This window comes from Lissotriton helveticus, chromosome 3_1 (genome assembly GCF_964261635.1).
Source record: "Lissotriton helveticus chromosome 3_1, aLisHel1.1, whole genome shotgun sequence".
Classification (NCBI taxonomy): domain Eukaryota; kingdom Metazoa; phylum Chordata; class Amphibia; order Caudata; family Salamandridae; genus Lissotriton; species Lissotriton helveticus.
Genome location: NC_136061.1, coordinates 1146935687 through 1147007775, shown reverse-complemented (window position 1 = coordinate 1147007775; position 72089 = coordinate 1146935687).

Below are 72089 nucleotides of genomic sequence, written 5' to 3'. Positions count from 1 at the left end.
CGCCCGCGAATACGTAATCGCGGCTTACCACCTTGCACAGCACACCTCGCAAGAGTTCGCAATTGCGAACACGTAGTTGCGGCGGAAAGGAACAATCTCGCACTCGCGAAATAGAGATTTTGCAATTCTGCACAAGAAATCCACCAGCAAACAGGATAAACCTTCAGAAAATGATGATTTTGATCAGAATCACTCCTCAGGTTGACATTTGCATGGCCTTTTTTTTTGCAAGGAGTCCATTTTTGGGGGGGGGGGAGGGAAGGAAGTGCCCCACAGTCTCCAACTTCCTGTTCCTGTCCAGCAGGCTCCTCCCAGTGCTTTGTCCATCTCCTGGTCACTTTCATTTGGATCTGAAGCTGGAAGGATTACTTTTTGTGGGTGCTGCTGGATATTTGGATTTGAGGCCTTTTTGACTTTCTTTGGATCACTTTTGGATTAGAAATCAACTTTCACAAATACGTTTGTTTGGGGCATTACAGTTGCTGCAACTACAATTTTGGAACTTTTTCAGAACATTAAATAAATTATATTGTGGGTAGCCACAGTATCCATTAGGACTAGGGTTGGTTATGGGTGCATGATACAACTGTTTTGTTGAATTTAAACACCATTGAGGCCATGGATGGGCTGGGATTGTGCTGATTTTTGTTGTTTTTGTCCTTTTTTTGGGGCTGCTGGTGGGGCCCTTTGCCCAGGGGTGGTGAGTGTTGCATGGGCCTAGTCTCTCTGTGGGGTGTCTTCTTGAATTTAAACATCATTGAGGCCATGGATGGGCTGGGATTGTGCTTATTTTATTGTTTTCTGTCGTTTTTTTGGGTCTGCTGGTGTGGCCTTTTGCCCAGGGGTGGTGGTGCATGGACTGAGTGTGCCTGTGGTGTGGTCTCACTCTCTTTAATGTAAACATCATGGATGGCATTGGATTGTGGTGATTTTTGGCTGTTTTTCTGTTTTTTGGGGGTGTACTGTTGATGTGGACTGGCCATGTGGGTGGTGGTGGTGGCCATCTTGAGTGCTGGCTGGTACAGGCAACATGTGCTTGGGGTGCAAGGGGCCATTTTGAAGAGAGGCAGTGTCTGAGGCCTGCACTTATTTTGCCTACTTTTCATCCATTATGCCCAGGGGTAGTGAGTGTTGCATGGGCCTAGTCTTTCTGAGGGGTGTCTTCTTGAATTTAAACACCATTGAGGCCATGGATGGGCTGTGATTGTGCTGATTTTATTGTTTTTTGTCGTTTTTGGGGCTGATGGTGGGGCCCTTTGCCCAGGGGTGGTGAGTGTTGCATGGGCCTAGTCTTTCTGTGGGGTGTCCTCTTGAATTTAAACACCATTGAGGCCATGGATGGGCTGGGATTGTGCTGTTTTTTGTGGTTTTTGTCGGTTTTTTGGGGCTGCTGGTGTGGCCTTTTGCCCAGGGGTAGTGGTGCATGGACTGAGTGTGCCTGTAGTGTGGTCTCACTCTCTTTAATGTAAACATCCTGGATGGCATTGGATTGTGGTGATTTGTGGGTGTTTTTCTGTTTTTTTGGGGTGTACTGTTGATGTGGACTGGCTTGGGGCGTAAGGGGCCATTTTGAAGAGAGGCAGTGTCTGAGGCCTGCACTTATTTTGCCTACTTTTCATCCATTATGCCCAGGGGTAGTGAGTGTTGGATGGGCCTAGTCTTTCTGTGGGGTGTCTTCTTGAATTTAAACACCATTGAGGCCATGGATGGTCTGGGATTGTGCTGATTTTAATGTTTTTTGTCGTTTTTTGGGGCTGCTGGTGGGGCCCTTTGCCCAGGGGTGGTGAGTGTTGCATGGGCCTAGTCTTTCTGTGGGGTGTCCTCTTGAATTTAAACACCATTGAGGCCATGGATGGGCTGGGATTGCGCTGTTTTTTGTGGTTTTTGTCGTTTTTTTGGGGCTGCTGGTGTGGCCTTTTGCCCAGGGGTAGTGGTGCATGGACTGAGTGTGCCTGTAGTGTGGTCTCACTCTCTTTAATGTAAACATCCTGGATGGCATTGGATTGTGGTGATTTGTGGGTGTTTTTCTGTTTTTTTGGGGTGTACTGTTGATGTGGACTGGCTTGGGGTGTAAGGGGCCATTTTGAAGAGAGGCAGTGTCTGAGGCCTGCACTTATTTTGCCTACTTTTCATCCATTATGCCCAGGGGTAGTGAGTGTTGCATGGGCCTAGTCTTCCTGAGGGGTGTCTTCTTGAATTTAAACACCATTGAGGCCATGGATGGGCTGGGATTGTGCTGATTTTATTGTTTTTTGTCGTTTTTTTGGGGCTGCTGGTGGGGCCCAGGGGTGGTGAGTGTTGCATGGGCCTAGTCTTTCTGTTGGGTGTCCTCTTGAATTTAAACACCATTGAGGCCATGGATGGGCTGGGATTGTGCTGTTTTTTGTGTTTTTTGTCTTTTTTTTGGGGCTGCTGGTGTGGCCTTTTGCCCAGGGGTAGTGGTGCATGGACTGAGTGTGCCTGTGGGGTCTCACTCTCTTTAATGTAAACATCCTGGATGGCATTGGATTGTGGTGATTTTTGGGTGTTTTTCTGTTTTTTTGGGGTGTACTGTTGATGTGGACTGGCCATGTGGGTGGTGGTGGTGGCCATCTTGAGTGCTGGCTGGTACAGGCAACATGTGCTTGGGGTGCAAGGGGCCATTTTGAAGAGAGGCAGTGTCTGAGGCCTGCACTTATTTAGCCTACTTTTCATCCATTATCCCCAGGGGTAGTGACTCAGTGTTGCATGGGCCTAGTCTTTCTGTGTGGTGTCTTGAATGTAAACATCATGGATGGCATGGGATTGTGCTTATTTTTCTGTGTTTTTCCATTTTTTGGGGTGTATAACTGAACTGATGTTCCTCTGTCTTCCATTGCTTTTAGGTGCACAAGACTCTAGAGAACCACCAGTGCCAGGAAGAAGTCCTGCAGCGGTGTGTGTGTGCAGCATAACGTCACGCGACGTCACGTCTGGACACAGACAACTCTGCAACTGCTGCCTGCTGTTCTGAAGAAGATGGCCCTAAAAAAAGTTACCCGTAGCTCCTCTAGCAAGAAAGTTGCCAATAAGGAGCAGAAGAAGCAAGTTACCAAGGAGACTGGTGTGCCGGCTGCCCCTTTTTTTGGGAGTAAAAAAAAAAGTATGCCTGCAGCAGCAGCTGGATCTGCTGGGGACCAAGCTGGGAGCAGCACCCCCGCACCATTGGGCTCAGTGCCACCACCACCACCACGCCAACTTAAGTCCAAGCCCTTCAGTGCTGCAGAGTCACTTAGTCTAGTTGTTCAATCACCATCGACCAGTGATGTTGGCTCATCGCAAGAAAGTAGCAGCAATGTCCCTCAATCAACACAGGTTGTTGTAACTCATCTGACGAGTGTTGAACAACCACAGCCGCAACAAAAACCACATGCGCAAGTACAAGCCCAAGTACATGTGGAAGGAGAGGCAGCACAAGGAGATGCGCAAGCAGAGGTGCATGGAGGGTCACAAGTGCCCACAATAGTTGTTCCTCCCGAAGTAGGGGCACATCAGGAAATCGACAATCAAGGCGAGGTATCATTTGAGGAAGACACTCCTCCTGATGATCATTCATTGTCTTCCACACCCTTAGCAAGGAAGAGATCAAGGGTGGTGTCTACATCTTCTTCAAGCACACCTCCTTCTGATGATACGGATCAAAATTGGGAACCAGCACCACTGCCGTCTGAGAGTGAGGCACATGATCTGACAAAGGTAGTTAAGCGTAAAAGGAAGTTCGTCCAAAGTCTCAGAGTTATGGAGTGTGATGATGAGGCTCAACAAGAAGTGGCGGATACTGCTGCTGATGAAGACTCTGACAACGACGACCCAGTCATCATAAAGGTCACTGCAGCCCCAGCGGGCATGCAGCAAACAGACATTTTGACCCTAGCCCGAAAAGCTGCTGAGCGTGATGATGATGATGTTGTCGACGAGGAGGCAGTGGAAACACCACAATCATTGGAGTTAAGTACACCAACTCGTACCGCTTCCATATTTCTTTCTCACAAGAAGGGACCTCCATCCACCTCGACCTTAATTAGTGGCGGTGAAAGTGCACAACGTACAAAAGTTGGGCAATCCAGATCCTCCACTTCATCTGGCATTAGCAGCATGACCACCACCACCAGTATCGCCGCCTCCTCCAGGCCCCACAGACACTTCAAGTCCCCAGTTTGGGACTTCTTTACTGTTTGCCCAAAAAGGGAAAAGTTCGCCATTTGTACCCTTTGTAAGCTTGCAGTTAGTCGTGGTAAGTCAGGTACCAACTATGGTACCGGAGGCCAGAGAGGTCATCTTGAGAGACAGCACACTGTCCAATGGTTTGCGCACCTAGATGCGATCAAGGAAGCCCGAATTGGAAGGCAAGAAAACGTTGATGTTGCATCTGATGATGACGAGGAGGAAGAAGACGTGTCAAACACTTCACTTACACCCAGTACCCCTGTCAGCAGCACACCCCGTGTGAGGCACACTAAGAGTGTTGGAGCGAGTGAGACACCAACGCGCAAAAGTTCACCAGCGAGCATAATTGGGTCAACGAAGTCATTATCATCCCGTAAATGCTTGGTCCAGGGCAACATTAGAACCATGTTTTCTTCATACGCGCCATATGAACGCAACCACCCACTGACGCGTCTGTATAACACTAAGCTGGCTAAAATGCTAGCTGTGGACCTTCTCCCTTTTTCTTTTGTAGAAGCGGTAGGTTTTCTAGAATTAGTGGCAACGCTCTGCCCTAAATGGAAGGTTCCTAGCCGGTTCTATTTTGCCAGAGTTGCGGTTCCAGCACTACATGAAGATGTGCTGGAGGCGATTGGGGCAGCTTTGCAGAAGAGTGCTGTTCACACAATACATCTGACAACAGACATGTGGACCAGTGGCGCAGGCGCTGATTACATGTGCATCACTGCACACTGGGTCTCTTTTTCAGGTGTTAAAGCAAAGCTAAACGCAGGTGTTGACCCGGACCAAGTTTTTAAAGCTGCTCGGAAACATGCAACACTAGCCATGTTTGGCTTGGAGAAAAGTCACACAGCACAAAACATTTTGGATGAGTTTAACAAAATGGTCTTTCACTGGCTGTCCCCAAAAAAGCAAAAAAAACGCCAGATTGGTTATGTTTCCACGGATAATGGCGCCAATGTAGTTAAGGCCATGGCGCTGGGTGGCTATTTAAGAGTGCCATGTTTGGCGCACTGTATCAACCTGGTAGTTCAAAAATTCTTGAGTGATAAAGACAGTCCAGCGTTCGAGGTAATGGCCACCTGCCGCAAAATGTGCAACCATTTCAGCCATTCTTTTAAGGCCCGGAAGCATCTGAGGAGCCTGCTACTTGAACGTCGAATGCCAGTGAAAGCACTCATCCAGGAGGTGGCAACACGTTGGAACTCAACCTTCTACATGCTTGAGCGTCTGTATGAGCAGTATACGGTACTCGATCACTATTTCTTAAAAGAGGGTACAGCTCAGAAGGACCTGCGGATGGGTGCGGCGCAATGGGACATAGTTAAAAGCCTGACAGACATGCTTCGTCCTTTTGAGTTCTTCACGCGTGCAGTCAGCCAGGAGGACTGTAATTTGGGAAAAGCTATCCCATTGTTGCGCATGCTGGAGCACCAACTGAAGGCGGTGTCTTCTGAGTTAGAAAAAGATGAAAAAAAAAGACCCTTTTCTTTTGTCGGAGAAATTATTAGAGCGCCTACGTGGTGATGAACGTCTTAAAAAGATGAACTCAGAACAGCATTACATTTGTGCTACTATTCTGGATCCACGCTACAAAAAGGCGCTGGCAGGCCAAGCATTCTTTCCTTTTGCTGATGAAGATGTTAAAAAGTACAAACGTTGGCTAGCCTGGTCAGCCAGGAGGTTTGAAAAAGAACGGCAGGATATTGAAGAAGAAGGCAGTACATCAGCATCAGCATCAGCAGGCCATTCCCAGTCAAAACAATCCACTTCTGCACCTGTGGCTGTGGCACAAGTGACCTCTCAGCCGTTAAAGACACCGGCAACCGGATCATCTGCACCACACACAAGAGTAACAGTGGCTGCTGAAGAGGATTGGCTAAGTTTGCTTGGGTATTGTTCTCGAAAAAAGGTCACAGGCACAGCAAAAAGTAAGCAAAGTGGAGGAACCGTTGAGGACCTTGAGTCGATGGTGCAGGACTATCTGAATGACTCAACAGAGGTCTTTCTTAATGATGAGCCATTGCAGTATTGGCATGGGAAAAAACAATTGTGGCCACAGCTCTCCAACCTGGCTATAAACTATTTGTCTTGCCCACTCGCAAGTGTGTCTTCTGAACATGTTTTCAGTGCTGCTGGTGGCATTGTAACTCCCAAACGGAGCCGCCTCTCGCCCAAAAATGTGCTGCGGCTAACAATGATCAAGATGAATCAGCACCTCATACCACCAGATTACAAAGTACGAGAAAGCACGCCGCATGAAGACGAGGAGGACGGCAACGCAGATGAGGGGATTTGTTCTCTGTTCGGTGACGCTGACCTCATCCTGCCTGAATTCGCCGAGTATGATGACGAAATCTTCTTCTTATTCCCTGACACCGAGCCCTGAAAATGAGACAATGAATCAATAACTTTTTTTTCGTCCTTATTCACTTTTATTCCTGTGTGTCTGTCTTTCTTTATTTTGCACAGTTAATTTAATTCAAACTTTAATCACCTAATCCCAAAAACAAGCCTATCAGCAGAACTGTCTTCACTTGTTTGCTTATTGATTTGAAGGTGCCGCCGTCTACATTCCTCAGGTTCACAAGTTCAGAAGAACATGCTCCTCTATCCTCCTCCTCCTATTTCCCTCAAAGCAGAGGGCTGGATTACGCCCAATGAAGAAAGACTCAGCACTTGTGGGGGTGTTCTACTTCTTTGCGGGTGAGTTGACGGCTCTGGGCCCATTGCTGTGAAGCTCTAATAACGGATAAAAGTGTTTTGGACCAAATATGAGGCGGAAATTTCTTGCCGTTTTTGCTGACTTGCTTGCCTTTGAGGTGCTCTTTGGCGGGGTTCCGGGTGTTTGTGGGTGAGTTTTGGGGTCTGGGAGCACTGCTGCGACAGTCTAATGTTGATTTCATTTGCTTTTCAGGAAATCCATGGTGGAAAACAGGAGTTATGATGATGACCTAGCTGCACAGCGCGTTTGGACCGAAGGCCGAGAGATATTGTAAGTATGAGATTTTGCTTTTTGGCTGTTTGGGGGTGTTGTCGCGTGCTTTTTTGCGGGTGGGTTGGCGGGTCTCTTGGGGCATTCCTGTGAAGGTCTAATACAGGATAGAAGTGTTTAGGACAAAATCCATAAGGAAAAGCCTTTTTTTTGCTATTTCTTCTGACATCTTGCTCAATGTAGCATTTTGGGAGGCTTCCTGGTGTTTGTGGGTGGGTTGCGGGGTCTCTGTTGAAGCACTGCTGCGACAGTCTAATCTTGATTGCATTTGCTTTTCAGGAAACCCGTGGTGGAAAACAGGAGTTATGATGATGACCTAGCTGCACAGCGCGTTTGGACCGAAGGTCGAGAGATATTGTAAGTATGAGATTTTGCTTTTTGGCTGTTTGGGGGTGTTGTCGCGTGCTTTTTTGCGGGTGGGTTGGCGGGTCTCTTGGGGCATTCCTGTGAAGGTCTAATACCGGATAGAAGTGTTTAGGACAAAATCCATAAGGAAAAGCCTTTTTTTTGCTATTTCTTCTGACATCTTGCTCAATGTAGCGTTTTGGGGGGTTTCCTGGTGTTTGTGGGTGGGTTGCGGGGTCTCTGTCGAAGCACTGCTGCGACAGTCTAATCTTGATTGCATTTGCTTTTCAGGAAACCCGTGGTGGAAAACAGGAGTTATGATGATGACCTAGCTGCACAGCGCGTTTGGACCGAAGGTCGAGAGATATTGTAAGTATGAGATTTTGCTTTTTGGCTGTTTGGGGGTGTTGTCGCGTGCTTTTTTGCGGGTGGGTTGGCGGGTCTCTTGGGGCATTCCTGTGAAGGTCTAATACCGGATAGAAGTGTTTAGGACAAAATCCATAAGGAAAAACCTTTTGGCACTTTTTGTAAGTTAGGGTTCGTTAGGGTTAGCCCTAGCAGCAGGATTGCATGTGTTTCGGGGTGTTCTATTGCAACTCAGTTCTGGGGTGTTAGAGCACTCTTGGAGCGATGCTGGCTATGGATACTTTTGCTTGCTTGCAAGTGGTTTGAATACAATCCACGGTGGGTAAGGGTGTATTTGGGCCTAATTTTACTTTCAAAGTACGTTTTGTCACCATTTTTCTGCTAGGCCTCGTTTTTTGAGATCTGATTGGGGGTCTTCTACATTTTTGCGACTGGCTTTAGTAAGGGTCTTGGTGGGAGCATTGCTGGGAAGGTCAAATTTTGTTCTAAAACACAGTTTACAGTACACCTAGCTTGAGGGGAAAGATCCGCTAAATTATTTTGGCCATACTTATTTATCCTTACAAAGGTGACTCAGACAGAGTACGCAATTTCAAAAATATTGTACTGTCTATTAGGGAAATCAAAGTGTGACTTTTTGCACCACACAGCGTACATACCTTATATTTATTTACCAGTGGTATTGTAATAGCACTTCCTGTTTTCCGTTCAATAATTACAGGCCGGGTTTCAGTCAACATCCGCCAGGCAGGCAGTGGACAGGGTGTCTTCTGTCAGTGGTCACCAACATTGATGGACGAAGCGTCAGCTGGAATGGAGGAGTGCCGCTAATAAGAGGAATTGTTTGCTGCATGCAACTTACTTACCAAATTCAACAGGACAACTCCAACAACATACAGAATACAGATACAGTATCCATTGTTTTCTTCTATGAGTGTGACTGCATGTGGTTAGCTTTAGTTTGTACCCAAAGATTTCTTTATCTTCAATTATTGTTTGTCCATGCTGTGCTTTTTTTTTCTTCTCTCAACAAAACCTACCCAAAAAGAAACCCCTATTCCCATCCATTTTCCAAACCCTAACCCTCTTCCCCCGGGCTGTGTGGTTTTGCTTGATGTCTGACTAAATGACATCAATAATTCCACACACTTGCTGGGGAGGATAAGGTCATAGCAAAAGGCTGGTGAAGGAATACGAGGATGTATTCTAGACTTACTCAGCTTCAGTACTATTTCTTGTAGTAGTAGGAGCCAATGTCAAATAAATTCAACGCAAGTACTAGTTATACTTGCAATACTTTACCATTTGTTAGGCTACATTGTGGCACTGTTCTAGTGTACTGTCACCTGCTATATTCTCGATCGTACCGTAACCGTTGTAATGCTACAGTAAGGACAAACCAGGTTTCGTTTTCTTTTTTTCCATAGGCATGCAACTGCCATTGTGTCACACCACTAGTACCACCGCAATGAGGAAATTTCATCCGCCCAGGATTGCCAACCTTAATCCCCATTTCATGTGGAGCCAGCCCTGGGCCTAGCCCTAATTTCTAACACAAATTACAGGTAAGATAAGCGTTTGGTGGGAGGTAGTATAATGGAGTATTAGGACTAGACGAGAGATTGACGGTAGTACTACTAAAGTCCTAGGACTCTTCAGGAAAACAAACTTACTGTTACACCCCCACCCACCAGACTGAAAAGCAGTAAAAAACAGGTATGGTCAGATAAAGTTTAAAAAAGTATATTTATGTAGCCCTAACAAAATAATCTCCCTCAAGACCCTCCCTAACCCCAACGATTGTCTTTGAAAAGTCCCAAAAAGAACCCAACTCCCAAATCCCACCCCCCAAAAGTCTCTAAAAAAAGGGCAAGGGACACTCCACTACTGGAGGGTGCTGGTGAATTTTGCGGCCAGGGCATCATACTCCTTGCGGAGGGTGGCAAGGTCGAAGCGGAGGCCCTCCACCAAGTTCTTGTACCTAAGGACCTCCTGCTCCAGGTAGGACATTCTGACTCCTAGGCGGCCATGGCGTGCTTTGCAGCTCCTGTGGGGGGCAGCTGGTCTTTTTGCTGCTTGGCGGTGGCGGTTGGCTTTGTTAGCCCGGCTCCGTACCGCTGGAGCACTGCGCTGGCTGGCAGCCCGTGGGGTCACGGAGGAGGATGCAGCTGTCCCAGTCGAGGATGTTGTGGTTGCACCGGTCGACTGCGTGTCCTCCTCCTCCTCCAGGGCCACCAGCCGCCGATATTCGGCTACAGTGGCATCCAGCCTCCGTTGCCGGGCCATTCGAGCCTGCTCCCTCCGTGATGTCGATTTGGAAGGAGCAACTATATGAAGAAAGAAAGACATAGTCTGTAACCAATGCTCCTTAACATTAATAACACAAAGTGATTGAGCCGAAAGATGTGTCACAGAACAAGTAGCAAATTGAAAGCACAGTACATAACTATTGAGGACAGTATCTATCTAACCTCCCACTTCTGCATCCTTGCTCTAACATTAGTGGTAGTTTAATGAACAAATTCTACGACCACTATGGACTTCCATTACAGTCGACTATGACAGTACACCAGTCTTATTCTTATTCTTCTCTCTTGTTTAGGAAAATTGGTACGTTATCTTATGCAAGCCGGCAGAATGCCAGCGCAGTGAACTTGCACCCGAGAAAAACAGACGCACACCATGATGAGTGAGACAGACTTGCGTTACTGTACCGGTCCAGTACATGCAGGTGGTGAAGCTATTACTTTTCTATTACGGGTGGCACTGAGAATACTCTGTTACAAGGGCTACTGCTTAATTAATTTACCTTTCACCCTACAGTGCAAATGAGTACTAGAAAAGGAAAATGAAGAAGCTAAATAATTAGATTATCTATCACTTCACATGGGATGTATTTGATGACATATGGGATGACTTTAGGTGCTTTGCTTATTATTGAGTGAACAGAGATACACCCACACATGAATGACGTACTACTACTAAACTAAAGTTATTAAGAGAGGTACGGAGTGTCCACCGTAATAACCGTATATATGCTGTGCTTGCAGTTGCAATACAAACTACTGCTACTATTCATGGTAGTATTGGACAAATTTACAATTTCTTTTCCTTGCCTTCCCTACACTGGAACGGACGTGCGGGTGCGGTGTTACATGCTCTTCAAGGTAACACTTAGTTAATCCAGCGACCATCTACTCTCTCTAGATACACATGTGCTATCTAAGAGTCAGATAATACCATGCTCCAGGCATCCATCCATTCAAAGTATATGCACACATACAGTTTCTGTTTCACCCACCCAGGCTGTTGTCCTTCCACCCATCCTTGCTTCATCATTGACCCAGCCATCCACCATATCATATTCTTTCCTTCCCAGCCACCTCGGGGGCCAAGCAAACACATATCATTCTCCTTTGCCAGCCATCATAAAATTTCTCGTCCTTCCACACTTACTTACACCCTTCTTTCGCTTTTCCTTCATCCCATCCATCAAGTTCATCTAAGATCTTATTGGGATTCTTCTCAGCTAAATCGAAGTACATTTCGAGGAGGCTACTACCTGGTTGATTTGTAATACACCCGTGCAGAAAGCACACTATGCAGTCTTCAATCTCAATAAGTAAGGAATATATAGCTTACCTCTTCCCGCCACCACCGTGCGAACCCTCACAGGAACGTCCGCCGGCACTTCCACCGCATCCTCCCCAGAGTCCTCGCCCAACACCACCACCTCCGCGCTGGCCCCGCCACCAGATGTTACACCTACAAAGTACATTTAAGAATGTTAGAAATACACCACTCACTACTATATATAATTTGGTCTAGGAGGAATAAAGAAATTTTAAAAAAAAACGACATACAATGTAATAATTTGTAACTGTATACTCTACAGTAAAAATGTCCCTTTTTCCAGGGAAGGCTGTTGTCTTGCTGCACTTTTTGGCACAACTGATGAATGCTTGCTTCTTATTTTTAACACACAACACTTTTTCTCCTAACAGAAGCTTGACTTCTAAGAACACGATCAGGGTCAAGCTCAAGTTCAAACCAGGTGAGAGCTCAGCTGGACCACAAGAAATGTGTCCAATTAATCGTTAGCACTAAGCACTTTTCCATTTGCAGTTAAACGTTTACTTTTATGACAAAGTTGATTTTAATAAATGTGTTTAGTTTTAATAAAGCTTTTAAACTTAAATAGACTCTGTGGTTTTTGGTCCTCCAGACTACAGTGGATGAGCTAAAGGTTTTGGAATTTTTGCAAGCATGAGTGCCTCTGACACTTCTTGACTGTGACTCCGTACTCTTGTCCTGCGTAGGATAATCTAATGATCATTGTGGATCAATCATCGGTGACTTATGGAGCTAAATGACTCTGCCACACTATCTAGTCAGTAAGGAGATTGGGGGTTCTTCAAAGCCTGATATCACTGAGGTATGTGGAAAGAAAGTCTACCTGCGCCTATTATAATTGATAAACAATGCACTATTTAGTGTTCATAGTTCGGTTTGTGCAGATTTGTCCCTGCAACAGTAGTAGAATGGATTGTTCTCCTATCCAAACCAAAAGTAAAGTAGTATCTTATTCTTTCTTGGTGGTCATTCACCTTTTTATTGTTGGCAATTGTCAAAGCATAAACATTTAGAAGACTTGAAAAGACATTATGGACAATCCCAGAGGACTGCACTCAGTGCATAGAGCTATTGCTGACTAGAATGGGAGTCCAATGGAATTGCCAAATGTGCAATCTTAGTTAGCTACACACACAGACTAATAAGAATAATCTAGTAATACCACAGGGAGTCATAGTCGAGGCAGGATAAGAATTTAGATCCAGTCTACAAGAAGATCAAAGACGATTTTGAAAAAATCGAATGAGGAATGCTAGGAAAAAATAGGTACTCTTTATTAAAATTAAAACTTACTGGGGCCAGCAAAGGAGCCTGCATCCTCCTGAACAGCACCCTCCTCCTCCTCCTTCTGTGTCCTCTTGCCCTTGGGGGGAGCTGATGTACAACATGAAAGAAAGAAAGACCAGAAAACATGGATGAGATTTGTCAACCAAATCAAACATTTCAAAAGAACAATAACAAAATATTTTGGAGAAATAGCAAATAGATAGACAACTATTCCACGGGATATATTGACCTATCTCATGTGCTATACTACGTTATTCGTATTGCCTGATTTGCGGACCGTGGACTTTCAAAGTTCCTATGTAACTCAATAAACAGACTACTAAAAAGGTTTGCCTAGGCCTGGCAGGCAGCAGTCCGCAGCACGCGAAGTGACAGACAAAGTCCATCCTGCTTGCAGATCAGTGAATACTCAAACTATCAATCCACCGACCACCACCACTATTTCTTCTTATAGCCATGTGTCTAAAGGAAGGACTGGACTTCAGTCTGTTGGGGCTGATTTAGAAGTCCCTTGCGGCTCATTTTCCTCCATTGTTGCGTGACTTTTGTGACGCAGCGGCAGAACAAAAGAGTCGCCATGGTGCGGCGTATATATTAAAAAAAAAACGCATATGGGAGATGCATCACGTTGTAAAGCCCTGCGCCATCAGGGGGCGTTCCGGCGCAAGGGAGGGCGTTCCTGCGCAGGAACGAATCCTAAAAGTGGCTGAGGGAAATCTACAAGATGTCAATCAGTCACTTTTAGGACAATGATGCGTGACTCAAACCCTGCGCCTGCTTGAAGCCGACGTACGGCTTAATGCAGCATTGGGGAGATAGGGCACCCCAGAGCATTGCTGGAGCTGCGCCAACGTTGGCACGCAACTCCAGCAATGCGCCGCCTTTACAGCACAGATGCGTAAGGCTTCTGTGACATTTTGGGCCAATGGGTGGTGGTGGCATGGCGCACAATTACTGCCGCATCCCTGCTACTTTGCAGGGATGCGCCGGTAATTGAAAATATGACCCTTAGTGTCTAGCATTACGCAGTTCTTTACACTACACTCATACATAAGTTCTCAGGCCAATGAAATGAACACAAAATACAAAACAAATAAGCATAGTAGCAAGCAAGGCTAATGAGAAGGAGAGCAGTGCACCTGAAATGCATAGAAGATTTTGAAATATAATTTACCTACAATGTAATCGGCAGCATTATTGCTCTTGGTAAAGAACAAAGATCCGCAAATAACAGAGCCGGATAAAACAGATTAGTGATGAAATAGCTAGAAATAGCTACTACTACTCACCAAGCCCGGGGACCTCTACGCCGAGCGCGTCCAGCAAGTCCCGTTCCCGGTCCATGACATCCGTCCAGCGGTGGGTGGCCTGGCTATAGGTGCGCCGGACCCCAGAGAGCTTAAACATGGCCCGGCACACCTTCTCCCACCGCTTCCGGCGCTCCCGGATGCCAAAGCCGGTTGCGATCTTGCCGCCTCCCAGGATCGTCTTGGGGAGGCGGCGCTGGACGTGGAAGATGAGTGCGGCCACCTCCTCCGCGCTAAAGATCTCCCGTGGCATCACTTGCTCCCCCCTTAAACACCCGCACGGGACCCTTCCCCTTCTCAGGGTGCTTCCCGGCTCCCTATACCTTGGTCTGGGCAGAAATGAGTTAAATAATAAAGAAGAAATAGAATAGGGAAAAAGTAGTTTAAAATTAACAAAAAGTAGCAGAAAACACAAAAATATAGAGCTAGAAAAATAGAGGGATAGATAATAAGTAAAATAGATCAAATAAACTTCAAACAAGCAAAGGATGGCAGAGATTCAGAGAGGATACAGAAAGCATGCCCAGAACCATAGCAATGAATGAGAAACAAGATGGACGCCCCCATTCACGACCGCGTGGGTAAGTTCGCGCAAGATTTTCCTCGCGATCACGCGCGAAATTGTACTAGCGAGCAGCACACTTTGCGAGATTACACATAGCGGCCGGAAATGGAATTACTTCACGCAAACAAGATGGCCGCGCCCGTGTACGACCGCTAGGGTAACTTCGCAAACGTATAGCTACAAGCGCCTTGCGAACACGCAAAAAATCACGCGAACATACACGCTGCAAAAAAAAAAAGTGTATTCGCACGCATTCGCGGCTTCCGAAATCGATCTCGCACGGATTCGCGCCCCGCAAATCGCGCGAAATTGCAGAAAAACGATTTTTGCTAAACTGAAAGCAATCAGCAGGTGCAAAAGTTCAAACTTAACATTAGTAACCATTCACTCTAGTGCTTCCTGAGGGGCCCCTCCAGAGTTCAGTTGCCTATTTGCAACTATTCCATGACCCTGCTATGACCCAAACAGCAGGCTCATAGAATAGCTACAAGTAGACCATAAAGGTCCTGTGAAAAAAAATTGCACTGGAACAGAAAGCAAATTACAGATAAGGAAGGAAGCAGGTGCCAGCCAGACTGGAAGTTTCAAAATTACTGACACATTAATCACCCCCAAATTAATTCATGGCAGTTGAAGAAGGGCAGGTGTGCTTGCTTTCACTGCAACAGAAAGCAAATTACAGATAAGGAAGGAAGCAGGTGCCAGCCAGACTGGAAGTTTCAAAATCACTGACACATTAATCAACCCCAAATTAATTCATGGCAGTTGAAGCAGGGCAGGTGTGCTTGCTTTTTTTCACCCCCATAATCTACAGTGATAAACAAACCTAATGGGTGGCATTGAGGATGTACTAGTGGGTGGCATGGGTGTACCAGAGGGTGGCAGTGGTGAAACAGAGGGTGCTGTGAACCTGTGATGATAAACCAGACGTAGAAACAACATAGTCGCGGCCGTTGCGAGCCGAAAAGTAAGTTTGCAATTGCGAAATGGTCTACAAATCCTCGCGAACGCTCGCCAACACAAAAAACGTAAAAATCCGCAAATCCGCGAGAGTTCGCGGATTTTGCGTATTGCGAATCCGTAAATTCGCAAATTCGCGTACGCGAGATCCGCTAGATCCGCCCATGCTTAAAAACAGCGATAACCTTGCTGATACGATCCTTTGGTCGTATCAGCAGAATCCATCCCCTATGTTAGGGGTGGCTTAGTCAAGAATTTAGCAGACGTTTTCTCCAAAAACTAACGTCTGCTAAAATGCTAGGGCATCCTTGCTGATAGCGCAAAGCCACGCTATTGATGTCCTGACATGTAGTGTATGTCAGGAACGCCCACTTTGCATCTCATTAGAGATGCAAAGGTAGGCGTAGTGCAAAAGGGTGCTAACATGCGAATATGCATGTTAGCACCCTCTTGCTGATAGGGTGATGGTTTTATCTCTGCTTTTCTGGCTTTAAAAGCCAAAAAACGGAGATAAAGCCCTTGCTGATAGGCCCCTGTGTTTACACCAGTAAAAAATAAAATTGGTAGATGAACACCAACTACATAAGAGGCTTTAAAACTGACTTCAGACCTGTCATAGTAAACCTTAAGTGCCATAAGCAAAGCTGTTGCAAGCACGTGATTGAGACAACAATTTACAACTTGTTTAAAGGCCTACTTTAGATATCAGCTAATTCACAAACAAGTAGTGCCTAAAATCCACATTACATTGTTATGTACCTACAGTGACAGGATACAAAAACTCACTTTTACTGCATAACCTGCTGTAAGCCATTTTCCTGTGGGAATAACTATGGTGCAAATTTTAATTGTTTCACATTATACAGCACAGCAACCAACTGCTGCACTTTATTATGTGAAAGGGAGAGAGCAGGATAGTACTATGTCATGGAAGCTATGATTCTGCTCTTCTCTTTCCAAGTGCTGGCACAATTTCTCGTTGCCTAGTACCACACACACACACACACACAGAGTCTAACATAGGTTTTGTACAGAAGATATATTTGTGAGTCAGTGATGAAGTCAGAATCCTAGTGGCTGGTTCCAAGTTTGGGGATATTCACAGATTCAGTTGCTTGAACCATGGTAATGATTTAACCCCTTCGCTGCGGGGTGTTTTCCCCCCTGTGCGGGGGGGTAGGGGGGCTGCGCGCTGCGCCGCTGTGCTTATGACAAGCTCAGCTCGTCATGAGGCACAGTGGAGCTGCACTCGTGACGAGCTCCACACTTTTTTTGGAATGTTCAGCACAGCCGGGAAATTATCCCCGCGTGCGAACGTTCCAACGGCTGTGCCGAGCTCAGCTCGTCATGAGTGCAGCTCAATCGTGCCTGATGACGAGCTGAGCTCGTCATAAGCACACAACGGGTTAAGACGGTAGGTTTACAGAAAAGTCACAAGAAACTCTGATTTGCTTGGGCCAAATTTCAGTGAAAGAAGGTCATCCACGATTCCTGTTTAGATATTTGATTTCAGATTACTTAAACTCTCAACGGAGGATATTTTCAATTAAGGCTCACTGTTCTGATCCCACTGGTGGATGGTTCAAACAATTTTTCCTATGAGTGATTCCAACAGATCGATGATTACAATGAGAATGGTACAGTACAACACACATGCAAAGTTAGAATAGTTTGCATCTACCTCAAGGTGGAGCACATTTTGTATGTAATACCTGTCTACAAATATTGGTAGATAGGACTTTGGAAAGTGCAACCTTGTATCATGTTGGGCAACTTGTCACTGAAGAAAAATGTTTTGCACTCAAAAACAATTCACACATCAAATCTTTGCATCAGTTTGCATCGCTTATGTTGACTTTATACCAGCGCAACGTATTGGAAAATGTGGACCAACTTGTGAATAAATGTTAAAATTTCCGTAATTTGGGTTAGGAAATAGCTACAAAGAACACCATTGTAAAATTAATAAGAACCCTAATTCAGTTATCCATATTAGTTTTTGTTGTAATTGCTGGGAAGGTGATTTTGTTAACACTTGATATTCTACTCTCCACATGGAAACCTTTTTTTCAGCACTGAAAAGGCTCTTCCATCCCCTGTGATAGTAATTAACACTTTGAAAAGGTGTTAAATAACAGTTGAATATCTCAACTCAATTAGAGTGCACTGACTAAATGACTCATATATCGTTTTGGTCTCTATCATGAATGATGACTATCTCCTTATATTAAGAAAATGTATATTTATTAAAATTGTTCACATAAATAATGTCCATGGGGGTGCTAGAGGGTGCCAGGCAAGATGGCCGCACCTTAGTGCAGCTCCGCTGGCTGATAGCCCATCCATCAACTATTCGCATTCAATAGCGGCATCAACTTGGTGAAACTGGTTGCCCTGGATGGCGTACCACCACCGCAGTTGGTGGGCGCTCAAGGACTGCCAGAATTAGTGACAACGGGCAGAAAACTACCCTGTACTGCCCGTCCAGCACGGCTTGAAAATGTTGGCTGTAACTGCAAGGCGCTGACTTGCGCCCACCGCAAATTGATGGGGAGCCTGTGGACGACATTAGCTGTGCAGAGTATCATGCCTAGACTGTGAGCAGGGGCCAAACATCTCATGCCCCACGTCACCAATGAGTCCCTGGTGCCTGGAAGAGTCGTGCAAGCCTGCCCCCGCAGCCCAGTCGGGTTACCTCTGGGCATGACGTAGATAGCCAGGCCTCATAGGGAGCAGCGAACAACTGAAGGCACACTGCAGATTCATACATGACTGCAGCAGCACCGGAGACTTCCTGGATAATTGGCGGCACCTGGACCAGATCGATCCAACTGCGGCCGTGACTCCTCGCCTCTACTGCTGAGATTTGTAGGTGTTGGGGCCTGGCCGGCGGCCTCCAGAGAATGACATGGGCCTGAGGAGAGGAGGACCTCGAGCGCCCAGGATTGCTACCGGAGACTGCGAGCACCTGTTGCAGGTTGCGGTGAGTGGGACGCGTCCTGGCCTGGGCCTGCAACTGCGGAGGCGAGTGCGGGCCTGGGCAGGGGGCCGCAGCCTGCGAGCTGCAGCCTGGGGGCACGGCTCGTGGTGGGCTGGGGGCTGGCTCACGTCTCTGGGCCATTGCTGGCTGTTGATTCAGTGCTGGGAGCCTGGAGGTTGCACACCACGCCCCTCATCTATGGATAGTTGACCTGGGCATGACCAAATCCCTCCTCTGGGCTTCACTATCATTGCAGGCAGTGCTGGCTTCTGACGAGGTGCCCGGGTATTTCAGTCATCCCTCCCCTCTACACTCCTGCAATATACAGCTTTCTGCCCTACATTGTTCCTTTGCAGCCTGTTGGGAGAGATGACTCTGCTATAACACTGCGCTATTTGTTCTGTACGGATGCCTCTCCCATGCCTCTCAATACTAGGTCACCCTGCTTGCTGGGGTACGTGGGATACCTGGAACTCACGCGCAGCAGGTAGTGACTTCCGGCTTCTGGATTGCTGTCATGCCAGACTTCCACCCCTCAGCGCTTGGGGCCCAGTGGGCACGCTTCAAGACAAGGCACCTTCAGCTTGTTGGGCCGAACTAGTCGATTCCCTCTCATCTGTGCTTGGGTGGGTGCCCCTGTCTGCTGGGTGCTGGTGGTTGTGTGCCTGTGGCAACTTCACACTTGCGTCTGGCCTAGCCACGTTGCATCTGCCCGACCTGATTGCTTTGCATTGGTGCATTTGGGGCCCACGTGGGTGGCGAGTTCCCCTGTCCTGTGTCTGATGGTCTTAATCACCTGTGCACCACGTGCTGGAGATGGGCTCAGGTTGGCCCTGGCGACACAGTTATCTGCTCTAGGCCAAAGTTGGATTCTCCTTTCTCTGATGCGGGAGTGGCACTGGTACGCTGCCTGCTAGCTTGATTGAATCTACTGTGTTGTAGCCACACTGTGTGTTTATTCAGAGTCTATTGGATCGCCGTTGTCTGCCTGACAGCTGTGGGGTAGCTGTGGTGGCATAGGTGTCGCTGCCCTGTACTGGCCCATTGTACACTCTATTTTCCTGCCTGGCCGGTCTCTTGCACATTATGGGAAGGGCGGACACAACACAGCCTTGCCTCACTTTTGAGGCACGCAAGCCCAGCATGAGGCAACTAAAAGCAACCTCTGATTCTGAGGTGGATGCCCAAGAGGGGCCTATCCACATTGGTGGTAACCCTCTTAGCGATGCAGAAAAGCCTTCAGTACATGGAAGGCACTATCAATCAATCGATCAGGAAATTTGTATAGCGCGCTACTCACCCGGAGGGTCTCAAGGCGCTTGGGGGGGGTCCGCTACTGCTCGAATAGCCAGGTCTTGAGTTGCTTCCTGAAGGAGAGGTGGTCTTGGGTAAGACGGAGGTGGATGGGGAGGGAGTTCCAGGTCTTGGCTGCCAGGTAGGAGAAGGATCTTCCTCCCATGGTGGCTCTTCGGATGCGTGGAACGACGGCGAGAGCGTGGCTAGTCGATCGTAGTTGGCGGGTGGGAGTGTGGAAGGTCAGGCGGTTGTTGAGGTACTTTGTGTGCGTGGATGAGGAGGCGGAAAGTGATTCTTTTGCTGATGGGGAGCCAGTGCAGGTCTTTCAGGTGTCCGGAGATGTGGCTGTGGCGGGGGATGTCCAGGATGAGTCGTGCGGAGGCGTTCTGGATGCGTTGGAGTCTTTTCTGCAGTCTTGCTGTGGTTCCGGTGTAGAGGGTGTTTCCGTAGTCCAGTCGGCTGGTGACAAGTGCCTGGGTGACCGTCTTCCTGGTTTTGGTGGGGATCCATCAGAAGATCTTTCGGAGCATGCGTAGGATGTTGAAACATGAAGACGAGACGGCGTTGACTTGTCTGGTCATTGACAGGGAGGCGTCCAGGATGAAGCCCAGGTTGCGTGCGTGGTCCGTTGGTTTGGGTGCGCTGCCTAGGGCCGGGGGCCACTAGGAGTCGTCCCAGGCAGATGGTGATGATCCAAGGATGAGGACTTCGTCTTGTCTGAGTTCAGTTTTAGGCAGCTGTTCTTCATCCACTCGGCTACTTCTTTCATCCCTTCGTGCAGGTTGGTTCTAGCGATGGCGGGGTCGTTGGTGAGGGAGAGGATCAGCTGGGTGTCGTCGGAGATGATGTTGAGGCTGTGTTGGCGTGCGATGGCTGCGAGGGGGCTCATGTACACGTTGAAGAGGGTGGGGCTGAGTGATGATCCTTGTGGTACGCCGCAGATGACTTTGGTGGCCTCAGATCTGAACGGGGGGAAGCGGACTCTCTGGGTTCGTCCGGCGAGGTACGAGATGATCCACTCCAGTGCCTTCTCTTGGATTCCGACATTGCTGAGGTGTTGTACTAGGGTGCGGTGGCAGACAGTATCGAATGCTGTGGAGAGGTCCAGGAGGATGAGGGCCGCTGTTTCCCCGTTGTCGAGCAGGGTTCGGATGTCGTCGGTGGCTGCGATGAGGGCGGTCTCGGTGCTGTGATTGGCTCGGAAGCCGGACTGTGAGTGGTCGAGGGATCCGTTCGTCTCGAGGAAGGCGGCCAGCTGTCTGTTGACGGTCTTCTCGATGACTTTGGCAGGAAACGGGAGAATAGAGATGGGGCGGTAGTTCTTGAGGTTGGTGGGGTCTGCTGATGGTTTCTTCAGGAGGGCGCTGAGTTCGGCATCTTTCCAGCTCTCCGGGAAGGTGGCGGTGTAGAAGGAGCAGTTGATGATGTCCCGGTGTTGGGGTGCGATGATGGAGTAGGCCTTGTTGAAGACGTGGTCAGGACATGGGTCGGTTGGTGATCCGGAGTGGATGGTGTTCATCGTGTGGATGGTGTCTTCGGTGTTGGCTGGGGTCCAGTCGCGGAGGGTGGTGGTGGGAGGCGTCGGTTCTGTGGTGGGGTGCGTGGTCTGTTCGTCGAAGCTGTTGTGTATGTCTGCGATCTTGCTGTGGAAGAACGTGGCGAGTGAGTCGCAGAGGTCTTGAGAGGGGGTGACGTCGTTGTTTCCGGCGCTGGGGTTTGAGAGCTCTTTGACGATGCTGAAGAGCCCCTTGCTGTTGTGTGCATTGTTGTCTAGTCGTTCCTTGAATGCTGTCTTCTTGGTGGTGTGGATCAGCTGGTGGTGTTTGCGGGTGGCGTACTTGAGGGCGGTCATGTTGTCTGTGGACGGGTTCTTTCGCCAGGCTTTCTCGAGGGTGCAGCAGTTCTTCATGGAGTTCTTTAGGTTGTCATTGAACCATGGGGCTTTCTTGCTTCCGGGCCTGTTGGGATGGGTTTTCAGTGGTGCGAGGTCGTTGGCGCAGTTGGTGATCCACTGTGCGAGGTTGAGGGCTGCTTGGTTGGGGTCCGTTGATCTGGCGGGAGGGTTCTGGTTCAGTGATGTGGTGAGCTGGTCGGTGGTGATCTTGTTCCAGCTCCTACGGGGAACCTGTTGCGGGTGGAGGTGAGTCGTGGTCTTTCTGAAGCTGAAGTGGACGCAGCTGTGGTCTGTCCAGTGGAGTCCGGTGGAGTGGCTGAAGGAGATGTGCTTGCTCGAGGAGAAGATTGGGTCAAGCGTGTGTCCGGCGTAGTGGGTGGGGGTGTTCACCAGTTGCTTGAGTCCGCGGTTGGCGAGGTTGTCCAGTAGTGTGGTGGTGTTGTTGTCGTTGCTGTTCTCCAGGTGGAAGTTGAGGTCCCCTAGGAGGATGTAGTCAGCGGAGGGGAGGGCGTGTGGGCTGATGAAGTCTGCGATGTCTTCGCTGAATTGTGTGCGGGGTCCTGGGGGTCTGTAGATGAGACTGCCTCTGAGTGTGGTCTTGGGGTCGGTGTGTATCTGGAAGTGGAGATGTTCGGCGGCTGTGAGGGTGTCTTCGGAGTTGGTCGAGATGCGGATGGTGTTCTTGTGGATGATGGCGATGCCTCCTCCAGTCTGGTTGACGCGGTCCCTCTGGGTGATCTTGTATCCGTCCGGGATGGCTATGGCGATGTCGGGTGCTGAGGAGGCGTTCATCCAGGTCTCCGTGAGGAAGGCGACGTCCGGGGATGTGGTGTCGAGCAGGTTCCAAAGTTCCACGGCGTGTCTGTGGACGGAGCGGGTGTTGAGCAGGATGCACTTCAGGTGGTTGCGGTTGGCGCTTGGCTTGGCAGGTGCGGGTGGGTTGCAGGTCCGGATGCAGGCGAACTTGCAGGATTGGCAGGTGAAGGGTCGGTGGGTGCGTCCTGGGGTGGCTTGGTGGCAGCCGGGGAGGCGTCCGGTGTTGAGTCCTCTCAGGGTGGCGGCGTCGTACGTCCGACGGGTGGGATGGCATCTGCGGGGACCAGGGGGTCTGGCGCTGGGCGCGGTCCAGGCGCGGACGGGCGCAGACGGGCTTGCTCACAATCGGCGCGCCCGCTGCGCGTGACCGCTGCACGTACGCGTGGACTCTGCCATAAATGGAGAGTGGAGGGAGCGGAGCGAGGGAGGAGCAGCTGGGAGGCGGGAGCAGGGTGGCGAGTGGGGAAGGGAGCGATGCGAGGTGAGGCTGAAGGAACGGGGGTGGGGCCGCGGGGGAGCAGCGGCAGGGAGCGGGGAGCGGGGTGGATCAGCGGGAGGACGGAGAGAACAGAACAGAACTATGGCTTCAGTGAACCATAAACTGGACCACCTGTCCTCTCAGCTTGAGAAGCAGAACACCAGAATGGGGAGATTGAGCAGCGGGTCTCCTCAATGAAGATGGTCTGAGCGAGGTGACAGGCAAGGCCCTTAATATGGATTAAGTTTTGGCACTTATTAAGGCAAAGATCGAGGACTTAGTAATCCGGTCTCGCCAAAATAACCTGTGAATTGCAGGCCTGCTGGAATCGATGAACACTGGGAAGATGGAAAACTACATTGAGAACATGATTAAAGATGTCTTTGGGCCTGAGAACGTATCCACCATGTTTATAGTAGAACAAGCACATCGCTCCCCAGCGGTGAGACTGGTGCCAGGCGCCCCGCCTCGCCCCATAATTGCTCACTTACTGAATACCAGAGACCGTGATGTTATCTTGAGAATGGCCAGATGTCGTGTTTTGGCAGCTCCTGAGTTAGCGTTTAGCACAGCTACACGGTCTTTTTCTGTTAACTTGACCAAAACGAACGGGGGCCATTTTAAATCCCTCTGACTTCCGTTTCCTATGAACGCTGCCTCGTGGTCAGTGTGCCCTTTCGTCCTTTCTCGATACCCATGGTCACTAGTCTGCTCGGCAACAGGCTATTTTTAGTACTGGTCAAGCGCACATGCGCACTACGCACCAATTGGTCACTCTTTAGGAATGTTCACACTAACTGACCAGTGCTGTTGAAACTCCTCCCACATGTTGGCTGTGTTCCAAAAATGACCTTATATGTACCTAAAATGTGTAACTTGTACCCGCCTATCTTTTTATTGCTATTAAACTGTATAAAAGAGGTCGCACATCGATGTTCGGTGTGCTACTTCTTACATTGCCGAAGGGTGCTGTAGGAATGTATCACCACCCCATGGGGTCTTAATAAACTTGTCTTTTACCTTTTCCAGTGTCCGTGCCAACTTCTATACTAAGGTGTTCGAGAGTTTAGCAGAGTATGTAGGCCTGATTTGAACCCTGTACCACAATTGGCGACCACGAAGGGACTCATCGGCGACTCGGATGCCCGAAGGAGAGGTCGTGACGAAGGTCAGGAAACTCGCCATGGACGCGTACGCTGCCACTGAGTGACCCGAGTCTCGGCACCCACGGTGTGTTTTCCCGTCCTTCCGATCTGACCTTCCAGGTGGCGCCGGTCTTCGACTGAGATTCTGATCTTGGATTGTCGTGATGTGCCGTTTTGGCTGATTTGACCACAGAACTTGGCAGTTGGACTTTGGACGTTTGAAAAGAAAATTGGTAAGCTTTTGATTGGTGAGGTAGTCTACTGACACTTACTGTGGCTTTTTGAAACTTTGAATTTGAATTTGAATTTGTTAGCTAACGTTTTGAATCTTTGAATTTGAATTTGAATATGTGAAGTGCACCTCACATAGGCAGGCATGTAGGGATATTTCTCTGATTTATTTGATTTGAATAGTGCACCGTGTTAGGTGGCATTTTTGTAGTATCGCGTTTTCGTGGTACTTTTTGAAACATGCCTGTTTTTAGCACACTCCGTAGGATGTGCTGTTCTGAAAATGGTACCAATTATCGATTAAGTGCAAAACAGCCGGCTCCCCCAGAGGGGACTCCAAATCGTGAAATGTATGTCAAATTCGGTATTCCACCAATAATGTATAGTACATTATGGCATAAGTATACTAAAACTGATCGTGAATTACAGTGGCCACTATATGGGTCGTTTGACCTTCGAAAGGTACAGTATGTAGAACAGTGTTTGTTTCAGCGAAGGTCTAGGCAAGATATGTTTGATTGTGTGCGTATGTGGGAGAAAGAGGTGCGTGAACGAGCGAAGCGTGAGGTAGCCTTGGCGGAGAAAGTGCAGCAGAAGGCTGCACATGACAAAGCTTTACAGCTGCAGGAGAAGGAATTACAGGAAAAGAAAGAGAGGGAGAGACGAGAACGAAATTTACAGGTTAATGGTCAATTCCCTATCAGGCGTCCTTTTTATCCGGTCCTTACTAATGAAATAGATGATTTTTCCTTACTAGATCGTTGTCCGCCTCCGTACGTCGTACCTACGGCTCCGAACGAGGACTCGGACGAGGATAGTGATCGAACACAGCGTACCAGGTTACATGCGGAACGAGCTGCGGAATTACGCTCATTTGCACGAAAGCTAAATATTAATACTGTTACTGTTTCTGATGTTACTAAACAAATGGAACAGTGGCCTGATAAGGAACGACTGTATTTTTTAGATCATTTTGGAGATGAAGTTGTTGAGCGGTATAGAAAATATTCTCTCGAGTTAGAACCAAAGGAGATATCCAAGAGTCGTGAGAATTTTCGTAAAGGTCTTTTTGTTCTTTCAGATGCGGACGACTTCTTCAAGCGTTTGATTGAACTACGTAATGAAGCGACACGACTACGGGAGGTGGCAAAGTCGAAGAATTCGTCTGCGTCCGGAGCGACGGGGATATCCAAAGAATGCCCTATCTTTGAAACAGATAAGATCGCTGAGATTAATGTTAGACCTATGCGAGAAGCTGCGCCTTTATATGTCCCTCATAAAGGGGATGGCACAGATGATGATAAAAGATCCAAAGACGCGAAAGGGTATTTTGTATATAATTGGGTTTATACGCCTTGGAATAGAGCAGATGTCATGGCGCTTAAGAATGCTTTACCTGATCCCCGTAAAAACCCTGCGGCTTTTTATGAAAATGTTGAAAGTGCAATTTCTTCGTGTATCATGACGTTAGTTGATATTGATCTATTTTTCGGGTTGATATTGCCCCCTGATATGTGGAGAGCGATTCGTAGGTTTGATGACCTCACGACTCTCGGGGCCACTTGGAAAGATCTTGTTCAGGCTGATTTAGATAGAGAACCAGCATGTAAGCCGTGTCAATTAATATTAGACCTTCCAGGGGCCATACTGACAAAACTAAAAACTCTTGCCCCCGCTAAAAAGATTGATTGGACTATATTAGCCTCTTGTAAGCAGAAAGCGGATGAATCAGTTTCCGATTTTTTCTCTCGCTTCGAGGAAGCGTTCCATGATTACAGTGGTCAATTATTGACAGAAGATACTGGCAGGCATCTATTCGTTGATAAGTATGTAGCTAATCTCCTACCGGAGATTGCGAAACGATTAAAAGCGAGTGAAAGTTCATGGACCACAGCAACCCCTGCTTCTTTATTGACTATGGCTCAATATTATGAAAGACAGGAATTGGAGGCGAAAGAAAGTAGTGAAAAGAAGGCGAAGGAATTGAAAACGAAGGTAATGTTAGCTCAGGTTCAGGCTACGAGAGGGAACAATAGAGGGGGGCGAGGATCGTACAGTAATGCTCCTCCCCCTCGTTCTGACATTTCTGTGAATCAATGTGCATACTGCAAACAGTTTGGGCATTGGATTGCAGACTGTCCGGTGTTTCGAGAGCAGCGTAATTTGAGGGGACGAGGAAGTGGAAGGTCTAGAAGTTATTATGGAGGGTCAAGAGGAGGTTATGGCACGAATGATCGTGGGGGATATGGAGCAAGGGGTCGTGGTCAGTCAGATTATAATACGTTTGATAATCGCAATCAATATCAGATAAATGAGGGTGGTCCTGCTGAACTACGGGATGAGCATTACGCATAGGATTGCGTAGGATGGGGTGTGGAATCGGTTGAGGTACCAGTTGATCAAAGGGGTCCATACATAGAAGCACATGTTCTGGGTTCCACTGATCAATTTCTGGTCGATACAGGAGCTACTCGTAGCGCTTTGTCCAAATACTTGGTTCCAAGGGCTCCCCTGTCTGGCGAGGTAATTACAGCAATAGGGTTCGATGGAACACCTACTTCTAGCCCACTGTCTCAACCAGTTACATTTCATGTTGATAAATTTGCTGCCCCTTGTCCCTTTTTGTTTTCTCCAAATACACCAGATAATATTATTGGACTCGATATGTTAAAACACTTTCGAGCTACTATTCGCTGTGCCCCAGAAGGAGTGCGAGTTGTGTTGAATGAGAATTACCCGGAATTAGAGCGAGTGTGTTTTCTCCATGAATCTGAAGTTCTGGCCTCCTTACCGAAAACGTTGTGGGCCACTTCCGATACGGATGTAGGGCAGATGATAATTCCTCCAGTGCGTATTACTGTAAAGGAGGGAGTATCTCTGCCACGTGTCCCACAATATAAGATTTCTAGAGAAGGTGAACTTGCTTTGATACACATTGTAGATGATTTAATTTCGGCAGGAGTAGTTGAGGAAGTCCCCTACAATGTTTGTAATAGCCCGATTTTACCAATCCTTAAAAGAGATACAGATGCTAAGGTTTACCGTTTCATTATTGATTTGAGGGAAATAAACAAGATAGTAGTGCCTCAGTATCCGGTGGTGTCTGACATCACCACATTGCTTACGTTGGTTCCACCGACGGCAACTACTTTTACAGTCATCGATTTGAAGAATGCCTTCTTTTCGATCCCTGTACATCCTGACAGTCGATATCTATTCGGCTTTACATTAAATAATAAATCGTACAGATTCTGTCGAGTTCCTCAAGGCTATACTGAAAGTCCTAGCATTTATAGTCAGGCATTAAAAAGACAGCTTGATTCCTTTGACTTACAGGAGGGAGTGGTTCTCATTCAATATGTAGATGATATCTTACTTGCTGCAGACACGCCAGAACAATGTGAGAAGAGTACCTTTTCCTTGCTTTCCTTCCTGGCCAAACATAATCATAAAGTTTCGAAGAAAAAGCTGCAATATTGTAGACCAAAGGTGACCTACCTCGGTCATCTTTTGTCTAAGGAGGGCCGTGCATTGACACCAGATCGAATTCAAGCAATTCTAGATACTCCAGTCCCTCGCACTCAGAAGGATGTTCGCGCCTTTATAGGTTTGACGTCTTTTTGTAGGCAATGGATATTGGGTTTTTCACATATTGTTAAACCATTGTTAGCATTGTTGTCTAAAGATACACCGATTCCCATTGAATGGACGGATGAATGTCAGAATGCTTTTGAACAATTGAGACAAGCTCTTTGTTCTGCACCAGTGTTAGGTACACCTGATTACACAAAGGTTTTCACATTATATGTACACGAGAAGGATGGGTGCGCATTGTCAGTCTTAGTGCAGACACACGGAGACAAACAGAGGCCTTGTGCATACTTCTCGGCGGTACTCGACCCTGTGGCTCGAGGATTGCCTGGATGTTTTCGAGCAGTTGCAGCAACAGCAGTTGCGATACGACAAAGTGAGGGAATAGTTTTGTCGCACAAATTGTTGGTGCTAGTTCCCCATGCGGTAGATGCGTTACTGAATCAAACGAAAACGCAGCATCTAACCAGTGCCCGTCTGACAGGATATGAGCTAACGTTGTTGGCGCCTCACATCACACTAAAACGATGTGCAACACTAAATCCTGCTACTTTATTGCCGGACCCTGTTGCTGAGACCCAGAAGGAAGAACAACATGATTGTGTTTTTCTGACTGAGGAACAGACAAAGGGTCGTATCGACTTACAGGATACGCCATTTCCAGATGTAGATGGGGAACTGTGGGTTGATGGATCGTGCGTGAGGTTACCAGATGGTACGACTGTGGAAAAGTAAATTTTGCCATGTTCTGTGTCCCTACGCCTCATACATCATATGTTATGTGTGCATGACCAATATGCATATGTTGTTCCCCATGTCCGATTAATGACGCAATTACAGTTGTGTCCACCTCTGGTATGCCAGTTTCCAGTCCTCGTGAACAATACGATTATCAGGCCTATGTAAAGTAATGTTGCCACGTTTCTCAGTATGCACGTTATTCCATTGTAAAGTCCCCGTTTCCAGGCCTCAAAAGGGCCCGGACATCAGATTCAGCTCCTGTCTCCTGAAAGCCTCGCTGAGGAGCGATACAGCCCCCACCTGTATCCTCGACCCTTCACTTACTTCCTGCTTCGCAGTGCCCGGTGCAGCTCGGCTCTGCCTCTGAGTCTGCCAAAAGTATGTTATAGTTCCAGTTATCAGTTCAGTCCTCCTCTTCTGCATTCCTAAGCTACTGAACTGCATCAATAGTTTCCGTCATTGTCTAGCCTTCTCGTCTCCATGTTAGAGAAATGCTGTATTTAATGGTCATTTAATATTCTTCATCACGCACTACATGTAGAATAATGCATGGTCCAGTCTTAGAGTCAAGTTAGCTTTTCCCCTCATGACTCCTAGTTTATATCAACATGTTCCCTAAACATCAGATACCAGATAGGGTTTAGGTACATGTCGCTCCGACCCTCCAGACTCTAGTCTCTGTTCCTAGCACAGAGTTCATAGCCCCCAGCTTCTCCTAGTAACACGTCATTGCCAGTTTTCGCGCACCATTAGGTTAGAGGTCCCGGCTCCTTAGGTAGCCCCCTCCAAAGTTTCCGCCCATTCATGACATATTCTGTTACGTTTGCATCACATGTCTATGTATACTCCCAGTTACACCTCTTTTTATTGTTATCTCTCGCGACTGCTACGCGTCACGCCTTCTGCTCCACCCACTGCTACGCCTACTGCAATGTAATGCTATGTGTTTGCGCTATGTATATAAGTTGATGTATTGTTATTAAAAGTTAGCGCGCTCATCCCAGACCTAGCCCCAGCAGCTGCTGGGCCTCTTTTCCCCTGCTGGGCCTCTTTTCCCCTGCTGGGTCATCCTATGCAGGTTGTCCTGATCCTGTCCTTATGCTGTAATAAACCTGCAGAAGCTCCTACTACCTCGAATCTTGACTCTTATTTTATTGAGCTATCTGTTATTCATTCATACATTCAAAAATAGATCCGGTATTATTTATTTATATACCACATAATGGCGCCCGAACAGGGACTTGCCCTTTCCCCACGCGTCGGTGAAGCCACGCCGACCCCCTGACCCTCTGCAGTCGTGACGGAACCATACCGTGCACTGGCAGATATTTCTGCTCCAAGTATCCCTCAGGCCCACGGAGGAGACGGAGGAGGCGGTCCAGCATCCGAACGAGACGGTGGAGGAACGCGGCGAGTCCCGACCAGAGCCCAAGCCGAGAGTCCAAGGTCCGAGGTATCCGGAGGCCCACCTGTAACTGAAGTCCGAAGTTCGTCGTCCGTCGTCCAGTCCAGTCCGAGGCCTTCCGTTCCGTGCTGCCCGGTGAGTACCATTGCTGGGGTAGTATCTAGACAGGACCAATCTAAATTGACTCCTGGTCCGTGGGTTGGTGGTACCCAGACTCACAAACGAAGTGTTCACCTAGGTGGATACGGGTCTTGATGCGTTCCTTTATGGGACCGGTATGTTCCGTACTGTTACAGCAGTGCGTCCAGTAACTCTAGTCTGTTCCGTTCTCGAGAAAATCTGTTCTATTTCTGTTCTCAGTATTCCAGGTAATATTCTGTTCGAACTGTTATTTATAATGTTCTTCATGTATTTTACTGTTGTGGTATGAGTGCGATGTGATTTCGTGTTTTTATTGTATATTGTATTGTGTCCAGATTACAGTTCAGTCATGCCTATATTTTCCAAGTTACGTCAGATAAAAACTAGAAAGGGTCTGTTAGAAGAAGCAGTTCCTGTCCCGCCTAGGGACAGTCCAGGTCATTTTATGTATCAGAAACATGGCATAAGCGCCATAATGTATCTAGATTTATGGGTAGAGTATACCAAACAGTTAGAAGAAAAGTATAGATGGCCCGTATCGGGTACATGGGATGCCGAATGTATCATGCGAGTAGAAGAAGCATTATGGAAAAAGAAAGCCAGACAGTCACAGAAAGATGCCATCGAGTTATGGCGTAAAGAAGCGCATAAAAGAACGGAAAAGGAAGTCAGAAAGTCGGAGTTAAGTAGAGAATCCCAGGAACGAGCCCAAGAAAGAGAATTAATCGAGATAGGTGAACGAGTCAAAGCCGAACAGTCAGACAGACAGAGGCATGCCCTCATTAAGGGTATGTATCCTCTCCTTGCCGAAGGTTTGCCAAAAGCGACCCCAGAGGCATCCAGTAATTTCCCGCCGTCATTAGTTCCGACCAAGCTACGTCACAAACCGACCGCAGCTGATATTTTTATTTCGTCCTATTTGGACGACACAGTCCCAGAATATGCAAATCCTGTTCGCGCTCCGCCAGTCCCTGTAAACCAGGTAATTCATGCTCCTCCAGACACCGGGGTGCCCTTAACAGCTCCCCCGGCCCAGTCCGCCATACAAGTCCAGCCCACGTTACAATTACCGACCCTGCCAGGACGAAGAATGTCAGTCGACGATTCTAGTCTAGGGGCCGCAGGAGGAGGTCTTCCTCAAACCCCGCCGCCACACAAGCGTTTAACATTACTCGAATTACATGCTCAAGCGTTACAGCGCACGCCTAAACATCAGTCTGTTACAGAAATCAGGCAAACCCTTAACGAATGTGTCTATGATCCAGTTCCAGGCGAATATAATATGGTTTTATATTCCTTACGTGTAAGGAGAGTGACCGAGTATCTAGTCACCTTGCCGAATATGAAAGAAGATCTAGACAGAATATATCGTTTCATCCGTACAGGGGATGATCCAGAAAGTATTGGCGAGATTATGTCTCAAAGGAAAGCCGAGATTCAGCTCATGATATTAAAGTTCCTGATCAATTGTCTAATAAGAGAACAAGATTACCCGTCTAAAGATCCCGCCGAGATGAAAATTCTGACAAGGTGGAGTGATAATATAGCCGAGGGTAAGCACAAGACCGTCGGTGCTATGGAGAGTATGTACAAGAAAATTCGTAAAGAAATAATAAGGTTACACGACCAGCGTAAAGCAGCACAAGTAAGCGAGAAAGAAAGTATCTCTGATCCTGAAGAGGAAGACGAGAATTTCCGCCAGAATAGCGTATGTAGGAAAATCTAGATTTCCAGATCGCCATTTACATCTAGAACACAAGTCTATTTTTCATCATCCAGCACCAGAACAAGGTTCTCTAGAACAAGTATTTCAAGCTACCGATCACATTCTGAAATCACGAATCGGTTATAATGAATTAAGTACCATGCATGAACAAGAACTAGCCCGATCAGCAGTCCGATGGATTACTGATTCTACCACTTTTCCAGACGAAATAGTGGCACAAATGTTTCTGAAACTGCCCCCAGCCGAGCAACGACTGGTGGGTATGTATATGATCCAGCACCTCATTACTCTGTATGAGGGTCAGCACTCTGATCCAGGCCCGTTACACGATGTCCTGAACGAGTTACTCCAGTATAGATGGAGAGGTCTAGGTACCGATTTATTTAGTGTCATTCTAGAACAGCGTCACAAATATAGAACGTTCCTGAACCCGCATTTTGTTCATGTCTCACCCCCAGAAAGTAAATCATTCTACATAGACAGACAGAATCCGTTACGAGAAGTCCACCCAGTCCAAGGGGCGGGTGGCGTAATGCAACGAGTGTTTGTATACACTCCGATTTCAAAGATGGAACTTCTTGAAATGAAGAAATTAATTCCCTGTCATGACAAAGATCCAGCGGGGTTCTATAGAGAATTAAAAGACATGCTCCGTATGGGAGAATACACTTACCCAGACATCATTAAAATGTTAAAGGTCCTGTTACCCGCAGGGGTGTACGAAAAGCTAAAGGAAAAAGAATGGGAGGTGGGAGAGAAAAAGATCGATTGGACAGCTCTAGAAGCTGAAGACAAGGCTCGAGTACCAGGTACCGGTCTTGGAGATAAATGTAAAGAATTACCAGAATTATTGATTCAAGTTTTACCCAGATTATTGACAACGAGAAAAGAAGACTGGGATGCAATCTCAGCCTGTAAACAGAAACAAGATGAAGATATTAGTGATTTTTATTCTAGATTTGAGAAATGTTTCAGTATCAATAGTGGTCTCAAGACAAGTAGTGAGTCATACCCTCACCTATTCGTTACTAAATTAGTCGAGAATTCAAGTCCACAAATTAAAAATCGAGTTTTGAAAGTCGAAAGCACCTGGCAAGCAAATACTCCGTCCCAGATGCTCCAGATGCTCCAGTATCACCAGAATAGAATCAGAGAAGAGCAAGAACACGAGAGAAAACGTATGAAAGACACGAAAATGAAAGTGCTAGTTGCACAATCTGTTCCTCAAGACAGTCAGAAGAGGGGTCCGAATCAAGCCAGTCATCCTGCAGCTCCCGTTAAAGGGAACTGCAATTATTGTAAACAGCCAGGTCATTTTATAAACGAGTGTGCAGTTCTGAAACATAACATAGCTACTGGTAAGACTAAAGAAAGACCACGTCCGCTTAGACAAGAACAAGTTTCACAGATTCCTCAGCCACAGAATGCACAACAGACAGTTCCCGCACCGCAGCCTATTGCTGCAACACAGCACGTTACATCACAGATGTACCAGTATGCTCAGACAGAGTATCCAGAGTATCAGCCATATTCATGAAACAGCCTGGAGAGGGAGGTAGGCTTGCCTCTCATCGAGATACCTGTAGATCAAGAAGGTCCCTATGTTCACAGTCAAGTATTAGGGAAAGACAGAAAGTTTTTGATCGATACAGGGGCAAGTAGGACCACAATTAGTCATGCCGAAGTTCCAGGGGCTCCGCTCTCAGGCTCAAGAAATGTTTCCCTTGGATTTTCAGGAAAGCCAATAGTTAATGAGATATCAAAGCCAGTTACTCTAGAAGTAGGTCCATTGTCCCGCACTACTGATCTGTTACTTACTAAGTCATGTCCAGAAAATCTGTTAGGCATTAAGACACTGAAAGAATTAGGTGCAGTCATATGCTGTTCCCCAGAGGGAATACGTCTGTTCCTACGTGACTTCAAGGGTCACTATGTATTACGAGATTTTGATTCAAGATTGTCTAATGTTCCACAGCACTTATGGGCGCAAGGTCCAACTGATGTAGGTTATATGCAAATCACACCCCATCGTGTGACTCTCAAGCCAGGTGTAGTGTTACCCCGAATCAGACAGTACAGGTTGCCACCTGAGGCTGTAGCAGCCTTATCCAAAATTATTGACGAGCTCATGGCTCAAGGAGTAGTTGTAGAAACTGACTCCAATGTATGCAATTCTCCGATCATTCCAGTCATGAAACGTACTGATCCGAATGCACCCCCAGTATATCGATTAGTGATTGATTTACGAGAGCTTAATAAATGTATTATTCCTCAGTACCCAGTTGTCCCAGACATCTCTTCCCTGTTAACAGCCATTGATTCCGAAGCCATGTTCTTCACTGTCATAGACCTCAAGAATGCATTTTTTAGTGTTCCAATTCATCCAGACAGCCAGTTTCTTTTCGGATTTTGTTTAAACGGAAGGAGCTATATGTTTACACGCGCTCCTCAAGGTTTCACAGAAAGCCCTAGTATTTACAGTCAAGCACTCAAGAGACAACTAGACAACATTCACATGCCAACTGACACTGCCCTGCTCCAGTATGTCGATGATCTACTGATCACAGCCCGTTCTGAACGTGCTTGCGAGCGAGCATCCCTTACAGTTCTGTATTTTCTAGCCGAGATGGGGCACAAGGTGTCACCTTCGAAGCTTCAATTCTGTGTCCAGCAAGTGGTATACTTAGGACACTTGCTGTCCAAGAGGGGTAGGCAGTTGACACCCGACCGTATCCAGTTAATAGCGAGTCTTCCCCAGCCCAGAACCCAGAAGGAGGTACGTGCTTTTATCGGCCTTACTTCTTATTGTAGACAATGGATTCCCCAGTATGCATTTCTAGCCAAGCCACTGATACAGTTAACGACACAGGAGGCAGCCGTATCGACTGTCCTCCCTTGGACATCTGAACATACACTTAGTTTCAATGAGTTAAAGAAAGCCCTATGTCAAGCTCCAGTTCTAGCTACACCGAACTACAGTAAGCCTTTTACACTTTTCGTTACTGAACGCGAAGGTACAGCATTATCTGTTCTTACACAAGATCAAGCAGGACAATACAAGCCCTGTGCTTACTTTTCGAGCACATTAGATCCAGTCGCCCAGGCGTTGCCTGCGTGCCTCAAGTCAGTTGCAGCCACAGCACTAGCTATCAGACAAAGTGATTCCATAGTTTTAGGGCATTCCCTGACAGTACAAGTTCCACACTCCGTAGAAGTTCTTTTAAACCGAACACAAACTCAGCACTTGACAATTGCACGTTTAACGGGTTATGAATTGACACTGTTCCAGCCACACATAGAAATTAGACGCTGCAACGTCCTGAATCCTGCTACACTGTTACCATCAGTTAATTCAAATCCAGACACACATGACTGTGTGGAAGTAGTTAACATTACGACTAAGCCAAGACAAGACCTGACAGACATTCCGTTACCAGATCCTGACCTGACACTTTATGTGGATGGTTCATGTATGAGAACTAGTACAGGAGAACTAGTCGCCGCGTATGCAGTGACTACTGACACTGAAGTTATTGAAACACACCGTATTGATACCCTGTCTGCTCAAGCAGCAGAGCTAGTCGCTCTGACACAAGCCTGTATACACGCCAAGAACCTGAAAGTTAATGTTTACACAGATTCACGTTACGCATTCGGAGTTGTACACGACTTCGGAGTGCTCTGGCAGGAGAGAGGTTTCATGACTTCTCATGGAACCAAGATTCAGCATGGTCTCCTTATCCAAGCCCTGTTAGATGCCATACATTTACCGACATCCATTGCTATCATGAAATGCAAAGCACATACGAAAGTTACTGACATTATTTCCCAAGGTAATGATCTAGCAGACCGCACAGCCAAGCTTACAGCACAGACTCCCGACATTCCAGTTAATCAGACACATACTCCAGATCCGATTACATGCATGACAGTTAAGGACCCTACACAAGATGTCATAGACATCCAGTTACATGCTACCCCCGATGAAATCAAGAAATGGTCTGAACAAGGAGGGGTCCAGACAGATCAAGGATGGTTAACGAAGGGTAGAGCCACATGGTTTCTCCCCGATTCTATGGTTCAAGTCATTATCAATACCGCACATAGTCCAGCACATTTAGGAGAAAAAGCTATGTTAGACAGTATCCAGAACATTTGGTTCAATAAGCATTTACGAGCTGCAGCCAAGCAGAAAGTCCGCACCTGTATGATATGTTGTCAGTTTAACCCAGGTAAAAGTGTCCCGGTGGAACAAGGTGGTTTTCAGCCCCCTGACCACCCTTTTGAGGTCCTCCAAATGGATTATATTCAGATGGAGCGATGTCGAGGTTTCAAGTATGTCCTTGTAGTTGTATGCGCTTTGTCCAGGTGGACAGAAGCATATCCAGTCCCAGATTACACAGCCGCGACCACTGCCAAACAGTTGGTTCGTGAATTTTTCCCTAGATACGGACTCCCTAGAGTCGTATATTCTGATAACGGTCAGCCATTCTCCTCAGAGTTAATGAAGCACGTTTCCCTTTTGTTAGGGTACCAGTGGAAGTTTCATTGTGTACGCCATCCTGAAGCAGCCGGTCTCGTAGAGAGACATAATCAGACTCTGAAAATCCGTATTGCCAAAGTCTGTCAAGAAAAAGGTGTGGACTGGCTAGTAGCTCTGCCAGTCGCTTTGTTTTATATGCGCATGGTCGCACATTCCAGATCAGGTCTGTCCCCGTATGAGGTCGTATTCGGCCGCCCCCCTAACATGTGGGGTACTCCTAGACCCCGAAGTATTACCGATGTTTCATGTAATATGCTGACAGATTACCTAGCTTCCTTGATGTCTGCCCTCAACTCATGTCGTTCACAGGTTGCTGCCGCCTTTCCAGACAATACCGAGGTGGCACCGCATGAAATCGTTCCAGGCTCCCTAGTGATGGTCCGGAATTTCGACAGATCAAGTCCGCTGGAACCACGTTGGAAGGAGCCACGTCAGGTCCTCTTGACCACCCGTACTGCCGTCAAGTTGGAAGGCAGAAAAGGATGGATCCACCTTTCTCATGTTAAACTTTTCAATGGATTGAAACCCGTTTCTAAAAACATTTCCCAGGATTTGAAGGACTGCCAGAACATTGTTTTAAAGGACTGTCCCGCACAAGACATTATTACAACCCCTCCCTTGTTAGAGAAAACTCCGCAGCAGGAGTATAAGTTAAAGCTCAGGTCTAGTAAAATAAGTCAGTCAGTTTGATTGTATAAGTCCTCCCCTAGGTGAAACGGTTAGACTGTTTCTGACATGTATAAAATAGACCCCCATAGTGAGAGAGTCAGTCAAAATTCAATCAGATGTATCGTTTTTCTGAGTTTCATATTATTCATCAGCATTTTGATTTCCTGCACCAGCTATGCGTTCTATCTGTATTTTCCAGTTCCTCATGTAAATATGTCTGCTAATGCTACAGTAGAGCACACGTTTAGTGATCTGCCTCCTCACGAATATTCATACCGCCTCGCTATGCGCAACAACACATTTATCCGTATGTTACATTATTCACACCAGACCAGCAATGCCACTAATTGTTGGGTGTGTGGTCGACTCCCCCCTTTTCAGACACCGAAGGGAGTTCTGCCACTGTTTCCTTATCCTTTTTCACATAATGGTTCATGTGGAGCATGGTCCACGTTAACGTCGTCCTCAACAGATATGTCTTTTCTTAACAGTACATGTTTTCCAGACAAGCAAGGTCTTCCCCACAGAACAGGTTTAGATCTAGAAAATGAAGTATATAATTTAGGTAATTATTCGTCGAATTTCATGGTCCTGAATGTTCAGTCTGATACTACTCCAGACTTACCTGCTATTTCAGTACTACCTGTCAAAGGCGAATTATGTGTCTGTAGTTATGGTTCCGTACACGTAGGACATAGTGATTGTACTACTGTTATCCAGTATAGTGACAGTGGGAAATCTGTTTTCAAAGCTTCACGTCATTCTTATTTTATTTGTGGTCAAACTGCATATGTCCGTCTGCCCCTCGATTGGGAGGGAACCTGTTACATTGCTTTCTTACTGCCACCTGTTTTCCTAGCCCCATCTGATTATCACAGAAACACACATCTAGTACACCTTAGACATAGAAGGGAGTCCCCAATTGTCGATTATACTGAAACTACTCTAGAACAGTATACAGATTTCAATAAAGGTTTCTTCTTCTTTGTAGGACCTGTCCAGAATAGTAAACTGATCCGTAGGTTAACAAGAACCCTTGAAGCTGTAGTAAATGAGACTGCCTCTGCTCTAGGTAACCTAACCGAAGAACAATCTGCTATGAGATTTGTCGTTTTGCAAAATCGTCTCGTCCTTGACGTCATACTGGCCGATAGGGGCGGGGCCTGTAGAGTCATCGGATCTAGTTGCTGCATTTTCATTCCAAATAACGCGCCGTATGTTTATTCAGCTATAACCAGACTCCATAAAATTGCCCATCTGTTACATCAAGATTCAGGCACCTGGACTTGGTCCGGTTGGTTCTGGAATATAATTTCCGCATGGGGATGGAAAGTCCTGTCCTTTCTAGGTATTGCAGTAGCGATCATATTCAGCTGCTGCCTCTGTATACAATGTGGCCCTGCGATTTGCAGCATGTGTGCTACCTCTTGTATTCCTAGTCCCAAGCCCCGTTCTAAATCCCGTTCCAAGACAATTCGAGACGAACAAATGGTACTGTATGAAATGATAGATGGTATCATGAAAATTGATGTTTCCTGATGGAAACGTAGTGACAAGGAGGGAATGTGGAAAAGTAAATTTTGCCATGTTCTGTGTCCCTACGCCTCATACATCATATGTTATGTGTGCATGACCAATATGCATATGTTGTTCCCCATGTCCGATTAATGACGCAATTACAGTTGTGTCCACCTCTGGTATGCCAGTTTCCAGTCCTCGTGAACAATACGATTATCAGGCCTATGTAAAGTAATGTTGCCACGTTTCTCAGTATGCACGTTATTCCATTGTAAAGTCCCCGTTTCCAGGCCTCAAAAGGGCCCGGACATCAGATTCAGCTCCTGTCTCCTGAAAGCCTCGCTGAGGAGCGATACAGCCCCCACCTGTATCCTCGACCCTTCACTTACTTCCTGCTTCGCAGTGCCCGGTGCAGCTCGGCTCTGCCTCTGAGTCTGCCAAAAGTATGTTATAGTTCCAGTTATCAGTTCAGTCCTCCTCTTCTGCATTCCTAAGCTACTGAACTGCATCAATAGTTTCCGTCATTGTCTAGCCTTCTCGTCTCCATGTTAGAGAAATGCTGTATTTAATGGTCATTTAATATTCTTCATCACGCACTACATGTAGAATAATGCATGGTCCAGTCTTAGAGTCAAGTTAGCTTTTCCCCTCATGACTCCTAGTTTATATCAACATGTTCCCTAAACATCAGATACCAGATAGGGTTTAGGTACATGTCGCTCCGACCCTCCAGACTCTAGTCTCTGTTCCTAGCACAGAGTTCATAGCCCCCAGCTTCTCCTAGTAACACGTCATTGCCAGTTTTCGCGCACCATTAGGTTAGAGGTCCCGGCTCCTTAGGTAGCCCCCTCCAAAGTTTCCGCCCATTCATGACATATTCTGTTACGTTTGCATCACATGTCTATGTATACTCCCAGTTACACCTCTTTTTATTGTTATCTCTCGCGACTGCTACGCGTCACGCCTTCTGCTCCACCCACTGCTACGCCTACTGCAATGTAATGCTATGTGTTTGCGCTATGTATATAAGTTGATGTATTGTTATTAAAAGTTAGCGCGCTCATCCCAGACCTAGCCCCAGCAGCTGCTGGGCCTCTTTTCCCCTGCTGGGCCTCTTTTCCCCTGCTGGGTCATCCTATGCAGGTTGTCCTGATCCTGTCCTTATGCTGTAATAAACCTGCAGAAGCTCCTACTACCTCGAATCTTGACTCTTATTTTATTGAGCTATCTGTTATTCATTCATACATTCAAAAATAGATCCGGTATTATTTATTTATATACCACACGACTTCCGCAGCTTATGCGATCACGACACTTAAGACTGTGGTAGAAGCAGCACGGATACCCCAAAAATCGGCTCAAGCAGCTGAGTTGATAGCCTTAACGAAGGCATGTGAGTTAAGTGCTGGACTATGTGTGAACATTTACACGGATAGTCGTTACGCTTTTGGAGTAGTGCATGATTTTGGCCTACTTTGGAAGGAACGAGGATTCCTGACTTCACACGGAGTACACATCATGCATGGAGAATTGGTACGCGATCTCCTTAATGCACTGTTATGCCCAGAGAAAGTTGCAATAGTCAAGTGCAGTGCACACAAAAAGGTGACGGACAAAATAGGACAAGGCAATGCTTTTGCAGACCGTATTGCAAGAGAGACCGCTATGCTGCAAAATAATTTCCCCATGTATGTGGTGAAGTCACAAGCTGAACGGTGGCATGATGCTAGAGAAGAAATATTAGATATACAGAAGTCAGCATCAGAGGCAGAACTTGTGAAATGGGCCACTGAAGGAGTATTGGATGATGAGGGTTGCTGGCGTAGTAAAGATATGGAGAGATGGAAACTACCCATGGCCTATTTACAAACAATGGTGCAAATGACACACGGGCTGGCACACATTGGAGCTCTCGCAATTACTAAATTGCTTACACGAGTTTGGGAAAATGCTGACATTGCTAGCACGGCTAAGAGAGTAGTGCAGACCTGTCTGATATGTTTGCAGCACAATCCTGGACAAGGGACTTATACTCCTAAAGGTGGGTTTGTTCCACCTACTGCACCATTCGAAGTACTACAAATGGATTACATCCAGCTGGAGCGCTGTAATAATCTCAAGTATGTCCTAGTAGTGGTGTGTGCCTTCAGCAAATGGATTGAGGCTTACCCTACGAAAGACAATACAGCATTGACAACAGCTAAGGTGTTACTCAAGGAATACTTCCTGCGCTACGGAGTTTGTAAACTTATGTGGAGTGATAATGGCCCTCATTTCATTGGAAAAGTAGTGGAATTTGTCCTGAAGGGATTGGGAATCAAGCAACGATTCCATGCTGTCTTTCATCCGCAATCAGCAGGTTTAGTAGAACGATACAATGCAACTCTGAAGCTGAAGTTAGCAAAGATAGTGGCATCGACATCTCTGAAATGGCCGGACGCTTTGCCTCTGGCATTGCTGTCCATTCGGTCAGTGCCACATTCTCGATCTGGCCTCACACCCTACGAAGTGGTGTTTGGAAGGCCTATGAATATTTGGGGGGTTCCAAAGCCTCGTTTGATACATGATATGCCTTGTATAATGATGAACGATTATCTGGCACGATTAACAAATGATTTGCTTTCTATTCATCAACAGGTTCGAGAGGCGCTCCCTGATAACTCCACTGGTAAGGCTCACGATCTCCGCCCTGGAGACCACGTGATGGTCAAAGTATTTGAGCGATCAAGCAGTTTGGAACCGAGATGGCATGGCCCTGAGCAAGTGCTGCTGGCTACGCGAACTGCTGTGAGAGTCACCAACAAGAAGCGGTGGATACATTCAACGCATTGCCGACGTGTCTCTCCGGATCTGGTGAGCCCTGTGGTGCTATCCGACTACAGAAAGATTTTGGATACAGAAAAGAGCCCAGCTGTCACGCCTGATGAATTGGAGGGAGCCTTCCCGGACCACGTTGTTTCAGATAAAGTGAAGTACAATCTACGCCCCAGGAAATAAGATTCCTTTTGTGTTTTTGAAACTGGTTGGTAACCGCTCTGAGGTTTGTGAAACGGAAGCCGGGAATATCAAGGGGGGGGGATCAGTTCTGCCCAGTGTAGCGACACCCGTCTTGAATCCCGGAGAACAAATCAACAGCAGCCTCGGTTCAGAACCATCGTTTTATTTTTTCTCGCTTAGTGTTGCTTGTGAAGAGTATTGTTTTGTGAACTATGGCATCTCCTTCGACACAAAAAGGGAGAATTCTTGGTGCTGTTTTGTTTGTCTTGACCGTAGTGGTGATCGCAGTATTAGCCTGGACTATAGAACTATTGTTTCCTGTACGAGAACATTTGCTGCCCACCACTCCAAGTCCATCTGAACATTTTCATTTCACTCTGCCTTTTCACGAAGAAAGACATAGGCAGACTTATTTGAACAACAGCTTTATTAAGATTTTGCATCATACTCATAATATGACCAACACGTCCAATTGTTGGGTATGTGGAATGTTGCCCGGACACCAGAAGAAGGGAGGAACACCACTCATTCCTCTCCCGTTTTCTCATAATGGTTCTTGTCATGCTTGGTACACTCTTCTTTTTACTCTGCGATGGCCAACGAAAGGTGGATTACTTTTTCGGTTGAATAAAATATGCTATAACGATAAAGATGGCTATCCACACGCTGAAGGAACTAAATTCGAATGGGAAGAATATCGTCCGGACAATGTTTCTGCACCTCGTGTATATACGAATCAAAGACTTATAAATGTGACGGGCATGCATATAATAACCGTTATCGATACAAAAGCAGATTTGTGTATTAGAAATAAAGGTACAATCCCTGTAGGCCGCAGTGAATGTAATATTACACTTACCTTTGATACACCAACTGGAATTACATTTGTAGCTTCACGTAACACATATTTCATTTGTGGAAATAAGGGATACCATCGTCTACCGTTGGGATGGTTAGGAACGTGTTATATAGCTTTTGTATTACCACCTGTATTTATTGCTCCTCCCATGTACCACAATGATTATGTTCTGTACCATGATTTCATACTGAACAGAGTAAAACGAACAATAGATCTTGATGAAATAGACCAGACTGATACCACATTACAACAATATGTAGATTTCAATTTGGGGTTATTTTCATTCGTAGGAGCTGCACTGAATAGCAGGAAGATAAGGCGGCTTACACGTGTGGTGGAAGCCGTAGCTAATGAAACTGCCTCTGCTTTAGGGAATATTACTGAAGAATTACAAATTACCAGAATTGTGGCGCTCCAGAATCGAATGGTTCTAGATGTGATACTAGCTGATAGGGGTGGAGCATGCCGCGTCATCGGAAGTAGTTGTTGCGTTTACGTACCAGATAACTCACCTTCTGTATATGATTCGATTACAAAATTGCATAAGATAGCTGCTGAGATCCACCCAGAAAATGGAACATGGACCTTTTCTGGTTGGTTCTGGACCCTGCTTAGTACTTGGGGTTGGAAATTATTAACGATTCTCTGTGTTTTTATTGGAGTACTATTTTTCCTTTGTTTATGTATTCAATGTGGCCCTACATTATGTTCTGTATGTATCACAGCCTGTATTCCGTCCAAACGAGCTATTGTCAAGCAAGAGAAAATGATCAATGATGAAGTATTGAAAATAATGGCTATTGACATTGAGGATGAACATTCCGACTACGTTCACTATGAGGTAGCTTTTGCTAAACGCTAAAAGGGCCGTCTGTCGTGTTTTGGCAGCTCCTGAGTTAGCGTTTAGCACAGCTACACGGTCTTTTTCTGTTAACTTGACCAAAACGAACGGGGGCCATTTTGAATCCCTCTGACTTCCGTTTCCTATGAACGCTGCCTCGTGGTCAGTGTGCCCTTTCGTCCTTTCTCGATACCCATGGTCACTAGTCTGCTCGGCAACAGGCTATTTTTAGTACTGGTCAAGCGCACATGCGCACTACGCACCAATTGGTCACTCTTTAGGAATGTTCACACTAACTGACCAGTGCTGTTGAAACTCCTCCCACATGTTGGCTGTGTTCCAAAAATGACCTCATATGTACCTAAAATGTGTAACTTGTACCCGCCTATCTTTTTATTGCTATTAAACTGTATAAAAGAGGTCGCACATCGATGTTCGGTGTGCTACTTCTTACATTGCCGAAGGGTGCTGTAGGAATGTATCACCACCCCATGGGGTCTTAATAAACTTGTCTTTTACCTTTTCCAGTGTCCGTGCCAACTTCTATACTAAGGTGTTCGAGAGTTTAGCAGAGTATGTAGGCCTGATTTGAACCCTGTACCACACAGAGAAAAAGGCACTATTGAGCACCAAGGGATCTGTTTATCATTCTTTCCTGACTTCAGGGTCGCTGTCCAGGTTACACGGCAGGAATTTGGAACTGTTAAGAAAATTCTCCAATCTGAGGGTATTTCCTATGCTATACTGTACCCCGCCTGCCTACGCATACGTCAGGAGGGAGAGTCAAAAATCTTCTCCACCCCCAAGGCAGCGATGGAACACGCCAAAAAACTGGAGCGCTGGAAGCGTGAGTCCCAAGTGGATCCTGAAGAGGAGGAGCAGTGATTTGCCCTGTAGTTGTCGGCTTTGTTTTTTCTTTTTATGTCGGCCGCAGCTACATGTTGGTCCTGTGATATTCTTGATGTGTTTGACAATTATTGTTCCCTTTGACTGGTGCTTTTGCAGGGGCACTGCTTATCTTCAGATATTTGTAGGTGATGCTCTTCGTATTGTTTTTTCTATTGCATATCTCCTTTAGCACAGGTATATATATATAGTCTTGATTAGCCACCTCCTACTTTGTGGGAGGCAAGTAGCTCTCTGCCGTTCCCCACATGGGAGTTCCCCACTTGTCACGAGCTGTTAGACCCTCTTGTTGGGGTTTGTTCGTTCTGGGATGGGATGGCTTTGGCGTGTTGGGGCCGCTGAAGTGGGTGGGGGGGGTTTGGGGGTAGGGTTGGATGGCACTTTTAACTAGTACTGTTTTTGAACCTTGGCTGAAACTCACTGTAACTCTACATTATATTGTTATGACTACTTCCACTACTGCAGGGTACGGGCGGTAATATCAAGCTTCTTACCCGGAACGTGCGTGGCTTAAATAGCCCCGTTCTGTCATTGTCTATCTTGACAGGTTAGATGTCCAGGTAGCATTCCTACAAGAGACACATCTTACCTTACACTCTTAGAAAACTGTAGGAGCACGCTGGGTGGGGGTCCGGATTGCTTCCTCTTACTCTTCATATTCCCGTGGGGTGCTCATTTTAATCAAGAAAGGGGTCCCCTTCATAGTCTTAGGATCGGAGATTGATGAACAGGGCAGGCTGGTGTTAGTGCATGGCAAACCTGGTGGTGTGGAAGTATTGCTTGCAAATGTGTATTGACCGAATGTTGATGACCACTCCTTTTTTGCGGATGTGTGGCGACATATCACCAACTTTCCACCTGCTGCAATTTTGGTGGGGTGGAGACTTTAATACTTGTCTGGACGTACGTATGGATAAACTGGGCAGTGGGGTTCCCCAACTTAGACTTGCGACAGACTCACTACTAGGCCTATTAGAAGCCAGAAGCATCCACAACGTGTGGCGGCTGCGACATCCTGGGGCACAGGAGAGCACCTTTGTATCCACAGTCAACGGGACATGGTCCCGTCTGGACTATTGGCTCGGTACCATAGCCGTCTGTACTTGGGTCACCGACGTCCAACATTTGGCGAAGCCATTGTCCGACTACTCTCCAGTCTTACTTGAACTGTGCATTCCTGAGTGCCGCAGGCCCCCTTTCATGTGGAGACTGCAGCAGTCCTCATTGACTGATCCGGTGTTCGAGAGTACTGTCAGAAAAGCGATTTGTAAACATTTTTAGGAGAATGCGGGCAATGTAAATAGCGCGGGCATTCTTTGGGATGCATTTAAAGTTTCCATATGTGGCGTGTGTATTGGTGCGCAGGCCGGGGTTTTAAAAGACCTCAGATGCCACATTGACAGGCTGGCGGCGGAAATATCTACATTGGAGACTGACTATGAAGAAAATCCGGTCCCAAACAAACTGGCATGCATAAGGGAACTCGCCACAGAACATAATGATACTGCTGACCAGGAAGTGGCCCGCAGGTCACGCCGCAACAAGGCTCACTATTAGACGCTCTCTTGCACTGGCGGCACCTTGGAGACAAGATTTTATTATTGAAATAGTTAACGAGGAGGGTGAGGCACACTACACCACACTCTATGACCAGCAACCGCACGCCGCCGAATCCGACATTAACTCCTATCTGGACAATATTGCACTCGGTTGGCTATTATTAAACCAGAGTGAATATCTTACACAGCCATTTGACATGGAGGACGTCAAACTCTCCCAACGTGTAAAGCTGCAGGCCTTGATGGAATCCCGAGCGAGTTTTACAAGGCCTTCGCTGAGGATCTTGCCCCTATGATTCTGGAAGCGTGTAACTACGCGAAGAGCACTTGGAACTACTTAAGCTACGCGAGCTGCGTAGTGCGGTAGGGAAAAAGCTATTCGCACTGATTGCACAGTGCCAGATGCTTGTCCCCACTGTGCAATCATTGCAAATGGCATCTTGCACAGTGCAAGTGGTCGTTTCTGCCGCTCGAGTAGATTTGTACTTGAGCGGCAGTTTTCTCAACTCGGACTGGTAGTTCTCATCACGAGCGGTCGCGAGCATACGCGACCACTCGCCATGAGAATCCTGACCTCCCCGCATTGAGAATCTCCCCAGGAGGTTTATTTTCCACGCTCGCAATCGGCAACTTGATGTTGCTGATCGTGAACAAGGAAAAAATATTGCCGGGATGTCATTTTGCTCGCACGCGGTCTCCAACTTAACGTTGAGGACCGTGAGCAAGCAACAAATGCCTGCTACGCTACGTATTTTTGCACTGAGCTACGTACAATTCATGTAGCACGTAGTTGTGCAAACTACGTGAGCGTAGCGTAGTCCTACGCCAAGGGTTACTATTGATGCCAAGATGCCAAGGTTTGTTCCTGCCCGGTCGACCATGCACAACCTTCGCACGGTGTTTGCTACCCTGCATTATTTTTACCTGGATTTCCAGGCCGTAGTGGTCCTCCTCCACGCTGCAAAGGCGTTGGATTCCCTGCAATGAGAATATATGCTCACCGTCTTTCTCAAATGGGTCCACTAGTTATACTCTGACCCGCAGTCCCGGATACTTGTGAATGGCTGGGTGTCTGACGCATTCTTGATTCACAGGGGCATGCGACAGGGCAGCCCTCTGTCATCTATTCTCTTCGAGCTTGCACTCAAACCGCTGGGCTGTAAATTGCGTCAGCGGCATACTCAGGCAGCATTGCGGTTCCAACAACGTCCGTTAGTGGTTTCATTGTATGCTGATGACATGTTGTTGTACGTCCACGAGCCGGCCACCTATTTACCTGAACTGCTTTGCGAGTATGTGAAGTTTGAACGGTATTCGCTCCAAGGAATCAACTGGGTGAAATCGACGGTGTTCCCACTGACTGCTGCTACTTGCAAAGTGGACTTGGACTTTCCCCTTGTGTGGTCCACTTACCCGGTTCGCTATCTGGGCATGTGGCAGCACCGGGACATCGAAATGGTTATTTCCGCGAATTATGGGCATGCCATCACTAAAATCACTGAGCAGTTGGCGAGTCTGCGCTTCCGCTTTCGTTAGCCGATCGAATAGCAATCAAGATGACGATTCTGCCAAAGCTGCTCTATCTGTTTATTATTATTCCAATTCGCCTTAATCTTTCTCTTTTTAATATGCTTCAATCAGATTTGCTCTCCTTTGTTTGGGGTGGTAAGAAACCCCATTGCAGTTGGGAGGTGCTGGTGCAGCCGCTTGAGCGGAGAGTCTTCGATGCTCCTGATCTTTGGCTGGATTATCTGTGCGCCCAGGTGCAGTTTGCGCATTTTTGGTTCTACCCGCAGTGTTTCCAGCTGCATATAGCAGTGGAGACAGATTCGGCCCTCCCTGTACCGCTGGTGGCGGGCGCTCTGAGGGGCAGACACAGCGGACATGGTCTGAGATCAGCCCGGTACACTGCACAGCGTGGGCCTGGCAGGCATTGGCAAAACGGGCACAGTTGAGCTACCTCTACGCCCCGACGCTGCCGCTTGTGGCACATCCAGACATTTCCCCTACCCAGGAGCACTTTACACTGCACACACTGGAGAGGGTGGGAATTGCACACCTAGGTGAATTGTATCCACAAGGCTGGTTCATATCCCTTTCGGACGTGTAGAATGGACGGGGTCAGGTTCTGATGTTAAGTGTCATTTATGCCCGTGTAAGCAGGCTATCCGCGCGGTGTACCCCCACTGACCAGCTCAGCCGAAAACATTACTTGCACTGCAGGCGGTCCTGGCTAGTGACTCCCGAAGCGGACTGATCACCAGACTCTATAATGCCTCTCTCAGGGAGCGGGACCTCTTTGACACCCCCTAATATATTAAATGGAACACAGCGCTAGGGGACACCCTCTCCCTAGAAGTCTGGAAATTTTTCTGCACCTTGACGGGATGCCTGACCGCGAACTGTAACCTCTGCATCATAAACTTCAAATATTTACATCAGATCTACTACACACCTGTGCAGATGTACAGATTTGGGTTGACTGATAGTGGAAGTTGTGTGAGGTGTGGACGGGAGGATGCAGACTTCCCTCATCTTGCATGGGGCTGTGCTGGCGTGCAGGCTTTTTGGGTCAAAGTTGCGAATGTTCTCACAGAGGTGGTGCGAGAGCCTGTGCCATGCATGCCTGATTTTGTATTCTGGGTCGGTTGAAAAACCTTAAGCCTTGCAATAGACGACTGGTTGTCATCTCCACGCTATTTGCCAAGCGGGCGATTGCGCAATGCTGGGGGGCTAAGACTCTTCCTACAGTTAAAAGATGGATCCGAGATGACTTGCTATACTGCAGGGACCAGCTGAGAATCTATGCAGAGGAACTGTCCATTGCTTCGCGCCCTGAGGACTTCTGGGCCCCACAAACGGGGTATCTATTAGGCAATCCAGACCTACAGTAGGGAACTGTGATATTGTATTTTTTGTTCGGAGTGATGGTGGAGGGGTCATGCTTGTGCTCAGTGTTCATGTCTTCACTTATTTGCATCCACAAGTGCCAGAGATTCCTTGAGTGCCGTGTTTGGAGGGGGGGGGGTAGGAGGCAGAGGGAGTTGTTACAGTATGAGACATGTTTTCTCTTCAACATTCATGTAAAATGCTTGTACTGCATATATGACCCAGCAGATCTGCAGTGCCCCATTTGGGGTTGTAATATTTTGTTTATCTGCTACAAGCTGAACAATAAAAAAAGTTATTTTAAATAAATAATGTCCACAATGTATAAACTAGAGTTAGAAATGTTAGTAGAAACTCTAAAAATATCAAGCATGTTGGTAGTGATCAAACTTCATCTATACATAATCACAACAATACATTAAAACATTACTAAAACAGATTAACTGTATTTAGGGGACATCTATTACAATCCATACATTCACAAACATATAGAAATTACTATGTGCCCAAATGTTATCTCTTAACAAGTCCTTTATGAAAATACTGTTTACGCGTTGTTTTGACGGTTCTTGGAGTCAATCCCCACCTTCCTCAGGACAAATTAACAAATGTTAAAAACATTTTTTTTTACATAAAAACAAATGTTCACTTAGTTACAAATCCATTCACTCTTTCCTTCGGGAACTTATTTCAGGGTTGGGGTTATAATCATCTCCAGGCAAACAGGCATATCTTAATACTAGAAGACAAATCTATTTTGTTAAATCGATCTTTTTATATCCAGATGCGTTAGTTTCTGTATCCTCCCTCACAATTTGGGCCAATGTTGCTCCATTTTATAGACAATGAGGGTTCTTCGACATCATTAGAATTTCAACATAGAACGTACTATTCCATTGGTTGTAATTTCTACGATCATTTCATCCTTTGTCATGTGTGATCCATAGTTAACTCAGTTGGCCATATGTCCGTCCTTTTTACTACCGAATAGTTAATTCTAGGCCATCAACTGCAAGTTATCTGGCAATGTAGGAAGGGAAGTAGGTTGAAACAGCAGATGGCGTCACAAAGAAGGCTGGGGAATGGAAATATGGCATCTTGATAGAAACGTACTTTGATGGTGGCGTATTCCCGACCAACCTGTCTCTGCTTATTGTGGAGGACACTATCCTTAGAACCAGCCATAGATGTTTTTACTGGGAATCCCTCATTTCAATAGTACATATTTCCTATGGGAATTAAGAGCTCTACCCACTGAAACCGGTGTTCTGCCACCTTGGTGGTGGAATTTTTAATTTTTTCGGATTGGTATTGGCGTTATCATCAATCATTGGCTAGTATACAGCTTAACTAAGGTTTATCACCAACAGCACTGCAGAACACACCTGGACAGGAAAAAGAACAGAAGAGGAAGAACCTGTTGCTGTGTCTGCCCGGGGAAAGACTGATCCCTTGGGTTCTGCTCCTCTAATGTATGCCAGCTTTGGAACGGTCACAATGGTCAGACCAGCTGCCTTCTTTTGTTCGGGCCAAATAATATTAGAGAAAGAGGATCTTGGTAGAAGAACCAGCAGACGAGCTGGAAATGGGATCAGTGCTGAAAGCTCTGACTCCAGAAAGTTGTTGAGCCTGCCTCCATTGCTGACCATATTGTGGTACCTTAGAACTCTCAATCAGCTGTCAGGGATCTTTAAGAGAGACTAGGAAGATGTTAATATGCCTTTCAAGGAATTGGGAGTCTTGACTGTCGGACCAAGCAGTGGTGGAGAGGGCTCTATATTAATGACCAAAATGCTAAGGGCTACAAATCATAACTCGGTGTCCTAGTCTATTCCACTTTCATGAAAAGGCATTGGTGGTTCTGCTTAGTTATGAATGGAAAATATGTAGATTATTGTTCCAATTGTTTATTTTCCAGGCAGCAAATTGGGTAGCCCACTGCCCTTGAAAAAGCCAAGGCTATTATTTTAAGTTTGGCAGGGGCAAATTTAGCCATCTGTAATACGTTTAAAACAATACACAATAATAAACAGCGAAGGTGGCAATGGGTCAGTCCCTTTGAACTATTGCTTTTTGCATCATTCACATATTGTATAAGCCCACATTTCAGCTGTTTGTTCTTAGACTATCAATCATGCCTTATGGTGGTTATCCCATCAGTAGCATAAGTAATTAAAGGAAATCCACGAAGCAAGGAAAGAGTGCAGTACCACAGGCTATTACTAGGGGCCAGATATAGGTCGCCAAATACCGGTCGGTAACGGCCGATTTCGGCCGTTACCGACCGGTATTTGGATATTGAGATGTAGGGGGCCTGAAGTTACAGAATCGGTAAAGTTACAGATTCGGTATATTTACCGATTTGGTAAAATACCGGATTGGTAAATTTACCGATTCTGTAAATCCAGATGTAGGTGGCACTGAAAACAGTGCCACAGGCCTTTAGGAATTCGTTATTTACCACCAAATAATACTTGGTGGTAAATAATGAATTTCTGTGTACATGCACATCTGTGCATGTACACCGGTGCCATGTGGCACACATACATGCCCTAAGGGCATGCATGTGTGTTACATTGCACACAAGCCAGAATCAGGGGTGCAACAGGGTGTCAAAGTGACACCCTGTCCCCCTTGTAAATTTGGAAATTTTACCGAATCGGTATTTACCGATTCGGTAATTGACATTGATTCCTGTGGGCCTCAAAGCCCATAGGAATCGATGGCAATTACCGAATTGGTAAGTACCGATTCGGTAATTACCGAATCCTACCGATTCGGTAATTGAATTCGTAAAAATACCTTCATCCCGACTGCCAGTTCTTAAATACCGAATCGGTATGATTCGGTATTTAAGCATCGGTAATCTGGGATTACCTACATCTGGCCCTGGGTGTTCCCGTGGAGTTGTAAAGGAACCTCTATTAGCCAAATAAGCTCTTGCACCCTTAATGCAATTATAAAGAGAACGACTGCCGATCAGCACATGTTACCATGTTGTTTTATTTGAAGTGAGATTTTTGTTAGCTAGTGTTTTAAAAATGCACCATTGCTGGGTATTTAGCTTTGCTTTCGACCGCAAACAAAGCTAAATAAACAACAATGGTGAATTTCTAATACACAAGCTAACAAAAATCTCACTTCCAATAAACAAATATAAATAAACAACAATGGAGCATTTTTAAAACGCAAGCTAGCAAATATTACACTTCCAATAAAAACTAATGGAAACGTATGCTTAGCTTCAATCTCTCTCTTTATAACTGCATTAAGGGTGCAGTACCTTATGTGGCTGGTAGAGGTCCCTTTACAATTCCACAAGGTTTGCATAACAATACACAGGGCCTGATCACGATGGCAGTGGCGGGTTCACTGCCATCGTAAGGCCAATTCCAGCCCGCCACATAAGGATGGCAGGCGGAGTGCCTGGTGGGTGGAAAGCCCGTCTGCAATGGGTCAGACAGAGGCAATTGTTACGATTGCCTGTCGAACCCGCCCCACATCCTTAGAATGGTGGTGGTGTCTAGCAGGCACCGCCCGCCAGATTTGGATGCTGGATGACCGCCAGCCTTTCCAAGGCAGTTCCCCCGCCATGGAAATGCTGGCGGGGATTGACTTCGGGGGCCCTTTGCGGGCTCCCCTTGTGCTGGATCCATTGGTTTTTGCACTGTGGGGGCACAGGTGCCCCCCTAAATTTCCCTGCACCAGGTGGCAGGCATCGTGTGGTGCCTGCCACGTAGTGCAGAGAAAAGCAAAACCTGCATTTTTAGCATTGCGGCAGGTGCTGCAACCAGCAGCACCTGCTGCAATGTTAAAACTGCCTTTTGCAGCCGCCGTGGTGGCGGCCTCGTTGTAATTTGAAGTGCGAGACCGCCGCCATATAGGCGGGCAGTCCCATGCCACGGACTTAAGTCCGTCCGTCATCGTAATCAGCCTCACAGTTTTTAAGGTCTTATATTGTGATTGTTCTTCCATCCATGTATCTATTTAACGCAACCTTTTGCATTGTTTTCTTTAACCACATAGGAATGTTGTCATAGTTATGTCTGGGCTTCTAATATCGGTTAAATGAATTGAAACCAGTGGTGTGGGTGCTGTAACGCTCACAAGTCATCATTTTGCATTCAAGCTATTTTCTCTTTTAGGATTCATTTAGCCAAAGTCGTATTTTGAGACACTGGTTTGAAATAGTTTGGATTTGTTAAAGGGCGACTGTAATCCAATTTGCATATTAATTGTATTTTATTTCAAAGCACTTTTCTCCAGAGATTTGTTTCGTTTTTGATCTCTACTCCAAAGAACGATAACATGCATTATCCCTTTTTTTTATTTTCTCCTATAAATAGAGCATCTGCTCATAAATTGTCTGCTAAAACCCGGACTAACAGCCATCTGCGGATTAGTTCTGCTTATCCATGTGTATTTGTATCACACTGCCATACTGTGTTTGTCTATTTAACAACATGGAGAGATGTGTATGACTATAGATCAAACAAAACTAAATAAAGGCACTCCGAGGTCAGGTTATGAGGCTTGGAAACTTTAAGTCTAGCTATTTTCAGAGTTCATGGCACACCAATGGAAATTTGATTGTACAGCAGTTGTGTTAGTCCAACAAAGTAGTGCCCCCCATTGCAATGCATGAACGATGACGTGCTTGTTTATTGAAATAAATAAAGGCACAGTGTTATAATGCAAGTCTCCTGCCCAATGCCAGGAAGTGCGCACCCCTTCTGCTACCAGGTCACTCCAGCCCTCAATTTCAAGTGCCATCAGGGTCTGAGTGTCCCTGACAGAGCAGCAACAGATGGCATGGGTGACAGGAGTGCTACATGGTGTTTGCCAGCATTGAATTGAGAGGAGAACCCTGTTATTTAAGAAGGGTGGCACGTAAAATTGATTATGCAGGACTCATTTTATAATATATGCAAGGTAGGTGTTCTGTTGGCAAATCCCCTAATAAACGGACTCAGTGATACATATATGATATTTTTTTTAAGTGACGCATTTTTGGGAAGCAGGCTGCTGTGCTTGAAATGTATTAAAATCTACACGCCTGTAAAAACCAAGCATAGGACTGACGCATTGGCTATTGAAGAGGAATCTAACTATCTGTAGTCACTTCCAAAGACATAATCTGCAAGGACATCATGTCCTCCCAACAGGTAAGTGCACATGGAAAGTAGGCAACACAGTACATCTCATACTACCCTACATGAATGACTTATGTCACACATACGTATGCATAGTGGTACAAATAAGTACGCTATGTCCACTTGTATGCGTGACATACAGGACCAATGTAATAGAGTGCAAGGTGAGTTTTTCCCCCTTTGACACTCTATTACTTTGATCCACATACAGTAGACTACTTGCGGCGGTATAACCTGACACATCTCCTCTTTTTTGACGCATTGCTGTAGTTGAGTCATTTTTATGACCAACTACAGCAATGCACCACTTTTGCGCAGGATACCTTTGCAGCATCCTTCACACAGATAGGTGAGAACTTCTGATGTATCTTTGAAAGATTGCATCATGGATCTTCGCATTGTAAATAAGGCATATCCATGGTGTTCCAAGGGTTTCTGCCACAGGTGCAAGAAATTTTGACGCATCGCTGCGTTACCATGGTTATGCATCTATTCTTGTAAACTAGGCCCTAAGTATTTGGAGTGGTGCAGATATATTGGTCAATAGGTAAGTTCTGTAGTACACATTTCTTTGTTTTACATAATTAGAACTTAGCTCTAGTGAACTTAATTTTCAACATGATGGATTTTGGCCCAGATCTCTGTACTGTGGGTGAATGTTTGACATTGTTCAGCATTCAATCCATCAATTGTTTTGTTTGCATTTGCCACCCCGAGTGGGACGGGTATGCCCAGATGTGGGTCCAGTGCTCCCCATGCCACTGGATTCAAGCTAGCCTGGCTGATGAGGGGGTGATACCCTGAAATTGGTCCCAGGATGGTTGTTTCCGGTCAAGGGAAGACCTGGCCTGGCAGTTCGGGATGGGCTGTTCCAATGGGCAGCAGGGTCAAGACTGATTTGCATATAGCTGGGTTTAAACTGGAATGGCAAAATGGGCAAAAAAAAGATGGATTTAGGCCCAGATCTCTGTACTGGGGGTGAATGTTTCACGTTGTACATCATTACGTCCATCAATTGTTCTTTTTGCATTTGTCACCCCGAGTGGGACGGGTATGCCCAGACATGGGACTCATGCTCACCATGCCACTGGATTCAAGCTAGCCTGGCTGATGAGGGGTGATACCCCAAAACCAGCCTCAGGATGTTTGTTTCCGGTCAAGAGAGGACCTGACCTGGCAGTTCAGGCTTAGAACTAAGCTCTAGTTAAGCATTTTAAATACCGGCACCGCTCCACTGCAGGCTGTGTCGCATGTGCCGATGCAAGCTCTGCTTCGAGTGGAAAACAAAGAATGAGTATCAAAGCAACCATAAAGTAGTGCTGCCTTACAAGCACATCTCTATCCCTAAGAAACTTTATATTGGCTAAGTATAGATCAAACTGTGAAGACATTTTTAAATATTCGGGATGGTGTGGATATAGGGTAACTACAGATGTCCTCTAGCACATGGTAATTTCTTCCACAACACACTGTCAGGGAGTTTCACACAAAGGAGATGAGAGTGGTCATGTATCAAAACATTGACACTTAGGTAAAACAGTACACATAACTAAAATGCATTAAATAATTAGATATATTGTTAACCCTTCAAAACCTTAAAGGAATGTTTACCATTGTTTCATGAATAGTGCTTAAATCTAGAGCTTCTTAACCGTAATTTCAGCATATCAGGATTCGGGGACCAAGAATTTGTCAGGCACAATATGTGGTGGGGTCTGTGCCACAGTGCTTCGCCACAATACTGGCCTGTTGGTGCCACACTCGGAATCCTACATAGTTAGTCACCCGATGCCTGCCAGGACCACAAGCCAGGCAGGCAGAATGAACCACATGGGGGCAGGGAAGCAGGATCATAATGCTCTCTACCCAAACAGTAGAGGGCTTTTGGGATCTGAAGACTGGCAGGCATTGTTTCTCCAGCCACCCAGTCATCAGTGTATATTGGTTTACTATCCTGGAACACTAGAAGCCTTACGAATTTAGTATAAGGCAAAGTGATATTTTCACTTTTTTATTGTATGAATTGTGATTTACTAATAAATGAGTTTTTATGGCCCTTGTTCAAAATAAAATAAATTGATGATCTTGGTGCGTCATGGGTATTTGTGTGGATAGATGTGTTTTCATTTAAAATATGTCTATACCTTTTGGCTTTATCTAAGTTTATTTGAAAATCCAGAGCTTTATGAATAGTGAAGAGACAATAATTGTTAACACTGGAAATAACTAACATACATTTTCAGGAGTATGGGAAATTTTACATCAACATGTGCACTGAATAACCACATATATTTACACTGAATAAACCATACAGAAAAGCAAATAATCATGACATATCCCCATAATGGGAAATCCTCTAACACCTAATAACCCTGGCCACAAATGGATTCATCTCCAATACTACCCAAACTTCAGCAACTCTCTTATCGAATCACATGATATAGCTTCTCCTTTCCACCCTCAACCCAACTCCCCATCCTTGGATATTCAACCAGACCACAATTAGGGCTCAATTATGACTCTGGCGGTCCACAGACCGCCAGACTCGTGGAGGCGCAGGGGTGGTGGTCTATTATAATAAGGGCAGTCCATCCGCCATTGCCCCACTGCAGCCGCCAGGGAACTGCCGTTACCTGGTGGTGTTATGGCAGTCAGGAGGCAGGAATATGCTTGGCAGGACCGCTGTGGTCCTGCCAAGTATATTACACGTTTCCTCCCTGCTATGATTTTCAGATGGGTCCGCGGAAACGGTAGTGGAGTGGAAACAAAGGGGCACTACAGGGCCCCCTTGTGCAATGTGGATGCACACAGGGAGAAACAACCTGTACCCCCGTGTGCATGCACACCATGCCCTGTATGGTATGGACTTAACAGTCCATGCCATGCAGAAACTGTTTTTGCAGTTCTCATTGCGGTGCCCATTTTCAGTGTACTGCTGTGGGAACATCAAAAACAAAGCCCACCAGACAGGAGGAAACTCCTAATCTGGAGGTGCCCTGAAATTGGCACGTAAAGGGAACGCCAAAAACAGTTCTTGCATGGCATAGACTGAGAAGTCCATGCTGCGCAGGAAGTGGTGTGCATGCACACAGGGGGACACATGTTATGCCCACCTGTGTGCATCCACATGACGAAGAGGCACAAGGGTGCCCTGTAGGGCCCTCTTTGTTTCCTCTCCGCCATGATTTTCATGGTGGTGGGACTGCCATGAAACCAAAGCGGAGAAAAAATGTGTAATATGCTTGGGGGTCCGCGGTAGTCCCACCATGTACATTACAGCCTCCTGACGGCTATAACACTGTCAGGAAATGGTGGTTCCCTGGTGACTGCAGCGAGGCAATGCTGATCCAACCTCCCTTATTGTGATAGGTTGGTTGGGAGACTGCCACCGCTGCACCTCCATAAATATGGCGGTCTGTGGACCGCCAGACTCATAATTAAGCCCTAACTGTATACCCTACCATCTACTGCTGTATATCTCTCCAACACGTCAATACAGTTGCTCACATTTCATTCCCTCTGCACAATGACAATAAGACTAAACCTACCGATAACAACCATAAAAATCACATTGATGTACGTCTTGATGTTGATAATGATTTATTTTAATTTTTCTCTTCTCCCTTTTTGTTTTTCGCTTTGTAACATTTTTTTTGTATTTCCAAAATGCCAATAAAATATGTTTAACAACAAAGATATTTGCATATTCCACTTTGAGCAAAAATTGTTTTTATATCGATTGGGTGCAATTGGAAGGGTGCACACCAATGCTTAATTTGAGTCGGTGGTTGAAGGTGGGGCTCACTGGCACTCATTTTTGGAGACAAGCACTTATTTTTCCTCAGCATACTTTGGTCCAGAATAGAAGAGGGAAAATTCGAAAAGGAAAAGGGAGGAGGAGGAAAGGCAAGAATGAAATAACAGTGACAAATGGGAAAAGCAGGGATGAAAAGGAACCTCCAAGAGCGAGAAAGCCAGCCTCTGCTAACGGTTTAAAAAGGCATGAGGTTGAATCAAGTCTATGCAGCGTTGGTATCCGGGACTTCTACCATCGACATTGCCGGCTGAAGGACTGGACTTTTTAAGTACCAGCGGTGCCAGGGAACAACACCTGAAACCTTCGTAGGATACCTGTTTCGGCGCACAAGTGACAGAGACACGGGACACTTCCTTCGGCGTCAAAGATCAGCGTTTATTACTGCAGGGAGGCAAAAGATCTGGGAAGTACAACAGAGTGTAGGTTCCAAGAGCCTGCTTCAAATCGCAAATGTCGATCGCTCCTTTTATACACATTTTCAGCATTCAATAACGTAACGAACAAAAGGTTACAACTCAGTTCCCACAATAAACTTAAAAGGGCTTCATTCATGGTGTCGGAAACCCGGAACATAATCACAGTAACATTTGTCGGTTCCCAACTGTAAAAGCACATTATCCTGCTGCTATGCACATTCCACTCTAGTTGTAAAAGGACGAGAGTAAGAGACAGGAACAGGTGCAAGGAAATCAGACAACAGAAGAAGAAGGAGTGTTGAGGTAGTATCGGAAGCGTAATCCCAGGATCAAAGGATTCGAGCCGAGCGCATGCAAGGCTGAAACAATAGGCCAACGTGGGAAGATTACCCAGCTGCGGAGCCATCTGTCTCAGAATCAGAATCAGAATAAGCTTTATTCGATATTTACATAGAATATCATAAAAGCATTCAAAAAGAATTTAAGTTAAAAGAATTTCTCACATTATAACAGTTAATTACATTTTCCATAAGAAAAAATCTTTCGACGGAGATCGTAATTAAAAACATACTAGTGTACAATAAGAACTTTAGCTGTTTTAGCAAGTCAAGTTATACCTGCTAACGTAGTTCTAAATTTGAGTAATAATTTTAAAAAATATCCCATTTTACATATAACATCCTTGTCCTCCAGCTCTTGGAGGCGTTCAAAAGCGTCTCTGCAGGACCTTAGGCCCCATTTTCTCAGGAGAGGTCTCAATAAAGATTTCCTTGGGGTGGTATAATAAGTGCAAAAAAATATAGAGTGAATATTTGATTGGGCCGACCTGTGATCACAAGGGCATAGGCTCAGATTTCGCGACCAGTCATTACATTTCGGAAAAGTTATTAGGCGAAAAAAGGAGCCCAGCCTAAATCTTGTAAGCAGCATTCTTGTATAGCAGGAATTATCGCTAGACAGGTATTGTTGTAGCCCTTTATTCACTGTAATCCTTTGATAGGCCTGAACTGATTTGTTTAGTTTCTGGGTCGCCCACCTTTTGGCTTCTAGGTGATCCAATAGGATTTTTCTAAGTTCTTTTCTTGAGATATTCTCCAGTGTCGTTGGGTCGGAGTAATATTCTGGACGATCTATATCTTGGAACATCTTTTTGACATATGTAAGCCATTTCATATGTTTTGCTCCCTCCAGTTTAAGAGTGTCCATTATAATATCACGATTAAGAGCAGTCTCAGCAGTGGTCCAAATTTTGTGCCATAGGAGCGGTGGCTCAACTTTGATTAGATCTATAATAAACGGTAGGTCTAATTCTATGTGCATCATATAGACTGATGTAGATTTCGATGTCGCTAACAGGTATCTTAGGAAGTTGTTTTCTGCCACTTGGATTGATGAGATGTCATTTTCAATACCCCAGAGGCCAGCCCCATAGATAGCTGTGGACACACACTTGGCTTTATAGATCTTAATAAGTTGTTTAACTGGCCTCCCTCCTATTTTACTTGAAAAGTCACGTATGCCTCCAATTGCTCTAACGAAGGCAAGTTTCCTAGCTTTAACAGCGGGATGCCATAATACCTTCCTGTTTATAGTTATACCAAGGTACGTGAAGTTGTCAACTGTCTCCAGTTTTTGATCCTTGATGAAAATGGGGCAAGGAGTTTTCTTTCTGCCCTTGCTACAGGCCATAGAAAAGGTCTTCCCGATGTTGACTTTTAGGCCCCTTTCATGCATATAGCTGGTAAATGCAGCAACAGCTCTTTGTAACCCCAATCTTGTTTGTGAGATAATAGCCGCGTCATCGGCGTACAACAAGATTGGGATGGATTGGCCTCCCACCTTAGGGTAGTCACATTCGATGTTTTTTAGGTGCTCACCGATGGCATTTATATAGAGGGAGAAGAGCAGGGGGGCTAGGATGCAACCCTGCCTCACCCCTCTATTGATAGAAAACCTTGGCGAGCATTCTCCTTTCAGGCCGAACCGGACCTTGGCACCAGTATCTTTATACATTTTCATGATAAAAGCAAGAATTGATGGGTCCATACCTAGGCGATCAAGAATTTCCCACAATTGGTCATGGACCACACAGTCAAAAGCGGAGCTTAGATCTATATATGTTATGTAGAGACTTCCCCTCTTGATCTCCACATATTTTGACATAATGAGATGTAAGTTTAAGCTCTGCTCGATTGTACCCCTTCCCGTTCGGAAACCATATTGCAACCTTGAAAGTATGTTCTCCTCTTCTGTCCACTTTTGTAAGCGTTTCAGAATGATTCGCCCTGCGATCTTCATGGTGGCATCGAGCAAGGAGATAGGCCGATCGCATGATGGTAAATGCCTGTCTCCTTTTTTATATATGGGTATCACTATTGCTTCGGCCCAAGTTGGAAGTTGGCCAGAGGCGTTCGCCGAATTCAGAACAGTAGTTAGTATTGGTGCCCACATATGTATCTCGGCCTTAAAAACATCTGCAGGGATGGCATCCGGACCGGGAGCCTTCCCGGACGGACTCTCCCTTATTGCTTCAAACACCTCTTCATATAAGAACACAATGTTCGAAATGCTTTTGCTCCTGGAGGGAAATGTTAAATGTGTAGACAGGGTTGGAACGAGAGGTGTGCCATTGAAGGGACTAGGATTACTGTATAATTCTTGGAAATGGGCAGCCCACTTTTCACCCCCTATTGCGAGGTCCAGGTGTCTCTTAGTTGTTTTTATCCATGGGAGTGGCATGTTTAAAAATTTCCAGAAGGCTGAGGAGTCCCTATTTTCACTTGTTGACAACAGAGTCTGCCAGGCTTCTTTCTTAAGAATATTTTTTTCTGTTTTCAATGGCCAACTGGTATCGGAGTCTGGCTTGTCGGATCTCCATAACTTGTTTAGGTGTTATGTGGAGGATTTTCTTGAGAGATTTTAAGGCTCTGGTACACTCTTTGTCAAACCACCCTTTCGGGGAAATAGGGCCTTGCTTAAACTGTCTTGTAAGTAGCGTTTTCAGACTCTGTTGAATTTTCAAGAAGGCTTCCATAATTGCTTGGGGATGTTCTTCGGGGGACAAGCAAATGTGTATCTCTTTCCATCTCACCTTAAGTAAATTCTTAAAAAGATTAGCTGGATTAATTTTTTCCCATTTGATAGAATAACCATTTAGGGTGCCTAGTCGTATAGGTTGTTCATATTTAGGACCGGGATTTCCCTGGCTAGTGGTAGGAAAAGGTAAGACAATAGCTAGGGCAAGAGGATAGTGATCTCCAAAAAGGTGGTCCAAAGTGTCCCAACATGATATGTAGGAGGCATGCACCCTCGAAAAAAGGATGAAATCAATGGTGGAATTTACTCCTCTCCCATGGTACGTCGGTTTAAATGGTTTCGAAGGGGATAATAAAGCATTTGCAAAGTCTAAATTAAAAGATGCCATAAAATTATTTATTAGTTCCCCTGTATTTGTGTGGACAAAATGATCGGACATATCTTCCTCTGTTTCCTTATCGTGAGAAGGAGAAAGTTCGCACACCCCCCTAGATATATTTTGGCAGGTATAACAGTTAAAGTCGCCCACAAGTGCTGTCATACATTCCCCCCCCCCGCATTTCTTTGATTAAGATTATGGAGTGCGACAGATCATCTAGTGTTTTCTCCAGCCGATCTAAGGGGATAATATTGTACAAATTAATAATTAATAGACTCAGAGCTGAGCCCAAATCCATAACTAAAATTTGGTAAAAACCCCCCAATACACTTTTCCGTACCCTATGTGCCACGTCTACCCTTACATATATACACAGTCCGCCCCGGTGTCTACCCTGATCACTCTCTATCGCTGCTGAGTGAAAGGTTTGGAAACCCAGTAAATGTATCGGGGTAAGGACCCAGGTTTCCTGGAAACACAGGACGGAGTACGAATTAACCACCTTCAGCCAGGCAGGTTGAGTGGTTTTTGATGATATGCCCGCCAAGTTCCAGCTAAGGATACGTAATCTGGGGGTTAGATCTTGTGTTACCATGCAGGTAGGTTAAGGTTTTAATAGTGCTGTGCTGGTCGACTGGGAGAGAATGTTGTAATGGCAGTTGCGTGTTAATTTCATTTGCCAGGTCTTTTGGTGGCTCAGAATTTTTTGAAGGACTCTTCATGGATGGTATATTTGAGGGTATACTGACCTTTCCCTCCCCCTCCACCCTTAGATTGTTCTCAGAGGGGAGTCAGTCTATGTCCTCCAAACCGTAGAGCGGCTCATAATAATTATTGATGGGAAAATTCCACAGTGGGGTTATTGGCGGAAAATAATTGCCATAGCCAGCTTGGTCATATCTAGGGGTTTGGTAGGTTTTGTTTCTCCACGACCTGCCATTTTGCAATTGTGGGTTAAAGGTAGCAAAAGTGTTTTCGCACCTATTTCCCTGTCCTTGAGTTTGGAACTTTCGCATTGATCTTTGATGGTATTGATGTGTGGAGTTCTCTTGATAGTTTGTGGCGCAAAATGGTTTTGGGGGCATTAGGGCTTCTGGGTAGAAATATAATACGGATTTGGGTGAAATAGGGCCATTATTGGTAACAATAAACCAATCCATTATATGGTTTATGACTCTGGGGTCTTTGAAGGTAACTATTATTACATCACCCTCAATATCTTTGGGGCGTAACCCTACCCAGCTAGTTCTCCTCACCATGATGATATCACCGTTTAGGTGGGGTGGCAGTGGCCTGTTCTTTTTTAGCCAATAAATGACCTTGTTTTTGAGGCTAACAGGGTCTTCATATCTTACTTCCGATGATAGAGGTGGAACCCCTGTTAGAATGATAACATTGTGGGATGCTGCTGGAGGTAGATCCACATGTCTCTCGCCCAGTGGTCTCCTATATTTTTGGGCAAGGGTCTTCGTATCCCGCATGGGCTTGGTATTCCCCATTTTTGCCGAATCCATGAGAGATTTAATTTGAGCAGACTGTGCTTGACGGTCTACCGGCAATTTAGATGGGGTCTTAAGAACTTTGTTTGTTTTGGCCAAAGGAGCTACGGAGGTTGGTATGGTACATGTTTTTGGTGCTGTTACAGTTATACCACAGTTAGATGTTTTGACCTCTTTAATGGCTTTCTCTTTGTCTTTGTCTTTGGCTTTGGTAATCGATGGAGAATTTGCCGTGTTATTGCTATTTGCGGTGTTTAGGGTAGGGCATCCTATAAGAGTATCCAATTGGGTTCCTAATTTCCTAACTCTCTCCACTATTGGTATAAGTAAAGCTTTCATAAGGTGCTCCATCGCATCTACAAAGTCTTTCAAAGTTGGAGGAACCTGCGCCATCACTGACTTGTTAAGGATAGTGGTAAGGACAGTTGGCACCCCTTCTACTATATTATGTAGTTCTTTCGTTAGTAGATCCTTTTGAGGCGTTGGTTTGTGACTAATTGTGTCAGCGTGGCATAAGCTTTTCTTCCTTCGCTTTTTTGGAGGCGATTTGATTATGGCCTTTTTCCTTTTCACCGAAATAATTCCTCTCGGCATTTTAGGGCCTTTTTGTTTAAATGTAAATAATTCACTTTGTTTATGCTGTCCCACCTCTGAAGGGTTGGATTTCTCCCTAATACATATGCTTTCATGGGTGTTAGTAAGTTTGGGGGTGTCAAGATCAATAAGATCGATAGTTATGTTAGTGCTAGGGAGGGATTGCTCCAATTGGTGGGTGATAAAAATCTGATCTTTGGGGGACGAACTAGACTGAAAAATTAAAGGAACATTGTCCGTATTAAATAGATCGTCATCCGAAATTTCCTGGGTTTGAAGATCCACCTGGGCATCTGGGATAGCTCTAATACCGGTATTACAGGCTGTATGTTTCATTTGCTCGATTGAAAGTCGTCGAGCTGCACGGCGCTCTGCCAAGGCCAGCTCTCTATCAACTTCCACGTTGGCTTTTATAAAGTATTTGTCCAATGGGCCCAGAATAGAGGAACCTACCCTGGAAGGTAAAAGGTCACCAGTGGGTGTAGACATGTTCGAGCTGTGATCCCACTCTTAGAGATTGTTAACATACAATGTCTTACGTTTTTATACTTACAGCGACAGATGGGTGGCCAAACCAAACCTTGTTTGGCCTTGGAGGGCCGTAGAGGGCGCGCCCTTTGCCCGGGCTTAGCCCGGCGCACTCCCGCGCACGTCCCGCGTTGCGCGTAGGTTGAGTGACTAAAATACTTGTTAAGTGAAAAGGGGGCGGGCACTGGGAGGGGGCGCGGCTCTCACGGGAAGAGGACCAGCTGCTGGTGTTGAATGCTGGTCCTCGCAGTCCCGGGGCCGCGCCTCTCACCTCCGCTGCGGCCTCGCTGTTCAGCTCCTCTGCTCCTCCGTGGGCTGGAAGTCGAGCTGGCAACTCCTGTTGCGTAGGAAAGGACAAGGGCGATATTTCTGCAAAACCTCACTGCGAGCGGCCATCTGTCTCTGTCGTGTCATCCCCCAGTCTTGGGAATCACAGGGTCATGAGGCGGACATTTGCCTGTTCGCTGACTACGTGAGGGCAAGAAACAAAATGGATGCCGTATCTAAAATGGAACCCGAGGGTAAAAATGAAGAAACCTGTAAATAAGACGAACCCTTCTAAGTAGCGTAGCGAAAATGCGTACACCTATTAATCTCGTCATTTACGGTTCATAGATACCACCCTAGCTAGCATCGTAACGGTTCTCATTGTTCCTCAGACGCTCCTTTTGCACTCATGTAGGCAAGCACTAGTCGGAATCATAATCAATTTCGATATTCATCAGATCATTCAAGTGTTGCTGGAACATCATCTTATTCATCAATGTCTCGCCGGTAACAGATGGCCTTCTTATACACGTTGTAGCACAAAGGCCACATAAGGCAGGACCACACTGCACACAAAGACAACACGTGAACAGAAACGTCACAACAACCCCTATAATCATCAGAATTTTCCAACCCCAAGTTGACATCAGACCCCAAAACCATCCTATAAGCGTCCAATCTCCCTCGTCCACGTGTATGGACTCTGAGATTTTATGCAACTTCGAGATGGCTTGGTAAACCGTTGGAGCGTTATCAGGTATGAAAATGCAGCAGCTCGAATGGATGACCTTGCACACACCACCTCTGTCTGCTAGTACTACGTCTAGAACCATACGGTTCTGTAGCGTCATAAGCCTATCCGCTTGAAGCTCTGCTGTCAGATTACCAAGGGCGCTTGCCGTTATGTTAGCAGTTGCTTCCACTACACGAGTTAACTGTCTCAGATTCCTGCTATTGACCATAGGGCCCCAAAACGGTAGGAAACCCTTAAAGAAATCTCCTGCTTCTTGACCGGCAGTATCTTCTTTACTAATGACACCTCTCACAACTCTAGTTTTGTGATAATCTGGGGCAACAGTGAAAGTCGGAGGCAAAAGATTCGCGATATAGCAGGTACCCGAGAAGTCATGAGGTAGCCACGTATATGCGCGATCATAACATACAAAATAGGTACCCTTGGCAGTTAGACAGGGGAAGAGAGCATTGGTAAAACGTAAGTATCAACACAAGCACTCTTCCCAAGCTGAGCTCTCGGATTGCGACCAAGACCTTGCAGACAGAAATGACCGAGATGAGGTACGATCCAGATTGGAGATGAGCTTTTAAACTGCCTATCATTCACTGATGTACTATACTCGGCCTCACTCAGATCCTTATAAGCTCGCACCTCTTCCTCTGGGATAAGTGTCGCGTCAAAAATATCTCTATTTAAATCTGCAATTGCTATCGCCAAAGACTTGTGGTACGGGCCAGGACCAAGGTCTGCAGAGCGAGGCTCTCGATGGGGGTAGGAATCTAGTGCACTACGGAACATGGTCTGGAATGCTCGAGCTGACCCCTGGGGGCTATAAGGAAGAACAAAATACGGGATACCCTTATCCATGGTATGTGGCATTAACCCACATACCCAACAATTGGTAGTGTTCATCACCAACTGATGCTGATGTAGAAGTTGAACAAAAGAATTGTTCATAAATTCCGCACGTCTGACCTGTTCATGTTGAGGCAGAAGATGAAAGGAATGTGGGGACATAGTGGAAACAGAATTTAAATCAAGAGAAGGAGGAGTAGGTAAAGTAGAAAGCAGCAATGATTGAAAACCAAAATATACTCCACCCACCAGCAGCATAGAAACAGTTAGGAACAACATAAAAACCTGTAACAAAAAACATTTTTTTCGAAATGTCTTGTGCAGTTTGGATCTTTGCGCCACCATTTTCTCAATTTCCAACAGCTTAGAAGACTCCATCTTCTAAAAACCGTCTGTGACGTTCTTGACGCACTTCGTTCTGAGCAGCGATTATCAATCCCCAGGAGTTCCCAGAAATCGACAAAAGTAATCGACCTAGTGTCAGATACCTGCTAAACAGGAGGAAGTACCCGCACGGCCTTACGGTTAACCCAGATGAAAAGGTTTTTAATCAAGAGTTCATTGAATTCAATATACGCCTCCTAGCTGTAAGGAAAAAGGTACACAATATATATATATATATATATATATATATGTAATGTCCACAATTTTTATGGCAACAATAGAGGTGATGTAGATTCAAAAAATAAAAAAAAACAGAATTTATTAGTCTGTTAGCGCGGTCGAAGAAAGTATCGACTTCTTCCGGGGCGAGTCTGCTCTTCAAACAGTGGATCAGACGGCAAAGGAGTGTTCGATTGTCCACGCAATTGTTCAGAACTTGAATTCTCCAATGTTGCTGAAAGAGGGTTAACTCCGGATGGTTCAACAGGGGTGTCGGGTCTTACTGTGTTATCTCCTACAAGCTGCGCGTCACTAAACGGCACTTAATTTAGAGGGACGTAATTTTCAGACGAGCCGAATCCTTTTCTGATCCAACTATCTGCTGGCAATGGGAGCGGAATTTTCTTGGTGTGGGTGGCATGCACCCAATGTTTTCTCCCTTCCAGCCGAACCGCAGTCCTCGTTGCCAGCAACACCTGGTAAGGTCCCACGAACCTTGGCTCAAGATTTCGTTTTCGTCCAAAGTTGCGGGTAAGAACCCAATCACCTGGTTGGAGCCGATGACCAGGACCCTCTGTTTGTGTCGGTAGAGCCTCAAAGACCTGTTGATGAATCAAACTCAATTTAGCAGTCAGATCATAGAGATAGTCAATTAACATTGGATATTCAAGTCTGTCAAATTCTTTAGGCCTCGGAACTCCCCAAATGTTCGCAGGGCGGCCGAACACAATCTCATATGGGCTGAGCCCTACTCGAGAGTGCACAGTCGCTCTGGTCGATAAGAGAGCTAAAGGCAAAGCGTCGGGCCATGATAGACCAGTCGTTGCCTTGATTTTTGCAAGTTTCAGTTTCAGAGTGCCATTATATCTTTCCACTAAACCCGCAGACTGAGGATGATTAGCACTATGAAACTTCTGATTTATGCCAAGACCACGACATACACTCTTCATTACACTTCCCACAAACTCACTTCCGTTATCTGACCATACAATCCGCGGCATTCCATACCTGGGGAAATATTCTTTGAGTAGAACCTTTGCTGTGGACAGGGCAGTATTATCCTTTAGGGGGTAAGCCTCAATCCATCTGGAGAACGCACAAACTACAACCAAGACGAACTTCAAATTATTGCATCTCTCCATGTGGATAAAGTCTAACTGAATAATTTCAAAGGGACATGTGGGAGGAGCAAAATGACCACGTGGAGTGGGGGTGCCCTTGCCAGGATTATACATCAAACATACCATGCAATTTTTAACCACTCTCTCCGCACATTTAGTAATTCCATCATTCTTCCATACGGGCGACAGCAACTTACATATGCCTTTCGTATTAATGTGTGATGTACCATGAGCCATAGTAACAACAGCAAGCACGTATGCATCCGGTAACATCCATCTCTGCTTTTCCGACAAATCAACCCAACATCCATTCTCGTCTAATTTTCCCGTACTTTCTTTCCACTGAGTCTTTTCCATCTCAGTAGCTTCATCCTGTATCTTCTTCACACTCTCAACTGTGTCCTCACACATACTAGTCTCCGCTGGCCATCTTACTGAACTCGCAACGTACATTCGATTTGTCAGATCTCTAGCCGTCTCCTTCGCAATCTCATCCGCAAACGCATTACCGCGACCAACATCATCCGTCACCTTCCGATGCGCACTACATTTGATTATTGCCACCTCTTTAGGCAATGTAAGTGCGTCCAAAAGGTCATTCACAAGCTGTCCGTGCTGAATCTTCGTACCATGCGACGTCAAAAATCCTCTTTCTCTCCTCTTTCTCTCCACAATCGACCAAAACTATGCGCCACACCAAAAGCATACTGGCTGTCTGTAAACACATTCACCCGCTTCCCTCTGGATAACACACACGCTCTCGTCAAGGCGATCAACTCAGCCGCTTGGGCCGAATTCTGACTCAATCTCGCAGATTCCACAACCATACTCAATGTTACTACAGCATACGCAGTCGTCACATCACCATTTGGTAACTTAAAACATGAACCATCCACATACAAGGTACCATCGGGATCTACCAATGGAGTGTTTTTCAGGTCAATACGACCCTTCGTCTCCTCTTCAGTTCTCAAATAGCAATCATGTGGTGTTACATCACTTAATTCCATTTCGATCGGCAACAACGTTGCTGGATTCAACACATTACACCGTTTTATCCGTATGTGATTTGCCAAAACCGTCAACTCATATCCAGACAACCTTGCGCTCGTCAAATGTTGAGTTTTCGTTCGGTTCAAGAGAGTGTCGACTGCATGCGGGACCATCACCGTGAGCATATTATCCATGACCAGACCTGCGGACTGTCGAATGGACGCCGCAGCTGCCGCTGTTGCTCTCAAACAACTCGGCAAGGCTCTAGCTACTGGGTCTAAGGTCAAAGAAAAATATGCGCATGGACGCTGTTTGTCGCCAAATTGTTGTGTCAGAACACTCAACGCACAACCGTCCCTCTCGTGAACATAAAGTGTGAACGGCTTATTGTAATCAGGAGTACCCAACACAGGAGCCGAACACAACGCATCACGCAATTCAGAAAAACTTTTCTGACACTCTTCAGTCCATGGCAAAGGAGATGAAACATCCTTGCACGTAAGGGCTATCAATGGTTTCGCCGACAATGAAAAATTTGGAATTCATTGTCTGCAGTATGACGTAATACCTAGAAAAGCACGTACATCTCTCTGAGTCTTTGGCACAGTCATTCGAGCAATCGCTGCAATTCTCTCTGGGGTCAACCTTCTCCCATCCTTTGACAGTAAGTGACCTAAGTAGGTTACTTCTTGACAACAATATTGTAGCTTAGAAGGTGACACCTTGTGATGTAAGTCACATAGGTGCTGTAACAATGATACTGTAGCGGTTTTGCAAATAGCCTCTGTATCAGCTGCCACTAATAGGTCGTCAACGTATTGAACTAAGGCTGCGCCTGTCGGCAACACAAATGCATCAAGCTGACTTTTAAGTGCTTGGCTATAGATCGATGGACTCTCACAGTAGCCCTGTGGTGCGCGTTTAAATCTAAAACTGCGACCACCCAGTGAAAATCCGAATAGGTCTCTGCTTTCCTCAGCGATCGGAATACTAAAGAAAGCATTCTTTAGATCGATTACCATGAACCAGGAGGCAGAAGCCGGAATCAGGGTCAACAAAGCCGTGATGTCAGGCACCACAGGAAACTGGGGAATCACGATTTTATTTACTTCTCGTAAATCAATTACAAAGCGGTATACAGGAGGTTTAGTTGGATCTGTGCGTTTCAAAATCGGTAACACAGGACTATTACACACATTGCCTCGAGTTTCTTCAATGACATCCTTTTCGATAAGGTCATAAATGATCGCTAATAGTGCTCGCTCACCATCAAAAGAGATACGATACTGTGGTATACGTGGGAAACGCACGTTCGATTTCAACTGAACCACATAAGGTGGGATGTTCAATAAGCCTACATCATTGGGACCCGTAGCCCATAACGACGCAGGAAGGGAACTCAATTCCGGTGGGAACTTATCAATTGATAAGTACATAGGAGAGATCGCTCTCTGACCTAATGTAAGCTCCACTCCCGCAGGAGAGCAGTACAAAGTCGCATATAACCGTTTTAACAAATCCAAGCCCAAAAGATTCTCACCACAACCAGTAGATAAAATCAATGGGGCCTCTAGCTCATGAGGACCAATCGTAAGGGACAAAGGGCTAGAGACAGGGTTGTTAACAGGGGCGCCAGAGAATCCAATGGAAACATTTGTTAAGCCGGACAAAGGTGCGCCAGTGAGTTTCGAATGCATGATGGAACTTTTCGTCGCACCAGTGTCCAACAGAAAAGGCTCAACTACGCCAGATGTAGCAACTGCGACGTAAGGCCCACTCTGATCAACCGGAACTGATACTACTCCCTCTCTCTGTCGGTGGCTGTCCTAGTAGTGGTTACCTGCATCAATCTCATGTTCGACGTAATAATCGTCCACATGATACTGTGCTGATTTATCGGACCTCACATTTCGTTGGTCAAAATAATTATTCGCGTCTGATGGGGTATGAGGGCGCTCATGATTTTGATTTTGAGGGGCACCGTGGCCTCTACCTCGGGGTGCTTGTTGAGGACCACCACGACCCCCTCGTGCCGACACACCGTTAAGCCGGTCACGCAAAGCTGGACAATCATATTTTATATGGCCCTCTCTTCTACAATATGCACACTGATTATACCCAAGCGTAGATCTAAAGTCGGAGAAGTCAGATCGTGACTGCATCCTGGAAGATTGTAATTGTGGTCGATATTGCTGCTGAGAATCATTTTGATTTGAACGTGGAGGATACACTTGCTGTAACAAAACCTTCGTTTTAAGCTCCTTCGTTTTCTTGTCTGAACGATCACTTTCTTCCTTTTCCCTATTCTCATAGTATTGAGCTGTCGCTAATATTTGAGCAGTAGTTGAAACCGCCCAAGCACTTTCTGAATTTTTCAATTTGTTGCATAGCTCAGGCAACAAATTCAATACAAATTTATCAACAAATAACCGTTGGCCTCCCTCGGTGCCCATATCCTGACCACTATGATCGACAAATGCCTCTTCGAATCTGGTAAAGAAATCGGAGACACTCTCGTCCTTCTTTTGCTTACAAGCTGCTAATTTATCCCAATTTACCTTCATCGCTGGCATGAGCGTTTTCATAAGTGTAATAATTTTCTGAGGCAGATCCGTAATTAACTGCTCAGGCTTAGCCCCACCAACTTGCCGTCCATCTGACGCTACTAGTGTAGCCCAGTCACCACCTAACTCAACTAAATGATTCAAAATCGGTTGTGGTACGACATTGCCAAACAGCATGTCGATGTCCGCAAGATTCATAATAGTAGCGTCTACCAGTTGAGACAACTCCTTATAATAACCTGCCGGATTCTTGCGTGGATTAAGTAAAGATTGTTTCACCTGCAAAACTTCTGATCGCTTCCATGGTAGGTGTATCCAAACTCTCTGAAAGTATGGCAGAATCACAGGATTAGCTTGTGGGTCCCCTGGCATGTATACTGGCGGAACCTCTCTCATAGGATACTGACCAGAGTTCGTTTTCTGAGTATCGGAATCGTCATCAAACGACACTCGAGAAAACACTGTGCACCGTAAGGCTAACAATCGCTCTAATGCACGTCGTACATCTCCACCTACAATCATGCCGTTCGAAAATTGACTCTGAAGTTCAGTCATATCGGGCGGTACATTATCTAAATCATCATTATACCATTCTTCTCTCAAAAAGTTACACATTTCTTCAAACACAAATCTCTGAGTGGGCTCATTAAACTGAGAAAA